This window comes from Chroicocephalus ridibundus, chromosome 17 (assembly GCF_963924245.1).
Source record: "Chroicocephalus ridibundus chromosome 17, bChrRid1.1, whole genome shotgun sequence".
In the NCBI taxonomy this organism is placed as follows: domain Eukaryota; kingdom Metazoa; phylum Chordata; class Aves; order Charadriiformes; family Laridae; genus Chroicocephalus; species Chroicocephalus ridibundus.
In genome coordinates this window covers 6,322,126-6,389,442 of record NC_086300.1, presented here as the reverse complement: position 1 = coordinate 6,389,442, position 67,317 = coordinate 6,322,126, and the positions used below count along the sequence as shown (strand labels likewise).

Below are 67,317 nucleotides of genomic sequence, written 5' to 3'. Positions count from 1 at the left end.
CATTATCATGAGTTATAATATCATTAGCCCAAACAGCCTCGTGTTTAATACAAAAATTGGCCTCACCTAAGACTACGAGGAGTATCTTCTGAAAGGCGCAAGACAAAGCCTTCCCGACTGCGACTTTCTGAGCTCTCCTTGAGGCCGTGACAAACTCGAGAGGATCTGAACACAACAAGTAGCGTGTTATCGATATCAAGACGACACTCTGCAATCGAAGCACACCCGTTGCCTTGCGCTAGGAAACGTAACCAAACACAGCCTTACGGAGCCGATAAGAAAGCTGCTTGTGTTTCGGGAGCCGCTGGCAGCATGGCAGCACCCTCGAAGGGGTTTTTGTTGCCAACCCCCAGCAGCACGCGACCCTCAGCCCTCTGTCAGGACTCTGCCCAGCGCAGCGGGCAGTGCAGAGCCCTGCTGGCACCGGAGCTGTGCCACAAAGACAGTATGAAGAATCCAAAGCCATGTTCACACCAGAAGTGGCTGCGACGGGGAATGAACAACACTGCAGGCGAGAGGGAGAGAACAGAGGGTACTTTTCCCCTTGTACTGGGCACTGGTGAGGCCCCATCTCGAGGGCTGTGTCAGGTTTTAGGCCCCTCATCACGAAAAAAGAATTGAGGTGCTGGAGCGTGTCCGGAGGAGGGCAACGGAGCTGGTGAGGGGTCTGGAGCACGAGTCTTGTGAGGAGCGGCTGAGGGAGCTGGGGGTGTTCAGCCTGGAGAAGAGGAGGCTGAGGGGAGACCTTCTCGCTCTCTACAGCTCCCTGAAAGGAGGAGGTAGCCAGGGGGGGTCGGTCTCTTCTCCCAAGGAACAGGCGACGGGACAAGGGGAAATGGCCTCAAGTTGCGCCAGGGGAGGTTTAGGATGGATATTAGGAAGAAATTCTTCACCGAAAGGTTTATCAAGCATTGGAAGGGGCTGCCCAGGGCAGTGGTGGTGTCGCCATCCCTGGAGGGATTTAAAAGCCGGGCAGACGCGGTGCTGAGGGACATGGGGTAGTGGTGGGTCTTGTCAGAGTTAGGTTGATGGTGGAACTCCATGATCTGAAGGGTCCCTTCCAACCTGGGCAATTCTATGATTCTATGATCCTAGGAAAGCGATACTGGTGTGAAGCAGGGAGGGAAGAGTCACGCTCAGGATCCCTTGCTGCGTAGCACAGCAGCTCACAAGGCCCTGCACAGATCCTTGCCTCCGGCTAAATTCAGATACTTTATGAGAGCCACAAACTGTGCAAACGCAAGACTGACCAGTGCCTGTGCCAGATGCTAAGAGAGACTTCCAGCTGCATCCAAAACGTACCTCCGCTGTTTTCTACGTCTGCCTTGCCGAGGGCAACTCCCCTGGTGCGTACCCTGTGGTGGGGCAGTGTCACCTCTACAGCACACAGGTATTTCACGGATCGCTTCTGTAACGTCTCTCCCAGTTCCTCATTCTCACCATCAAAGCCAGATACATTCTGCAGCTGTTGGGAAGACCACAAATCATTAATTTTCACCAAAGAGGAAGGGGATCTTATGACCACCGCCTGGATACCACACACCACCTCTGCACAGCATGACTCCAAGGCAGAAGCACACGGTGGAGACAGCGCAGGGATATTTACTCTTTTGACCCTATTTTAGAAATACTTCATAGTCCCCATCCTCCGAGTCTCAGTCATCTTGGACACCTTCAGCACACAAAGACTACGGTCAAGCCCTGGCACTGCTTTCATCACAGCCACCCCCATTTTTATTAACAGAAGCCCAGGCAGCACCTTCACCCATAGCGATCTTCTCCCCCCAGGCTTTCAAAATACCCTCACTTGTGTCCTAACCACAGCTCCCGTAGCTGTCTATTATTTGCTGATTTGACGACAATTCTTCTTATTCCACCAACCACTCTACTGAAGAAGAGGATGAGGAGAAGGATGATGGATGAATATAAAGGGCCCCTTACTGTGATGATGCGACTGGACCAGCCGTTAAAGCCAAGGTAGTGGTTGGCCAACTCCTGGCACTTGTTGCTGTTGAGAGCAAGAACTTGCTGCTGAAACCCTTTCTGCTTGGTGCAAACGCAAACCTGTCCGGGAAAGAACAACTCTGGTTAGCCAGGCTTTGCTTGCAGGGTTCCCGCTACAGACACACCATGGATGGCTCTGGGACAGTCACTCGAAGGTAACCTCTTCCCTGACCGCATGTGTGCTTCTGTGTTAAATGTTTTTTCCCGGGAATGGGCCCTGCAAATTATTCCAGAGGAGGGATGCTGCCATTTTACTGCTTAAATACTACCTGGCAGCCAGCAGATGGTGGGCCCGTGCAAATCTCATGAAGTTCAACCAGGCCTGCACATGGGTCAGGGCAATGCCAAGCCCAAGTCCAGGCTGGCCGGAGAATGGCTGGAGAGCAGCCCCGAGGAGAAGGACTTGGGGGTGTTGGTGGGTGAGAAGCTCAACACGCCCCGGCAACGTGCGCTGGCAGCCCAGAAACCCCCCGCAGCCTGGGCTGCATCCCCAGCAGCGTGGGCAGCAGGGCGAGGGGGGGATTCTGCCCCTCTGCTCCCCTCGGGGGAGACCCCCCTGCAGCGCTGCCTCCAGCTCTGGGGCACCAACAGCAGAAGGACACAGAGGTGTTGGAGCGGGGCCAGAGGAGGCCCCGGAGATGCTGGGAGGGCTGGAGCCCCTCTGCTGTGGGGACAGGCTGAGAGAGCTGGGGGGGTTCAGCCTGGGGAAGAGAAGGCTCCGGGGAGACCTTGGAGCCCCTTCCAGTCCCTAAAGGGGCTCCAGGAAAGCTGGGGAGGGACTCTGGAGCAGGGAGGGGAGCCATGGGACGAGGGGCAAGGGTTTTAAACTGAAAGAGGGGAGATTTAAGTGAGATCTAAGGAAGAAATTTTTCCTTCTGAGCGTGGTGAGCCCCTGGCCCAGGTTGCCCAGAGAAGCTGTGGCTGCCCCATCCCTGGAGGGGTTCAAGGCCAGGTTGGACAGGGCTTGGAGCAACCTGGGCTGGTGGGAGGTGTCCCTGCCCAGGGCAGGGGGATGGAACTGGGTGGGCTTTAAGGTCCTTTCAAACCCAAACCATTCTGTGATTCTGCGTCACCGCAGCGGTAGCACCCAGCCACAAGTTAGTATACTTTTTGCAGAGGAAGCATCGCTGAGATCAACAAATATTGAATGCGATTCTGCCCTGCTGCTGGAGGGCACGGTGCTGGGTCCTGCACCTTCCACACCTGGGGCGGTTCTGCCTACCTTCAAGGGAGATTCCTGAAACAGCCTCTGCCCGTTGCACGTGCGCTGGGCTCTCCTGGCATCTCCAGCTGAGTAAAACTTGATGATGGCGTAATACCCCGGCCCTGCCACGGCAGCGTTTCGGTGCGCTCGCACCGAGTAGAGCGGCCCAAATTTGGAAAACGCTGAAAACAGGGAACGCTGAGGAAAAAGAAGAGACAAAAGGGTCTTTTGAAGTATCTATGGAAGCTCCAGGGGCTGGGCAACAGCGACAGAGAGAGGACTACTCCCAAGACCTAATCACCTAGAAAACGAGGGAAGTTTTTAGTACCGTTTAACAGCAATAAGCCCTGGAGTAAGCAGCGAGACTGAAGATGTGTATGCCTCCATAAAAATAAACTCAACCTGGCTGGATTTCTGCCCCTGAGGACGTCTCGTCTCCCTCATCATCCAGCCCTTGCATCGGGAGGAGAGCGAAAGCAGACGTGGGATTTTCTGTCCCTTGTCACCCTCGTCCCCGACCGCCTCTTGCTCTCCGCCATCCCGCCTTGTGTGAGCGCACTCTTTGTCGAAGTGTGCAGTGAAAAAATTAGCCCGATATTTTATGGGCAGAGTTAACGGGGTTTTGTTCCAGCTCTTCCAACTCGTCCTGGTGTCTCTGTAGTTTTGCTGTGCAGAACCGGCTGCGTGGCACAGGGGCAGAAATCACCCTGGGGTGAAGCCCGACACCCCCTTGGGGGTTGCCCCGGCGCCCAGCACGCCTCAGGGAGAGAAGGAAACTAAAGAATGATTAAAAACAAACAAATGAAATAAAGGGAGGGATTTAAAAATATCTTATTAGCACAAAGGTGAAGCCATGAGTACAGGTGAGGGGGAAGGGACAGGGGCCTTAGCTCCAGTGGGGGAGAGGGATGGTGGGGGGTCCCAGTCCCCGCTCCCCAGCCCTGGGGGGTTTCAGGCCCTGCTCCCTGGCCCCGGGGGGGATCCAGGGTCCTGCTCCCCAGAGCCGGGGGGTCCAGGCACCGCTCCCCAGCCCCGAGGGGGTCTGGGCCCCACTCCTTATCACTAGGGGGGGATCTAGGGCCCTGCTCCCCCAGCCCCAAGAGGATCCAGGACCTGCTTCCTGGTCCCCGGGGCAGGGGGTGGTATCCAGGCTGTCACTGGGGGGGGGATCCAGGGCCCGGCTCCTCACACTCGGATGGGATCCAGGCCTCACTCCCCAGCCCCAGGGGACTCCCAGGCCCTGCTCCCCACCCTCGGGAGGGATCCAGGGCCCTGCTCCCTATCACTACGGGGGATCCAGCCCCCAATCCCTATCACTACGGGGGATCCAGCCCCCACTCCCCAGCCCCGGGGGGGATCCAGGCCCCTCTCCCTGTCACTGGGGGGGGGGAATCCAGGGCCCCGCTTCCAGGCCCCAGGGGGCTCCCAGCCCTGGAGGGGGATCCAGGCCACCACTCCCCAGCCCCGGGGGGGGGGTCCCGGCCCTGCTCCCTATCACTGGGATGAATCCAGGGCCCTGCTCCCCGGTCCTGGGGGGATGCAGGCCCCGCTCCCCAGACGCCGGGGGGATCCAGAACCCGCTTCCCAGCCCCGGCTGGGTCCGGGCCCCGCTCCCCGGCCCCGGGGGGGAATCCAGGGCCCTGCTCCCTCTCACTGGGATGGATCCAGAGCCCCTCTCCGTAGCCCGGGGCGGGGGGAATCCGGGCCCCGCTCCCCAGCCCCGGGGGGTGCCAGGCCCCCTCTCCCCCGGCCCGGTCCGAGGCCGTGCCTCACCTCCAGCCCCGGCTGCGGCTCCAGCCCCCAGACCAGCAGCGTCTGGTGGCTCCCCGCGGGCACCCGGAACTCCACCACCTCCGCCATGCCGGGGCAGCCGCCTTCCCGCCCCGCCATCGCCCGGCCCCCGGCCCGCCCCCATCTCGGCCGGGAGACACGGCCTGGGCTGCGGGCCCCGGCCACGAGTGCGGGGGAAAAGACCCCCAAACCCCCACCTCCAGCCCCAAACCCCCACCTCCAGCCCCAACCCCCCCCCCAGCCCCACACCCCCCCTGCCCAGGCTGCGGCTCGTCCCTCCCAGGCCCCCCATGGCGGCCTGTCCCCGCAGCCCTCCAAAAGCCGGAGACGTGTCAGTGGGTTGCAGGTTTATTCTCTGATTTTCTTTACAAGGAGCAGGGCAGCCGTGGCCGGCGAGGGGCCGGGGCGGTTGGGGAGCCGTCCCCGGTGTCAAACGGTGCAGTTTCCCTCACCGTAGCGCCGGCACTTCATCACCTTCAGGTAGGTCTCCACCTTGTGCAGGTCCTTCTTGAAGCAGGAGAGCAAGCCGTAGTTCTTCAGCAGGGCGTCCTCGTTGCGCAGGTGGATGTCGAATTTGTCGTAGGTGGGTTTGAGGATCTGGGGACCCCGCGGGCTCCGGTCCTCCAGCTCCTGGGAGAGGATGGAGAGATCCTGGGGATGAGCATCCTCCAAGGGGCCCATCGCCGAGACTCAGGTCTAGCTTTAGAGGAGGTTGGGGTGTTTTTTTCCCCCCTTAATCATAGTTCAAGTATATTTTTGAGTGTATGTATTTACAGGAAGGGTAATTATGCAGGGGTGATGCTACACAAATTGCTGCCAGCGAGAAGCAAGCTGGCCACGAGGCTGCAGGGAAGGAGGAGCGTGTCCTTTGGGGTCTTAAAATAAGGCGAAAATTGCAGGGTCTCTCCATAGCTACTCTAGCCAAGGAGATGGGGAACTGGGTAATTTTCTCCCACTTTACTCTTTTCTTTCTCCCGCTTTCCCAGTGAGCAAAGCTCTAACCCAGTCCCAAGGTGTGTGCATCTGGAGCTGGGAGATCGGCCGTCTGCCATTCCTCCTGCCTTGCCTTGCTCACCAGCTGGCACAGCAAACAAGACAGTTCTGGTTAAGTAAACAGTGTCGTAAATGGATGAAATGTGATTATTTGCTAGTTTGTGTACCGCTTCCCAATGCCCAAGCACATACCATACACAGAGCAAAATCTGGAAATGGTACTGATACATATATACCTACTTGCAGGACAGAAGATCTCTATTTACTCTCAGGGCCTGACTTTCAGAGTTATTTAGATGCCAGAAGATGTAAATAATTGTCCAGACTCATTTCTCACAGACACAGGTCTCAGAGCTCTAGCTACGTGGTGATGCTGGCAGAGTTTATATAGAAGTTTATAAAGTTTATACTTAGTTATAGAGGAAGCATAACTGAAAAGGTGTCCTGACAGATAATAAGCAATTTCTTTAAAATAATAAAGCAAAGATTAAGAGCGACTCTCGTAGAAGACCACTCTCCAGCTCTCAGCTGTCTGGGTGCTGTATTAATGTAAGAGAGAAACATGGGAGTAAAGGCTTCCATCTGTATACAGACTTGTGTGCGCTGTTTTTATAAAACGTTGGAAGACCTTAAAGCCAGGTTGCAAACTTCATAAAATTTACTCCCCTTTAAAATGTTTTGCATGGAGGTAGAGCAAACATCCTTCCGTTGCTGTTTGTACAGATTTAACTGATGGAATACTCTTTGGTGCTGGGTTTGGAAAGACTTTGGGTCTGGACTGTTGTGATTTTCCTGGTCTGTGCTGCTATCTGAGTGGTTGTGGCTTTCTATTCACACTTATTATGTGTTTTTTTTATACTCCCCCGTGATGGAACATGTGCAATGGAGTGTCATGATCTCGTTATCTTAAAGTAATCAGAGTCCAAGGGATGCCACTGGCCTTCAGAGTGGAAGGTGGGGAGATTTCCCGTGGTCTTTGGATCCCATGGAAGACCCTGGGAGCTGAGTGCCCTGTCTCTAGGAGATCCCTGTTATTCTGTAATCATGCTCCAACTTACCCTCATGAGAGCTTGGATCCCTTCTTCCAGGTCCTTTAGTTTTTCATATACTCTGTCTGAGGTGCCGAAAACCAGATTGTTTGTGAACACCTTGCTTAGGTATTGCACCGGGGTCAGCCAGGACTGGATGAGAACCAGTGAAAACCGAAGAAGCTCCATATCCTGAAATTAAAAAAAAACCGAAAGGGTCAAAGAGATATTTGGTACAGTTACCTGTAGGTCTTGCTCCCTCCGAAACAGCCTGGGGCTGACCCAGAGATGTGCCACTGCTCCTGCAGCTTCAGCAGATACAGAGAAGTTTGCAAGCTGAAGAGCAGCACCCAGCCATATGTCCTGTGGAGACAATAGTTTTTCTCCTCCTTGGGGTGGGAATATGATTTATAGTCTTAACCCAGAAGAGTCGTTCTTTGTTCAGGCAGGGTTCAAATAGTAAAAAAGGGAGGGGAGGAATGATACCTCGGGAAAGCCTCTGTCCCTGTAATGAAGCACGGCTGGGCTCTTCAAACAGGTCTGTGCTTGCCCAGGGGAGCGAACTTACCGATTTCTGCTGGGCATCGTCCTTCCCCGTGGGAGCAGGGATGGTTTCTGAGTAACAAAATGCTGCCTGAGAATTTTTGTTGGCGTGTCTCTGGTCCTCTGGAATATAGGTGCGTTCCTGTGGAGACATCCCAAATACGCTGAGATCTGTTGCCCACGTACTGGGAGAAGACCACAGACACTTTCCCCGAGCTGTCCTGAACGGTTACTCTTTGCAAGAAGTAAATACGAGACATGAGGTGCCTCTGTACGGGGCTGGCAGGTGGGAACAGGAGTTTGTGTGTTGGCACAGTAGCTTCTGGACCTAAAGGTCTTCTTTTCGCTAAGCCAAAGTGCTAAATTGAATGCAAAACACCCTGGGACCAGAAGTAGGTGACCCTCAAGGACAGTTCTTGCCAAAGTGACAGCTCATGCCAGCTCCTGGCAACAGCAGAGACTGGGTAGTTTTAAGCACTTGGGATCAGCCAGGGCTGTGGGTGACGGTCACAGGAAAGCCTTGCAAAATATCTGTGCCGTCTCCCAGTGCGTTCAGAGCCAGGTTTCTCTTTGAGACAGCTGACCCCCTGCGGTGGGTCTGGACACGGGCAGCAATGGCCCTGAGGAGGGGACTGTGCAGGATCAGAGCGGGACGCGGAGAGCTGAGAAGAGGAGACAGGGCCCAAGCTGATGGGACATCGCCTGTCCTATCCCATTAAAACCATTTTGCCTCATCAAGAACTGTCGAAGGCGACACTAATCGTTGACAAGTCTCTGTTTCTAGGAAGTTATACTGGGTGGGAAGCTGTGGCACGGTCCTGAAACCATCAAACTAATGTGGAGGTGATGCCCAGAGGATGCAACACTTACGAACTCTTTGTATGTCTCGGCAGCCAGGAGGTGAAGGTGCTGAGCCCTCAGCACGGCGTTGGCAAACAGGTTGGAAAGGGGCATGGCCGGGAAGGTGGCAGCTTCCTGTGGCCACTGCAGTCCCAGAGCGATCGCAGCAATGAAGAGAGGAGAAAACCACGACCCTGCAGCAAAGCGGAGAGGAAAGGCGGTGGCAGTCCTTTAGTGGCCGTGCTGAGGAGAAGGAATTCCCAGCCTCTTCTCTCCGTGCTGGCTGAGAGCTCACCTTCCTGACCGTCTTGTTTGGCTCCTCGGGTGAGTTTAACCCTCCCCAAAATCAAATGGAACCTCATCCCCTGCCACTGGACGTGCCCTCGAGGCTCGTACTGCTCTCAGCGTTACCAGCGGTGTCTTCCTGGCTGAAGAGTCATCGCTCCTCCATGGAAACTAGAGTGTGTCCCTATGTTTTTCCCTAACACGCTTGTGTTTTTCCGTAGGCCTTGCCCTCATGAGGAGAGCACACTGTGTGAGCAAGCAGGGGATGGTGAGCACCAGGTAAGGGTCTGGGAGTAGCTCACGTCAGCCTTGGTTTACTCCATGCTGCTGAGGTGAAACCGCCTGTCTGCCTTCCCTGGTGACATTACCTGTGCTCTGACCAGCTTCTTTTTCTTTCTGGGACGTTCCTGTAGAATTTGGTGATCTTTGTCAAGCCTAAAGGTTTTCCGCCCCTGACATCTAACTCACACAAGTGTCCATCTGTGCTTACAGAGACCACAAAGTTAATCTCAGACAAATAAATACCTTTCAGTGAAGGAATGCCCTGGAGCCTGTAGGGCTTGGATGTATGCATTAGACATCATCCTGATCCCCGTCTTCAGCTTGGAATATGAGTTTTAATATCCCTGCCAACATTCATGTTAATAATCACTGTTATAACTGTGGCTTGACCTTATTCTTCGTGTTCTCCACCCTCTCCTTGCCCAGTTCAGGCTAACGACTACCTAAGTTAAGTCCCGCTGTACGGAAAGGTGTTCTTTTCCATTGATTTAGAAGTTGCCACATTTTAATTTGGGGCTGGCGCTGAGTGTGTGCCGCCCACCGCAGTCCCACCCCATCACCACCCTACGCGGGCAGCAGCGCTGGCAATCCTTTAGAACTGAAATAAAGAAAAGTACCTGGAGCCATTTCTGCGCGCTGCGTTGCTCAGGTGTTGCTTGAGAGCAAATGTTTCCTCCTTTTCGTCTAGGCTGGTGAAGGTAACTGTCGAGCCACCCCTTATATAGCAGGGGGTCTGTTTAAAATGTATGTATGTGTTCATGATCACAACAACATCTCTATATCTTCTCCGTGCATAAATGCACAAGTGTTCGCAATGGTGCTACCCAATCGTAGTCGTTTATACATAGATGTAAAGGTTGGGGAGGTTGTTTGCCTGGGGATGAAATCGGCGCTGAATAATTTCGCCATGTTCTGCTGTTTATTGCAAAGAGAGGCTTTATGGTCGTTGGAAGACCCATCCCAAATCAGATCGGGGCTTTTACATGGTGGAATTTGCCACAGAGGGTCGAAAATCCACCTCATTTCCCTGCCTGGCTCTACATCCTTGGCCACCCAGTTAACAGGGCAGACTGACCAGTTTGGGAGACTTCTGACTTGAAGCAAGTGGGATGTTTTCCCCCTTTATCATTAGCAGTGGCAGAGCTGGGCGGATGTTGTCAGGTGACAAGTCATTTCTTTCACGCCACCAACATTTCCAAAGTTCAGCCAATAGTTTCGGCGAGCTGGTTTGGCGTCGGTGTGACGAAGAGCTGTCACACCCGGCTGCTTGTTCGGGTACCAGCCTGCCCACCGCAAATCCCAGATGCCAGCGCTCTGGGAGGTTTCTCACGTCCTCAGATGGACAAGACCATGGGAAGATCTGGTTATCAGCGTCTTCCTGCTCTTGCCTGAGCTACAAATGTGAAATGTTCTCTGGATGAAGCAGAGGGCTGGTGTGGGAAGGAGGTATTTGAGATGATGAAGAGGAGGTGGGGAAGACGAGAAGTCGCAGCACGCCTATCCCTGCTTTTGAGCAAAACAAGACAGGGATAGGAGATTTCTGGGGGGGCTTAAAGGACTTTTATCCCCCATAAGGCACCGATTGCTCCAAACCACCCTGTTTTAGCCCTTTGTCCGGGATTCAGGGACTGCTCCCTGGCCAGGGCTGGTGATTTGGCTGCCCCGGGCCCTGGGTTTGCCGTGTCCCCGTGGTGCGGCTCCGGTTTCTGAGAGGCAGCATCGTCAGCGGGGCGGCTGGAGCAGAGGGTGCGAGAGCTGGTTAATAAACATGCCGGGGGGAGCGCGGTCTGTTCCGAGAAGCCCCCGGGTGTTTGCTCGCTGGAAATGTGGTGGCGTCGCAGAGTAAATGTCAGTCCCTAGAGAAGAGGGAACAGTGGGTCCTGCAGCTATCAGGTATCCCGTCACCCAGTAGCCGGCAACATCTGGGTGTGTTTTTCTGCTCCGGATCATGTTTAAATATGTCAATATTTGTCAGAAATGAGCAGAGCGACAGACACCCCCAGCCCAGCACAGGCTCTGCTGCCTGGTGATGATGCTGCTCGACCACCTTGTACCCGAGTCCTGCCCGTCGCTTGCTGCCCTGCTGCCTCTGGAGCTCTGTTAGTAAAAGCACGGTGCTCAATCAACGTATTTTATTTTATGTCACAGCCAGGCACGGGGATGCCGGGATGATCCAGGCTGTGCGGTGGCCCTGAGGCTTGGTTTGTCCCCCGTCATCTCCGAGGCAGAAGCGCCGCGGCGAAGGCAGCGCGTGACTGCGAAGTGCTGGGCTGGGCACGCACACGCCACTGGCAGAATTACCCTCGCGTAAGCCGCTCTCAAAGATCAGCTTGGCGTTTTTCTAGCTTTCGAATGCCTGCCGTTGCGACCCAAAGTGGCGTCTTGGCAAGCAGCGTGAGACTGTGTAATTTCCCAGTTAATTTTTCTTTTTAAAAAGACAAAAAAAAACCAACAAAAAAACCAAAACAAAAAACCCAAACCCCTCGGTTTTCTCAGGATGGTCCCGTGTCCACCTGCCTTACCCTGAGCATCACCAGCAGCATCTCAACAAGTGAAGCAACTTTCCTGGCCCCTCCTGCCCCCCAGCCTTGCCGTGGTTGTGTGGAGAAGACCTTCCCTGACCCATGGGCGAGCTGTGACCAGTGACTCCTGACCCAGCAGCCAGCTGCTGGCCCACAGCCCCGGCGCTGCACTTCGGTGGGCGACGACGTGGTTGACAGAGCTTTTAAGTGACGGTTGACTGCCTCCGCTAGCTCGCTACTCGGCGGGTAAACATTCCTTTTCGGGTTGGATTGGTGGGTTTTATTTACTGGAACTGCTCGGTTTCACTGAACCCGTTTCTAAAGAGGAGGCTGGAGAGGTCCAGGACTGCAACGCAGCCCGTCCGCACGAGCGTCCTGCTCATCTAGGGATACAAATTGGGGCAAAACACCGTAGATACTGAAATATATTTATTTACGTGAAATGCGTTTTAAATACAAACCCATCTCAGTATAAAATGACAACAAACCCTATCTCTGGGCTCCCTAGAAACTAGTCTAAGCATTTAAAAGAAACCGCTAACGCTACAGAAATGTTTATTCGCTTCTGGCGTGTTAAAGGAAGCCAAAGCCCTGGGCTAAGAGTGTAGCCAAGCGGCAGAGCGGAACTGGGGTCGCCGAAACTGCTTTTTGACATCGGTGGCTTCCTCTCCAGGTGCAAACAGCAGATTCTCCTTAATTTTCATACGGTTCGGTTAAGGCGGCTGAGCGAGTTGTTTACGCAGAGCTGAGAAAGCGGTTGGGAACTGGGAAGGCCGGAGAATTCGCCTTCCTCTTCCATTTCGTAACTGAAAACGAGGGATGGAGGGATGAGCTCTGCTAGTCCTAAAACCTTGGCAAACGCGGAAACCGGGAACAGCCGGTTCACTTCTCTCGCTGTGAATGTTCCTTTCTTTAATTAATCCGTTTTATAAGTAAAACATGTTTAAGTAACATTTATATGCATGTGCGTGCAACTAATTTGGGGTGGTTTTATTTAACTAGTAAAAATCAAGCTTAAAATGCCGGTTTTGTGCTATTTAGATTGAATTCCAGTTTTCCACGAAGGTGGTTTACTACTAAACAAGAACCATCCTGTTCCCTGCTGAAAAGCCCTGTTTGCTCAGGATTTTACCCTCCCTTTTCTGCCGGCTGGGAAGCGGAGCGGTCCCGTCTTCTCCTCGGGGCCCGAAATGTCACGAACCACAGGGACGCGGGGGCCCTGGGCTCTCCGAGGGGGGACAGATTTTCAGCCCCACGGTCCTCATCATCCCTTTGTCCTGCCTCGTCCAGCCAAACCCACCGTTGTCTCTCCGGACCCCCCCGAGCCCTGCTGTTGGATGCCCAGCCGGCCCCGAGCCCCATCACCCACACAGCTGCTTCCGTGCCAAGACAGTTTTTTATTAACAAAACCAATTAGCGCCACTCTGTTCCTCTCCAGATGTTTTTTAGCTTCTCTTGCAAGACCAGATGTAGCTGGGAGCGGAATTTCTGGCCCTGGGCTTCGGTTCCTGGTGATCGTCTTGGGACCACAAAGGTCCCCCCGTGCGTGCTCAGCGAGAGCTTCCAGGAAAACCCCGCGGCTGCTCTCGGCTTTCCATCCCTGCCTACGCTCGGAGCCCTGAGGAGGTGAAGTGTGGTTTCTACCTAAGTTAGACCTATGAAAAGCTGCTTCTTATTCCCAGAGCATCCATCCTACCAACCCTGGCACCAGGGTTATGGGACACCCCCCGACCGGGCACGGCAGGACGGAGCAGGATGTGAATTTACCCGTTATCTTTATTAGGGCTTGAAAAAGCAGATGGACATTTGAGTCCCACAATTTACATTCTTCCCGTAGGTTCTGAGATCGGACATGGCCCTCACCAAGGGGACGTCCTTGTGATATGGGCCAGCTCTTGCCTGGAGAGGAACAAGACTTGCGCAAGACCCTCTGGGTGACAGCTGTCTGCCCAGCTTTTCCTGTAGTCTTTGGGGAGAAAGAGGTTCTTTTGGAGGATCCTCCATTTTAGATGACTGCCAGCTTGGCCTGCTGGACACGTCCGTGGCTGAAGAGCTAAACAGTGGCCCAAAATCCACTTCTTGTAAAACCCACATGGTATTGCTCACCTCGGCTCCTCTGCCAGGGCTGCAGCGGGGTCTCACAGCCCAGGAGGGTCCTTGCAGGATGGAGAGGGATCATGTCCAGTCCTCTCCTTACCAGGGATGGTAGGGCTGGAGGAGACCCACCACCCACCCTGGTACTTCCATTGCATTAACCATGCAGGAGCTCAGCGCCGTGGTGTGGGGCTGCCCGGGGTTTGGGGCCAGTTCGCTACCAGGGGGATTGCAGGTAGCTTCTAATTTCTACATAGGCTTTAGGGGTTCATCAGCGGGGCGGTGAGAGCGACAGGGCAGCCTTTGGTGGGCAGCAGGACCCGAGTTCCGCGCAAGGCTGCTGAAGATGGTTTGCAGCCCGGGATCCGGGCACCCATCAGAGCCGTGGTCCAGGGCAGGAACCGGGGGCCCCTCCCCGCAGGCGCCGGCAAGGTGCTGGCAGGGAGCCATGCCACCGGTGCCGGCCAGGCGGTGGGCGCAGGACCCCTCACTCTTCACCCGGGTGCTCCCCAACCGTCCACTTGGCCTTCACGTCCCGGAAAGGAGTGATGTCCTCGTAGGTGGCCATCTGCTCCACCTCCAGGCCCTGTGCCAAGAAGAAGGAGGTTGAGACACGGGAAGGGGACCATGGCCTTGGCCACAGCGCGTCCCCCCCTTGGGAGCCTCAAGCAGAGACCCATCTCTAGGCTATTCCCCTGGAGATCGGGGCGGCCTCTGAGAGGGGAGAAGGTGGAGATAGGTGGCTGGATGTGCTCAGAGCTTGGCTTGGTCTTCCAAGCAGCTCTTTACGGCTGATGTGCAAGAAGCACTTGGGAGGAAGATGCCCTGCAAGGGCTGGTGGTGCCCAGGAGACACCCAAGAAGGGCACAACCGGCCGTTTCAAGGCTCAGGTTGATATTACAGAGGCATTTCTCTAATTAACGCAGCGTTACCTCGTAGGTGTGGTCCTCCTCCGGGCTTTCCTTGCCTTCACCCTGTGGAGAGGAGAGTCACAGGTTGGGTGTCACCAGCACCCACTGGGATCCTCTGTCCCCTGTCCCAGCCTCGTCCCCCCAGGCCAGGTCCAGCGGCTTCCAAACGCAAATCCAGGCAGTCCCCCCCACCCCATTTTAGATGCTTATTTCCCGTATGCAACAGCCCCAAGCCCAGTGCCTGCCCATAGCCATCCCTAGCAGCGTCCTGCCCCTGGGGACATCCCAGGCTGGTGCCTGGAGATACATCTGATGATGGGCTGGAGATGCTGTCACTTACTTTATCTAGGAAGAGGAGCATGGGGACGCTGATGAAGACGACCAGCAGGATGGACTGGATGATGATGATGGCGTCTTTCAGGGTGTTCCTGCTCTGGATCTGCTGGATGTTGCTGTGACCTGGGAGCAGGAGCACAGGGAGAGCCCTAAGTCCCACCTCTGTGCCAAGCTCCCACGGAACGGGGACGAGCTCGGCCTGGCCACAGGTTCGTGTCAGCAGAGCGGATGGAGGGGGCCAGGGTGACATGCCCTCCCCCTCGGGAGAGACCAGAGCAATGCAAACTGCCCCCGGGGTTGTCATCAGGGACCAGCTCTGGGATGAGATACCTTGGCCAGGAGCCACCACTAGCCAGGACCAGGAAAACTCTGATTTGTTATGGGAATGCAGTCCATGGGATGTGTTTCTGTGGGATGGATGTGCCAGGGAAAACAGGGGGGGTATCCTGCTGCTTGGTGGCTGGCAATGGGCAAAGAAACCTCTGTGGTGCTTCTACAGTTGTATCTGAAGGGGTCCCACCAGCGTGGGGTGGGTGCACAGGAGCGTGATATGGGATTCGCATGGCGGGGGAAAAGGTGAGAGAAGAAGAAAGAGCATCTCCTGGGGCGCGTGGAGGAGGGGGATCTCCCACTCACCCATCACTCTGAGCTCCGTCCCGCACCTGTGCGGTCGCTTCTTCTCCGCCCTGAGGTTCTTGCTGTCACACACGTAGATGCCGTTGTCCTCGTAGGTGATCCTGAAGATGGTGAAGTTGATGAATTTGCCTTCCCTCTCGATGTTGTAGCGGGGGGAGTCGGGCAGCTCGTGCATGTCGTTACTGTTCTCCACCATTTTGTACCACTGCATGCTGTCGGGGTCCTTGGAGGAGCAGATGAAGTGGACGGGCATGTTCTTCTTGGCTGCCACGTACCGCGGGTGCTGCTGCACCACAGGGCACCCGCCGCCTGCCAGGGCACAAGGGTGGTCACGGCCAGCAAGGACCCGGCACCCGGGGAGCCTCAGAGAAAAAGCCACTTCATGAGACTTCCCCCCCCCCAGCATCTCCCAAATCAAGAGCTTTCCGTTTTCATGGATTATACTGCTTTTGAGCATGGGGCCAGGCTCTTCTCAATGGTGCCCGGGGACAGGACAAGGGGTAACGGGCACAAACTTGCCCCTGGGAAGTTCCATCTCAACAGGAGGAGGAACTTCTTTGCTGTGAGGGTGGCAGAGCCCTGGCACAGGCTGCCCAGAGAGGTGGGGGAGTCTCCGTCTCTGGAGACATTCCAACCCCGCCTGGCCGCGTTCCTGTGCCACCTGCTCTGGGTGACCCTGCTCTGGCCGGGGGTTGGAGGGGATGATCTCCAGAGGGCCCTGCCAGCCCCGGCCAGGCTGGGATTCTGGGATTCAGCTTTGTTTTGGTCAGTCATCATCGTCCGGGGACAGAAATCAGAGACTTTTGGTGAAAATGCGCGTTTAACGGAAACTCTGATTTACTGTGGTGTGGGAATGGCTTCATTTGAGTACTTTTTTGCTGCTCCCACCCCTCTCTTTGTACATCTCATTGGTTCCAGCTCCAAAATAACACCCTGCGTTGACACACACCACAGAGCCTTTGCTAGGACAGCCCCATCTCCCCAGCTGGCTTCTTTCATGCTTCCATATTTTTTAAATTTTGCCGCATTTTGTATTTTTGCCCATGTTCTGGCCCCAGAGCTGGTGAGTTTGAGGGCTCGTTCGGGTTGCAGAGTTGATGCCTAACACCCCGCGGGTGGGAATGGCACAAGTGCCCGGTTCCAAGGCATGGGCTTGTTCAGGCACCGTGCTCTGCAAACGCAGAGCGAAAAACGCGTGTGGTCTTTGGAAAGACAAAATGGGTTCTCCCTCAGCGGAGGGAGAGCGAGGTGCAGGGCTGGGGAAATGCCGCGGAGGAGGTGACAGCCTGGGAATCGCCTCTGTGACGGGGAAGGGCGGTGGGTGATGGGACATCTCCAGCTCCGCAGGGGAGCAGCACCTTCGTGGCATAGCCAGCGGGGACGGGAGGGACCCTGGGGACACAGGTAGGGAAGAGCCCGATGGGTCTGGGAGGTTACCTGTGCTGCTGATGGTGCTGTTCTTGTTTGCTGACGTCCCACCTGCAAGACAGAAGGGCCCTCAGACGGTGGCCAGGAGCTCATGTAGGACAAGCCCGTGTAGGACAAACCCGTGTAGGTTGTCCCACGTGGGATGGCACGTCCCACGTGGGATGTCACATCCCATGGGTCTTTCGTGCCCACTCCATGCGGGATGGAGTGCTGGGGAGCATCAACCACAGCCCTGCTCAGAGGACACAGAGCGGTGGAGGTTTGGATTCACACCCTTCCATTTCTGTCCCATCTCCTGAATTTTCTCTAAGCTGCTCTCTGGTTGACGGCCTGGCGAAACCTGCCTGTGCTATTACAGCTGCCCCAGGCTGGCAGCCTTTCAGACAGACTCGCACCTCCTTATTTACACTCTCTGTTTTCTGAATCAACCAGAAACACTTTCCCTGCCGGGGCTTCCCTGGGCTCAGAGCACCGTGATGGCCAGGGCAGGATCTCAGACCTTGGGACCATGCAGCCCCCCGGGACAAAAGCTGAATGGAGCCATGCGACCTACAATCCAGTGCAGGAAAGGGGGCAAGACAGGGACCCCCCAGCACCCGTGGGTGCCCCTGCCCACAGCTCCGGTGCTCCTGTGCCTCGGTTCCTCTTGCTGCAGCTGGGCAGGAAGCACCAGACCTGTTTATCGCATCGCTTCAGTGCCCGGCTCCATCCGCTCGATCGATATTCGCCAAACCCCACCGCGGGGAAGCTGGCACGGAGGTGGGGGCTGCACCACCTCCCAGCACGTTGGGGCAGCTGCAGAACTCCCCCTGCCTCCCCTCCAAACAGAAGAAGAAGAAGAAGAAGAAGAAAGAAGGTTCAATTCCCCAGCCTGAGTTCTGCTGCCTTGCCACCCAGACCTTCGCCATGGGGTCCCCTCCCTGCCCCAGAGCCTCTTCCAGGTCCGTGCTGCCCTCTTCAGCTCCAGCACCTACATCTCCTCAGGCAAACTCCCCCTTCCATCCTCATTTTGTTATTTTTTTTTGAGACGGGGAGATGCGCCTTGTCCGGGCTGTGCATTGGATACGTCTCCCTGTCACCTGCGGTCCTGCCGGCCAGGCGGGACACGGGGCTTTGCTCTCCGTGTTTTGTTGGTGTTTCTAAACGAAGGCCAGGCTGGTTCCTCACCCTGAGAGCCCTCACGTTCCTCAAAGCCAGGATTTCCATCGCAACCACGGGTGGGCTGAGCTTCCCCTGTCCTCCCTCCAAGCCACCCAGGAGAGCCAGGGTGAAACCTTGTGACCTCGAATCCATGGTGGTGGCCACCCAACAGAAACCCTTTAATTGCCCAATCTGTGCTGGACTTGGGTGGCCACCCAATAAAACCCTTGAAATGCCCGTTCCCCTGAGGGCACAACTTTCTCCATCCGAGAGAAATCTCCATCCGAGAGAATCCAAGGCATTTCCTCCTGCCGCAGGATTTTGTGGGTGTCCCTGCACCGAGCAAGAGGAGTTGGAAGGGGACAGGAGCTGGGTCCCGGCTTTAGCTGCTGCTTCTCCACAGGGATGCAAAGGGGAGCAGCACCGGAGTGTTCACACAGGGCCTCCAAATCACCCCCAAACCCATTTTTCCTCCCATTTCTCCTCTGCTCCCCCCCACAAAGCAAAGGGACGTGGCTTGGCCGTGGCCTCAGCGATGTGCCGGCCCCGTCCTTAGGCCTCCGAGAACAATAAATGGTAAAAAAAGACCCAACCCCTTCTTTCCTGACACCTGCAACCGCAGCTGGGCAGGCTCGGCACACCCTCAGCCGCCCCAGAAAGCTCCCGTGGTGGGGGTCAAGACAGTCGTGTCCCATCCCTGCGCCCCAATGGGAAGCAAAACCCAAAACCCAAGGCAGATGTTGATCCCCGGGCCCCTGCGAGTCCATCCCGGCTCCGAGCGACAGAGAGCAACGGTTGCAGAGCTTAAAACCAGCTCATTGAAAGCCAGCCCTGGGCGAAGCCCCTCATTGCACCGAGCCGGGGCGCATCTCCTGGCTACGCGTTTCCTTGCTCCGAGGTGCAAAGCCCGTGTTTGATGCCTACCTGTGACGAGGGCCATCAGCCAGAGGTTGGCCTGGAGCACCCAGAGCCTCGTGCAAAAATCAGCCATCTTTCACCCCAAATGGCGGGGAAGCATCCAGTTCGCCGGCCCTCCCGTCTGCAGAACACAGCGGCCTCTCCCACCGGCTTGGTCTCCGAACCTAAAAATGGCAAAGCTGCCGCTACGTGAGACGGCCCCTTTCCTGCTCATGTAAATCCTCCTCGATGGGGACTTTCCCCTCGGGGCCGGTTTTGAATGCGGCGCAGACGCTGGGGCGGCCGGTGCCTGCGCCCTGGGCCCCGTCCAAGCCTCGTGTCCCCAGGCTCTGCTCGTCGTGGTGGCCGCCTTTGATGGAGGTGACCACGACTGGTGTGGGTCTACACCAGAGCCAGAGACGAGCCCGCCCGCCAAACCCGGGCTGAGCACAGGGGATGTGCCCGGGAAACGAGATGTGACCGGTGGCACTGTCACATCCCCGGGCGGGGGGGGAGAGGATGGGGGTCGCCCCCGGGGTTGTACCCCAGCTGCACAGCAGCGCGGGCAGATCGTAGAATCATAGAATCACAGAACGCGTTGGGTGGGAAGGGACCTCTAAAGGCCATCTCATCCAACCCCCTGCAGTGAGCAGGGACATCTTCAACTAGAGCAGGTCGCTCAGAGCCTCATCCAGCCTGGCCTTGAATGTCTCCAGGGATGGGGCCTCCACCCCCTCTCTGGGCAACCTGGGCCAGTGTCTCACCACCCTCAGTGGAAAGATCCCCTCCCCAGTTTCGCCCTGCAGGTGATGGGTGCAGGGGTTAATGCTTGGCCCAGTTGCAAGACTTGGGCCAGGAACAAGGTGGGACGAAGGGGTGTTTGTGGGGCTTCTCATCTCTGCTCCTTGAGGGCTGCAGTGGGGATGGTCCTCCCAGTTCCCATCCCCGAGAGCCCCCGCAGCCGCCCTTCCAGGGAAGGGTGAAATCTAGAAGAGGAGAGGGAGGACCAAAGCAAGGTGTCACCTCCCTGGGTGCCAGCCATGCCCGCCCTGATTGCCATGACACCCTTCTCCATGAGTCCTTTGGAGACAACCACTCCCTGGGGAAGCACAAGGTGGCACCCCAAGGTGAGCTCTGTCCCCCTCTGCTCTGATGCAGAAATATGGTTTCCCTCCATGCTGTGCCCTCCGGCGGCTGCGCTTTACCAGCTGCGGGCGAGCACTGAACTGTAAATCCATATGAAAAACACCTTCAGGTACTTTTGCCAGTTGTGTTGGTCCCCAGAGCCCCGCTGGCTCTGCTGGGGGCCTCCCCAAACCTTCACCTTCTGCAGGTTTGGTGGGGTTTTTTGCTGGTTCTGAGCATCCGGCGGCTACTGGGAACCAAACTGAGCCTCACCTTGTATGCGAGGGCACGCGAAGCGAGAAAAAGGAGGGATAAAGGTTTCCAGAGAAAGGCTGGTCCCAGGAGGAGAAGAGAGAGGGGATGGGAGAGGTGTCTTCTCCTGGCAGAGCGGGCAGGTCGTGCTGTGCACGGTGCTGTACGTTGGGGCTGAGTCCCCGCTGCTGGCACCCCTGGTCTTGCTGGAAAAGCACAGCCTGGTCGTGACATCCCGGCAAGGCAAAAGTGATGGGGGATGCCCTTGTGCTCAGCCGGCACTGGAGGGATTGTCGTCAAGCCCTGGGGTTGGAGGTGGGAGCTGCGAAGAGCGAGGCAGCGATGCTGGAGGTGCCTGCGGAACCCCCGGGGGGCAAAAAACAGGAGCAGGGCACAAGCCAAAGAGGGTTTGCAGCAACGGTGGCCAAATTACCCCACCGCGTTGCCTGCAGGCTCCGTCAAACAGACGCAGACCTCATCCAGAGGGGCTCGGTCAACCCTTGAAGTCCCCTGTGCTTGCAGTACCCCATGGCATGGGATGTAGGGAGAGCTGGAGGTCTCAAGGGCAGGGTCCTGTCCCCCAGCATCTCTTCCCCTGGGCCACCCTGGCTCCCCAGCCCGCAGCTCATGGCCAGACCGTGCCCTGTGGGCAGGGCAGAGCAGAGCCGCTGCCAGGCAGCTGTGCCCTTCCCCAACCCATTCCTATTCATCAGGGCTTGGGTTTCACCGCTGTCCTTTCATACTGACGGGGACAGTGGGTCACACCACCTCCTCCCTCCAGCCCCCTGCCTGCGTGGGTACCACCATGCTCAACTTGAATTACGCCAGCCTTGGGACGAGCTGTTCCAACCAGAGGAAAAATACAGCGGTGAGGCCATGCCGTGGCCCTCGGGGACGTCAGCGGGTCCCGGAGGTGGCTCCTCCTCCAACCACACATCGATGCAGAAACCTCCTTCACCCACCGCTGCTTTCTCCCCATGATGCTGAACTGCTCCCGCGTGGCCGGTGGGGCAGGTTTGGCCCCACAGAGCCTGGCATGGGGTTCTGCACCTCCTCCAAGCCCACTTCTCTCCTTGGTTGAACCTGCAGCAGCATCTCCTAGAGTTGGGGCTCATTGCTGTGAGGCACCGAGGGCCCCAGGGGACTTGTTCATGAGCAGAGCAGAAGCTCTGGGGTCTGGGTTGGGTTGGAGGCACCGGGGGGGACAGCCCAAGGGGGCTCTTGTGCAGAATGGGAGCACCAGGTCCTGCTGAGGATGGCGGGTCCACCCAAAGCCATGCAAAAGGGCTCCCCACATCTACCCTGAAGCAAAGCAGGACAGGGGGGCATTTACCCCTCCCAGGGGCAGGGTAAACGTTTCTCCCTCTAACATAGAATCACAGAATGGTCAGAGGTGGAAGGGACCTTAAAGACCAGGTAGTTCCACCCCCTGCCCTGGGCAGGGACACCTCCCACCAGCCCAGGTTGCTCCAAGCCCCGGCCAACCTGGCCTTGAACCCCTCCAGGGATGGGGCAGCCACAGCTTCTCTGGGCAACCTGGGCCAGGGGCTCACCACCCTCGCAGCAAACCCTAACACACACCAAGGCACCTAATATCGTAATAATAGACCATTTATGGTTGTTTATTTTAAGAAATGTACAAAGAAAAATGCCTTTAGCGCGCACGAATCCTGCTCTTTGGCATTTTTTCCATCACCGACAACACGTACGTACAAGCAGCATCGATTGTGAACCACAATCCGGGCTGGAAACCGCCGTGCCACGGATGCTTCCCAGGCAAACGCCATCGAAAGTAGCTCAGGCTCCTGTTCCAGGGAGCATCACCCTACGCGACACGGAAACGAAAGCACAACGCTACGGGATGAGCAGAGCGACCCCGGCTCTGCCGCCTGGCCGACGACAGCACGTGGACTCAAGCAAGCTCAGCACCGCTCCTGGCCAGCCTGAACATGGGGCATCCGTAACGGCTCAGCGCCAACATCAGCCCAAGAAAAAAAAAAAAAAAAAAAAAGAATTATAATAATAATAATAATAATAAAAAAGAAAGACAGACCATTTGGCTTCAAGAAGCAGCCCTTGTTTTAACTGGAAGAGGTTTTGGTTCATGTTTGGTTTGATCTCAAGAGGGTTGGGTTTTTTTTTCCCCTTTTAAAAGCAGAAGGCAGCCCAGAGACGAACTCGGGGTCTTTTGCTTGTTTTTCTTGAATTTCTTTCCCCCACCTGGGTAAAGAGCAGTAAAACCCTTCCCCTCTCCCTGGGAAAACCCTCCTCTGCCGAGAGGGTTCCTGGTGAGGACCTGCCTGGCCCCGGCATGTCCTGCTGGGTCATCTCCAGAGCCCCGGCCAAGGGAAGGATGCTCTGCCCCAGTATTTTGGGATTTACACCCCGGTGGGAGCATTCACTGCGTTAAGGCCCCTGGTGGACGATGGGATTTAAGGGACCCCGTTGAAGCAGCTCGTTGCAAAGAACGACCGTTCAAAGACCCGCTCCCATCCCCCTGGGGATGCGTCTCGTTAATTAACGCTAATCAGGAGCGCTCCAGCGGGACGTTTCCACTCGCTGCGGGGCTTGAAGGAACCCTAGAGGGTTTTGTTACAAGGACCGGGGGTTCTCGGAAAAGGTTCTCCAAACCCGACCTTTGTCCATTCCTTTCCTGCCACAAAATCTGGATGAAAGAGGAAAACGGTGAAGAAACATGAATATAAATACCATTTACATTCGTACCGCGGAGACCTGAATGATTTATGATTTCAATGCATATCCAGAGACCTTTAAAACCTGATATTTAACCCTGAGAACATATCTGCAGATGCTTTGGTTTTGGCTATGCAAACAAATCTTTAAGACGTTAATTGCACTTTCTCTGTATGTAACAAAAAAATAATCCATAAAGCTTATTCAAATATTCAAGAAGAAAGGTGCTACTTTAAGACATTGGAGATTTTTGTTCAGAAGACTTTGTTTTTTCTGTAATTATCCTTAATATTATTTCACTTGGCTCATCTTTCACTGGCCGCTTGGCTGCACTCTGGAAGGATAGTGTACAAGAAAATCTCTTAATTGTGAAATAACATTAATAAATAATTACTTTAAGCAAAAGGACAGCCATCCTCCTTTGTTAATGTGTGAAAAACATCGTTACCGTGATGACGTCATTTCAAAACTAAAGTGTTTCTCTTCCACCAACGATAGATTTCACATTTCATTCTCATAATAAAAATATTAAACTCTTTGCAAGTGCAGTGAGCTGTAAAAACCAGGACCGGTAAGAGATCCTGCTTCGAAAGTTAAGGTGTCTCCTCGAAATATCTCAAATTAGCTCAATATCTAAGATCTAGTGATCTGTCTATGGAAGGGCTCTTGAAAAGGAGATACAAATCAAGTCTTTTCAGGCTGGGCGAGAGATGGAAGCCTCCTCCTGTTATACCAGCGACTCCTTCACCACCCATTCCTTATCCCACGCTTCTGCTTCGCCAGGAGCATCTCGAGTCTCTGAGCTGGGAACGGGTGCAAGATCAAAGGCAGGGGCCGTCTCCACGTCTGTCCCACCGTGCCCATACATCTCGTGCATTTTGGTGGCGATCAGACCTTCCTTCTCGGGTGCGTCCTCTTTCAGGGCCTCCTCGTCCTTACTGTGCCTGTACATGTAGGACGCCTGCTTCACCGAGCGCCTCAGGAGGTACCTCCGGAAAGCCCTCTGGATTTTTGTAGCACAGACTTCCTCGTGTTTCCTTTTCAGAGTGGTGGTGATGGGCTCATAGGAAACCTTCGAGGGGTTCGCGGCCATGAACTTCTCCTCCATGGTGGCCTTCAAGGCATCCATCTCTCCTGAGTCTCCCAACACTTCCTTAGTCAGGGCAAATAGGATATCCAGGCAGTGGATTTTGTCCCCAGCAACCATTGGTAGATCCATGGTGATTAGCTTGATCTTGTTCGGCTTGGGAATTTTGAGTGGCTCCTGTAAGGTGTCTACAAAGTCAGATAAGGTGCTGTACGCGATGAACTGAGTGGCGTCTGGGTCAAACTTCTCCCAAGTTTCATAAAACATTTCAAAATCATCTTCACAGAGGGGTTCGCTGCTCTCCTCTGTGGCCACATTGAAATTCTCCAGGATGATGGCAATGTACATGTTCACCACGATGAGAAAGGAAATGATGATGTAGCTGCAGAAGAAGAAGATGCCGATGGAGGGGTTGCCACAGTCCCCTTTTACCGAACTGCCAGGGTTTTCCAGGTCAGGGTCACAGTCGGGGGGGCCGCTGTTGAGGATGGGGCTGAGGAGGCCATCCCATCCCGCTGACGTGGTGATCTGGAAGAGGCAGATGATGCTGTTCCCAAAAGTTTCAAAGTTGAAGATGTCATCGATCCCCGCCTCCTTCTTTACATAGGCAAAGTTGGACATCCCGAAGATGGAGTAGATGAACATGACAAGGAAAAGCAGGAGGCCGATGTTGAACAGGGCAGGCAGGGACATCATCAGAGCAAAGAGGAGAGTCCGGATGCCTTTCGCCCCTCGGATCAGCCGGAGAACACGACCAATCCTTGCCAGCCTGATGACCCTGAAGAGCGTGGGTGATACGAAGTACTTCTCTATGATGTCTGAGAGGACGATACCTGCGAAGGGATGAAGAAGAGGTGAGTTTGCCATGCTCTGCAGCCAACACGAGGAGGTGATATGGAGCTACTCCATCTGTCAGAGTGGGCAGATAGGCGGAGATGAGGCCACCCCTGATGGCACTCAGCTCTCTGCTCCTCTGGTGGCAAAGGGAACATATTAAAAAAATGAATTCTGAACACAGACTCAAAGGTTAAATGCTGGCTGCTCTGTTTGAGAGACAAGGGGAACCCAACACCAAGGAGGAGCGAGACACATCCCCAGCCCCTCATCCAGCTTGGTGGCATGGGGTGGCCTCACATCCCTCTTGTCTCAGGGTCCTGTTGGCTTGGACTTACTCAAGGGGTGGGTGTAAGGGGGTGGCCGGTGACTGCTTGGTGGCTGTGGATCAGCTAGATCATTTCCACTCTTCATTATCCAGTGGGACCCCCGAGGAACTGGTGGAACCAGCAGGACTCACCTAAGATGGAGAGGATGACCACCACAAAGTCAAAGATGTTCCAGCCAATAGTGAAGTAGTAGTAACGCAAGGCAAACATTTTGAGCACACACTCTCCAGTGAAGATGACGATGAAGACCAGGTTTATCTTGTAGAGGACAGATGTTTTGAGTTCACTTTGATCATCTGTTTCGACCATCATGGTCACCATGTTAAGACAAATCAGGATCATGATGGTTATGTCAAACACTTGCTTGGTAACAAAGTCAAACACCATCCCTTGAAACTTGTTCTGTCGTGAGGGCCATGTGCATGATGATGGGGAACCAGAGGTGAGGTGGGAACATGGGACAGACACACACAAAACAAAAGACACAACAGAAAGAGAAGAAGGAACCGTATTTAAAAGAGCGTAAAAAACCTCAGGGTTGTGGCCAGTACACAGGTCTCGTGGCCCCAAAAGCTGTGGGAGGAGGACACCCAGCACCTTTCAGGATGAAATCCATTACCATCACCGTGACACCACGGCCAGGAGGTGTAGGCACAGGGGACAGTTGCTTTCTAATTATATCCACAGCTAATGCGTCAGGGCAAAAATAAACACACGGAAAGGCCTCACTTGAGCAGATCTATCAAAACCAAACCCAAGTCGCAACCGTGTATGTATTGGCTGGGCCAACGTCCCTTCTAGGAGCGTTGAAAGCTGAGCTTTCCCGGAGTCTAACCCCCTTGGAGAGAGGAGCTGGGAGCCGAAATAGGAGAAAACCCTAATCCCTGCAAAAGTGAACCCCCACCTGGCCCTTGCCAGCAGCCCTGGGGCTGAAGAGCAGACCCAAAGGATGTCGCCTGATGGGAACCTCTCCCGGCAGCCCCGTCTCTTAGCAAGGTCCCGTCCGAAGAGTGGCGACAGGGAGCCAGGATTTGGCTCCTTGCCCTGGCAAATGGTCTTCCCTAGACCCTTCTGATTGACTTTGGGACAGCCGGTGGCATGAAGTGCTCCCTCCCTGCTGCACTCCAGGGTGATTAACCCAACATACCGATGGCCTGGGGATGGGCTTCTGAGGTTTCTTGGAGCCGAGCTTCTTCATGGCGTTGTAGTATTTCTTCTGCTCTTCCGTCATGAAGATGTCTTTGCCTCCAAAGTATAAAGGGAATCGCCTCTGTTAGTCTTGGGGGACTCACCTCTTTCTACCGAGCATCTCTGACCGTGCTCCTTCCCACCAAGCATCTCCAGCCAAGCTCCTACCAGGCATTACTCGCTGCACTGACTCAGTGAAACCTGCTTCCTCTCCGCTTGCCCTTTTCTACGCTGCTTCCCCAAGCTCACAGCACCCATGGGTGCACACCCCAGCGCTGTGGTTTCCTCCCGCAGAGGTGAGATGCTGCAGGGACCGGGGCACCCCGTGCCCTGCTGGGGTTCACCCCCTACGTGCTGGCTGGATCCTGCTGGCAGCATCTCGGTGAGCTTCGGAGCGTGCTCGGCGCAAACAACGTGCTCCGTGTTACCCACCCTCCGCCTGCTCCCCGCCTCCGGCAGCCCAGGGGCGTCAGTCCCGTGCTGCTGGCTTGAAAGCAGAAGTTGAGTCTTTCCTTGATGCATGGAAAAATGGTGAGAAAGGGTCACGGGGTGGGAAAAGAGACTAAAAGCGACAGCGCTGGCGTACAGCCGTGCCTGCTGGGGCATAGGCAAGAGAAAACACGGGGGTCCCCCCGCCTCCTCCTCCCTCTGCATCCATAAATGAAATCTTCTATAAATGCTCTGGCCAGGACACAAATCCCTGGCTACTGTTTGCCCGGCACTCCTTGTTCGCTAATGGATAACGGCAGTTCGGGTTGCAGAGGGACCCTGGGGTCCATCTAAGCCCTGGTCTCCTCACCCCACAACCGTGCGGGTCCCCTCCATCCTGTTTTGGCAGGGGGTTTGGACTGGGCGATCTCCAAAGGTCCCTTCCAACGCCAGCCATTCTGTGGTTCTGCCCTGGACCAGCGGCCCAGGAGGCAACACTGGCTGCAGCACCCAGAAAATACTTATCTTTTTCTTCTGCTGGTTGAAGTTGTCGATGATGACGCCAATGAAAAGGTTCAGGGTGAAGAAGGCGCCGAAGATGATGAAGATAACAAAGTAGATGTACATGTAGAGGTTGATCTCGTACACCGGCTGCTCTTCAATCTGACCAGGAGAGATGGGAAACGTGAGACTAACCGTCTCCTGAAAGCATATCCCCAAACCCCCGGACAAGGGATCGCTCTATCCAGACACAGCTGTGGGGTCGCTGCTCCAAAACCTTTGGCAGATGCTGCGTGGGCTGAGTGGTCCCTGTGGGAGCAGCCATGGGAAGGGACAACCAGGTGACACCAGCTGGGTGACCCCTGATCCCACGGCATGGGCTGGGGAGTAGGAAAGGATGCCCAGGTGTGGAGATACCCATGAGCAAACTTGAGTTTCTTCCCAACAATCGGCTTTCCAAGGGCTGAAATATAGCCAAGAGGGGAAAGGAGAAGAGGTTTAATTCACGCCGCGCCAGTGCACGGGGGTGGCACAGCCCGGGAAAACGCTCCTCGTCATGGAACGTCACTTAATTCCGCTCTACATTTGACTGGAGACATCCCAAGGTGTCACAACCAGCCTCCCTCATTCCGAGGATAGCTCTTGGCAGAAAGGAGTGGTTTTTCTCCCGGAACAGCTTTGCCCCAGGTGTCCGGGGAGGCAGGAGCCCAGGCCGTTTTCAGAGGGAGCTGGAAGCAGCTCCTCCGCTGAGCCCCAGCAGCTGCAGCCGGGGCGAGCAGAGCGGCTTGTTTCTGGTGCTAAAAAAAGGCAACGAAAACAATACGTTCAGGCCCGTGGGTGTGCGGGGCTGACCCCCTCAGCGGGGCACCGGCAAGATGGCTCGGTTAGAGAAAGGTAGGAAGTCCCTTCTGCGCTGGCTCATGGCAGGGCGTGCACACATGGGCTGGCCTGGGGACGGTTTTTGGGGTGGATGCCAGTAGAAACAGCCCCAGCATAAGACCCTTCAAAACGTTGTTTTTTTGGTTTTGTTTTTTTTTGTTTGTTTGTTTTTTTGTCACCCATTTAACCCAAAGGTTAAACGTTGGCTGCTGTTTTAATAACCCATTTATTAGGGGGCCTACATAAAATAACCCATTTAGGGGGCCTACAAGGAAGCTGGGGAGGGACTTTTTACAGGGGCAGGTAGTGATGGGATGAGGAGTAATGCTTCAAACTGGAAGAGGGGAGATTTAGATGAGATCTGAGGACAAAATTCTTTGCTGTGAGGGCGGTGAGCCCCTGGCCCAGGTTGCCCAGAGAAGCTGTGGCTGCCCCATCCCTGGAGGGGTTCAAGGCCAGGTTGGACGGGGCTTGGAGCAACCTGGGCTGGTGGGAGGTGTCCCTGCCCAGGGCAGGGGGTGGCACTGGGTGGGCTTTAAGGTCCCTTCCAGCCCAAACCACTCTGTGATTCTATGATTATTTCTCAAGTCAAGCCAGGCACTTTATCCAGGATGGGATAAGCTCTTCCAGCTGGAGGGGCACATGGAGGGGCACTGCGTCACTGCGGGGTGAAGGATGAGCTCTCCAGGTTGGAGCTGTGGGGGCAGAGCAGGGATTTTGGACCATGAAGGTGAAGCCGAGAGGAACGGGCTCAGCCCCAGCTGTAGCCTGGGTGAGGTGGGAGCCCGGTGTGGGGGCCAGGGTGCAGCTGGGATGGTGGCTGTGGTGCAGGTGACAATGACACGAGCGGCACAGGGACACAACTGGCTGCCCTTTTTGGGGCTGTGCACCTCAGCAGGGGGGATGTTTTGGAGGTTTCTCCACTCTTTAGCCCATGTCCTAGCTGAAACCAAGGGTGGGATGCGGGCAGCCCTGATGGGCAGAGCCAGGCGGGTTGCTGCGGCCGAGGGGTCCATCCCCAGCCCGTGCTGAGCATCTCCTCGGCCCCAGGACTCTGCTCCCAGCCTGCCCGGGGAACCGGCTCGGTGGGACGAGTGATCCTTGGTGCCGGTTGTGAGACATCCCTGCTTGTCCCCTCACCTCGCGTGAGTCCACGGCGGCGTACATGATGTCCATCCAGCCTTTGAAGGTCGCCTGCAGGGACAGAGGAGAAGAACAGATTCGCTGGGAGGTATTTGGGGGTGAGGGAGGGAGGGGAAGGCAACGGGTGCGTGTTTGGGGTTTAGTTTGGGGGTTCAGCTCTGGGCTGATGTTACTGGAGTTACAGCTTCTCTGTGGGAGTAGCAGGAGAGGGACCATGAGTTGAATCCACAAGGAAAATGCCCTGATACAGAAATGCGGAGATTTACACGCGTGTGTGCACACACAAGCTCCGTTCTGTGGCTGAGGTTACCAAGGACTTCCCCAAAACACTGCTGCGAACCAGGCTGGGAGAAGAAGCAATTGACTCTTTCCTCCCCAAAAAACCAAAATGGATTTTCTCAGTGGCAAAGCTGTGCCGGAGCCGACTGCCTTCCTCCTGCTCCCAACCTCTGCCACCTCCGTAGCCCCAATTTCTGCATCGCTGCCTCTGCTACCTGGATCCCGACCCTGGTGGGGGCACACCGCATCTTTTACAGGTTTTTGCTGCTGATTTGTTAAACAAAAAGCCTGAACATCTTGTTTCCTGAATCTGATGGAACAACAAATCTGAAGAGGAAGCTGAATTTAAAGCTGGTCGGTCAATTTGTGTCGTGCTCCGATTCTGCAACCGCCAGTTCCCCTGGATCTGCTGGGAGTGACCCCAGCACACCCCATAACAGAGCCCACACCTATATTTTTATTGAAATGAGGGGTGAGCATTTCCTCTTCTGCTTGCCTGGCTCAGCTGCGGTGGGTTCGGTGGAAGCACGGCTGCGTTCGCCCACCGCCCTGCAAGCGGACACACGCACTCTTTTTCCAATCGTCATCTTCCCCATGCAAAACTCTTGCAGCCTGCGACTGAGAGCAGACCGAACTTTTCGAATGGGTAGGGGGCAAAGGCTCCTGCATCCTGGGCTCTGCAGAGGACTTCTCGCAGCCCCAGGCTGGGTGCTACCTACGCTCATCCGCAGCGGTTCCCTGGTGACACTTTCCCCACCCATCTTCCAACCCTCTCCCTTTCCTTCTTGGCGCTGCAGGGTTTTTTGTGTTAAATACCAATTTTGGAGCTAAGAAGCAAGTAAGGCGCCCCATCTAGGCGTCATAGAATCATAGAATGCTTTGGGTTGGAAGGGACCTCCAAAGGCCATCTAGTCCAACCCCCTGCAGTGAGCAGGGACATCTTCAACTAGATCAGGTCGCTCAGAGCCTCATCCAGCCTGGCCTTGAATGTCTCCAGGGATGGGGCCTCCACCCCCTCTCTGGGCAACCTGGGCCAGTGTCTCACCACCCTCAGTGGAAAGAACTTCTTCAGCCCTCATGCTAATTCGACTAGAGCAGTGACCATCCCCCCATACTGGGCATGGGTGAGGCCCCACCTCGAGGGCTGTGTCCAGTTTAGGTCTCCTCACTACAGGAGGGACATTGAGGTGCTGGAGCGTGTCCGGAGAAGGGCAGTGGAGCTGGTGAGGGGTCTGGAGCACAAGCCTTGTGAGGAGCGGCTGAGGGAGCTGGGGGTGTTCAGCCTGGAGAAGAGGAGGCTGAGGGGAGACCTCGCTCTCTACAGCTCCCTGAAAGGAGGGGGTAGCCGGGGGGGTCGGTCTCTTCTCCCAAGGAACAGGCGATGGGATGAGAGGAAACGGCCTCAAGTTGCGCCAGGGGAGGTTTAGGATGGATATTAGGAGAAATTTTTACACCGAAAGGTTTATCAAGCATTGGAAGAGGCTGCCCAGGGCAGTGGTGGAGTCGCCATCCCTGGAGGGATTTAAAAGCCAGGCAGACGCGGTGCTGAGGGACATGGGTCAGCGGTGGGTTTGGCAGTGTTGGGTTAACAGTTGGACTCAATGATCTGAAATGTCTCTTCCAACCTCGACGATTCTATGATTCTAATTGCACTGCCCTGCTACGATGATGCATGGAGGAGGGATGGCAGCTGCTTTCGTTACGTACCACCTGCAGCAAGGAGAGGTATCCCAAGCCAACGTTGTCGAAGTTGACCTTGACGTTGACCCATCGGACCTCGTTGGTGTGGAGGAGGGCCATGCAGTCGCTCTTGTTGTTCACCACGCTGATGTCAAAGAGCTCCCCTGTGGTGGTGTTGACGCATCGGTAGTACTTCCCCGCAAAGAGATTCACCCCCATAATGCTGAATATCAACCAGAAGATGAGGCAGACCAACAGGACGTTCATGATGGAGGGGATGGCGCCCAACAAGGCGTTCACCACCACCTGCAAGGGGAGAAAAGACCTTGGAGGACCTGGCTAGGAAACCAGGCTACCAATGATGACCTTCATGTTCCTGTGCCCCAGCCTTACCCTCCCCAGCGGCACCAAGTGGACTCAAACTGGACCAAATCCCTTAGTATTGATCCCACCGATCCGGAGTCCCCTGAAAACCAACTGGGATGGGTGCCTGGTGTAGGTGACCGCTGAACGGTACCACGGTGCACGGCCATGTCAGAGCGAGCAGCACACAGGGGAGGCACCTACCCTCATGCCTTCAAATCTGGACAGGGCACGCAGTGGTCTCAGAGCCCTCAGCGTCCGCAGGGACTTGATGGCTCCCAGCTCGGAGTATCCCAGCCAGTTCGCTGTCAGGCTGATAAGGGAAACCTGGAAGGAGCAGCCCAAGGGATGAGATGGAAACACAACTGAAACGCGTCCACGCAGATCCTGCGCTTCCCTCCCTCCCCAGCACTCCCTCAGGCCAGTGGACATTGTCTTGGGACACAGGGACTTGCATTGAGTCCTTGGGTTCCTGGTGACCAGCCACCTGGCGGATGTCCCTGCTTCTTGGGTGTTAGGGTGGAGGTGACAAGGGACACAGAAATACTGCCCAGGTGGAATGGCGTGCTGTGCCACGGAGCATTTGGGAGACCCTGTATCCCTTCCCGTCTCTACTGGGGTCTGGTAGAACAGCACGGGCTTGTTCTTGGCTTGAGCGTCAAACAGAAAGGCTTTGAAAGGGTTTCTGCAATGAGGGAAAGAAATGTCCCTTCCTGTGGGGGACCATTATTTTAAGCAATGGTCTAAGCCCTCATTCCACAGCCACCCCATTGTCCTTTAAAATACAATGTGGGCTCATTTCCAACAGCCTGCTGCAATCCCCTAATGCTCCCAAATCCCTTGGCCAACTACGGCTCCAGAGGTGCTCACCAGACAACACTTACGTCGACGATGAGGAAATCCAGCCAGCACCACGCGTTGGTGAAGTACACCTTGAAGCCGTAGGCCACCCACTTGAGCAACATCTCGATGACGAAGATGTAGGAGAAGACCTTGTCGGCGTACTCCAGGATGGTGCGTATCACCTTCCGTTGTTCAATGTAGATGTCCTCAAAAGCCTGGAAGAGGCATGGAGCTACGTGACAGTCATTCTTCCATTAGACCCGCTGCACGGCTCGGTGCAGCCGCATCCACGCCTGCGTTTCCTTGGGCTTGGGGCTGCTTGAGAAGTCGAGAGCCTAGCTACAGGTGACATTTACTGACGCACCTGATCAACGTGGGGTCTAACTCCTGTTTGTAAGCTCTTGTTGGCTCTGTAGAGCGGTGTTTGTCCCACAGCAAAGCTTCGCTGCAGCAAGTGTCCAGCTGCATCTCATTCCCACCGGGCTGAGCACAAGCCAAAAGCCAGGACACCAACTTTGCACCTTTGGATGCCCTGGTAGTTTTGGAAATGCTCTTAGGAGCGCTTAGGGTTACTGATACATCCTCATGGCACGTAAAACAAACAATCAGAGGTACGGGCACGGTGACCAGGTGTTGCACAGCTGTTTTAGCATAACTTTCGATTCCGGCACTAGCTACAACCTCAGACATCCCCAAACTGCACTGCAGAGCACGACGCAGACACATAAAGTGTGTCTGAAAACCAGTTCGGTCCCTCTGTCCTCATTCCCTCTCTTTTTACCCCCCGAACTTGGCGGAGAAGCTTGTCTCCCCATTAGCTCTGCGTATTTACAGGCGCAGCTGAGTTACACCCAGCCCAAATAGTCAGAGAGGACCAACAGGCCAAGACGCAGCTTTTTAATGAGCTTGATGTAAATGGCTGCCCAGGTTCTGGGAGGGTGGAGGGTGCACCCGTCAGCGGCTGGAAGCGCTTGAACAGCAAAATGATAACCATGAACTATTCGAAAAGCGCCTCCCGACAGCCAGTTAAGGGAGGCAGTGAAACGAGGAACCATCCACGTACAGCTAACGAGAAGGTGCAGATGGTTCATGGTTGACGCCGAGAGCGGGAGGGGAGGCTGGAGGCGGTTGCATCCCCTTAAGCCCGTGGACCACAGCCCACGATGGAGGCTGGGGAGGGCTGTAGCGGGGTGACTGAACCAACGCAGGGCTCTTGGAGGGCGAGGGGAGGATGTTTTGATCCCCTTGCAAGGCTGTACATGGGGCAGACCTGAGCCAAATGGGGTTTTAAATCAAACACCTGCCCACAGCTGTGTTATTTCGCGCAGGAACCAACCAGGTGATGTCCAGAGCCTTTGGTGCTGCTGCCTGGGCTCTGCCCGCGTTCCTGGGCTCCCCAGCTCCTGGGGAGCTGCCGCAGAGCAAAGGGGACAGGGCAAAAGGTGGGACCTACCAGCGCCCCACTGCTGAGGAGGATCATGAAGACGATGAAGGTCTCGAACCAGTCGTGCTCCACGATGCGGAAGCAGGTTTTCCGGAGGTTCCACCACACCTTCCCTCGGTCGCTGGTGACGTCCACGTAGAGGCAGGGAAACCTCTTCACACAGGCTGGGGACGGGGTAAAGAGCTGTAGGTTACCTCCTGGCCAGGGCATTTCCACCAACATGAGACTATTCGTGCTTTTATTGTCTTTTCAAACCCTCCTAGACGAGGGTTGGAGCAGGACCCTGCTGGGTTTGAGGGTGTGCACGCAAGAGGGGACCCCACGGGGACCATCTCCCTGGTAGTAGAGGAGGATTTGGAGTTTGGGCTAAGTGAGCCCGGGGGTCGTTACGCTGCAAGGATTAGTTGGCAACGGCCCCTCCATACCCACCTCCCCCTCTCCACGGGGTCCCCCGCCCCGCTCGGTCCCTCACCTTCGGTGAAGCACTCCTCGGGCTCGTTGCTGTCCTCAGCCTCTTCTGCCACCTCCTCCTCCTCCGGCGGCGGGGGCTTGTAATCCACGGTGCTGCACAGGGAGGAGGCGTTGTCGCCGGGGAGGGGTTTCTGCAAAGGGAGAGGAGGATTCAGGCCGGGCTGCCCTGAGGAAGGGATGCTCCTGGGCTGCGGCTGCCTCCAGCCATCCTCCACCTCCTCCTGCCCCCACCGTGGGAGCCAGCTGGTGGGAACCCCTCGCTTGAAGGCTGATCTTTGGCCCTTTCCTACGAAAACGCAGCCTAGAGTGAATCTTCTGAATTGCCCAGGGCTGCAAGCCTTGAAGGATCGTTGGTACATGAGCTTGCACAAGCTTTGCTTTTCATCCAGGTTCAGAGGAGCAAAAGGTCCCCTGACTCCAGCCTTCCTTGGGTGGTGAGGCGCTGGAACAGGTCACCCAGAGAAGCTGTGGCTGCCCCATCCCTGGAGGGGTTCAAGGCCAGGTTGGACGGGGCTTGGAGCAGCCTGGGCTGGTGGGAGGTGTCCCTGCCCAGGGCAGGGGGGTTGGGACTAGATGATTTTTAAGGTCCCTTCCAACCCGAACCTTTCATGATTCTGTGATTCCTCCCAGCACAGCAAGTCGTTCTCCCATCCACTTGTACCATCACCTCTGGCTGATTTTCTCACCTCCTCCTCCTCTGTCTAAGAAATTCTCTGCCAAACACCCTTTGGTACAAGGAGACCTTGCAGAAAGCTGGGTGGCCACCATGGCACGTCTCTCAATTCCTGCTGGCTTGGCTTGTGCCAAAGGGCTTTTAGGCTGAGGTTCATCCAAGTTCAAAACCTGCATCCCAAATATCTCTCACCGGCTCCATCCTGCACCACAGCTCAGCTTGGCTGGCTTCCCAGACACCACTCAGCAAAGCCCGGAGGGGCTGATAACGAGAGAAAACCTTGGCAAGGCCTTTGGAATTTTTTTCTCCTCCCCCTCCCCCCCCTTTTTTTTTTTTTTTTAATGGCTTTCCGAGAAGACTCTCTGTGGCACTTGAGGAAAGAGCAGATCCCCAAAGCTGCCTGTCCTACCTGGGAGCAAGTGGGAACCTGAAGATCTTGGGTGGATCTTGGGTGGACCTGGACATCTCAAGTGGGAACCTGAAGATCTTGGGACATCTCCAATGTCCAGTCCTCCCCCAGGGTTGCCAGTGCTTTCAGTACTGAATAAAGCAGCTTCCCCGACCTCCAACAAGCCAGGGGAGACCCCCTGGGGTAGTTTGAGGCACCGTTGTTGCCTGCAGCTTCAGGGGCCACAGCCACATCAGTAGAAGACATTGCTTTGGGGGAGCCTTGCAGCCGCGCTACCGCACGCTGGGGACACATTACCACGCAGAGAAGGACACAGCGGTAGCGGTGGCACGAGCCGTCGGCTGGCGGCTCTGCAGGAGCATTGGGGTCACCCTCTGCCGGGGCTGGGGCGGGACGGAGGGATTAGGAGACCTCGGCACGGAGCCAGGCAAGCTGTGACCCCGGGGAAGGACACACGGAAACCATCTGTCTCCAGGACAAACCTTGCAAAGGCACGAGGCGGGGACGAACCAGGCCAGCTGCGCCGGAGAACAGGGGAAAGGTGCCCAGGGCAGGTCCTCTTGAGGAGGGGGGACAGGGATAACTGTGCTGGTCCCACCGCGTGGTCCCCAAACCCCATCTCCGGGGGCTTCTGAGTGCCCACGCGCCTGCGACCGGCAGGTTTGCAGGGCAATTTCCATCACACACCTGCTACGGCACCTCCAGCCTGGGGGCTGGGTGTTTCCACCCAAATCCAGGGCTTTCCCCGTCCTTGCCAGCGCCAAGCACCGGCATTCAGGCTCTGCACACCCACGCTCACCCCGTGACCCCAAAATTCACAGCGCTTGACGATACTCCTGTGATATGCACAGCCCAGAGCATCTCAGGTGACATCACCCTGCCCGGCAGCAGGGGGGTGTGAGGGCAAAAAGCCCCCAGGAAGAGCCCCGAGCCACAGCACGGACTCTTTTCGCGGCCGTTCCCGTCACCCCCTCGCTGCTTCACGGTGCAAAACCCAAATCAACCGTCAGACACGCAAAAGCGCTCGAGGGGAGCGGCCATCACCCCGCCGTTATTATTTCACCCTGAAAAATGTCTTTGCCTGGGAAAGGAGCTGCTCTGGAAGCCGGGGGGCACTTATCAGCCTTTTCTGAGCAGCCCATCGGGAGAAAAAACCCCAGTTTGCCAGAGTCACCAGCGGCCCACGTCCCCGGCGCGAGGTGGTGTGCCGGGCTCTGGCTCCATCTGGAGATAAGCGACGGCATGTGAGCAGGGCCAGCGAGCAGCAATCCTCCCCGAGGACCCGCTCAGGGCTCCCACCAATTAGCACCTGGTTTCTAATGATCTTTTCACGCGATGACCGCCGGCCCGCTGCCCACCCAGGCTGTCGCTGGGTTGTTAACGCACCCCCCACCCCCCGGCTTGGCACCTTCATCAACATTCCACTGAATTTAGCCACCAAAAGCAGCAGCGATGACGGGGTGAACTGGTATTTAGTGGTTGAGGGACGGTGTTTGCCCCCTGCACGTGCTGAGCAGCCACGGGCGGCTCGCAAAATATGATCTCCATGGAGGGTGTTGGAGCAGGTGCCGCTAGATGTCAGCTGAACACAGCCCCATAGCGCTGGAGCCACGTCGGGACGTGTCCCGTAGTCTCATGCTGAGGTTTTTCCCCCATCCGCCAGGAAGGACATCACGCTGGCGGAGAACTGAGGTCCGTGGGGACCCCAGAGACCGGGCAGGATGCGTCCCCCTGTGGTGGCCGGGTTGGCATTAGCATCCGATGCCAGGTTGGACGGGGCTTGGAGCAACCTGGGCTGGTGGGAGGTGTCCCTGCCCAGGGCAGGGGGTGGCACTGGGTGGGCTTTGAGGTCCCTTCCAACCCAAACCATTCTGCGATTCTCCGATCGGTGTGACCGCACGCCCAGTGTGCTGCGGCACGGCCTGGGTGTACTCGGGATTAGTGCTGCTGGACTGGACTCGTAGCAGGAAAAATTTTTGGGAAAAACGCCAACTCTCAGCCCTCCTGCTGGCAACGCCGCGGGGAACGACAACAGCAACTGCCCTTGCCCCGGTCCCTCGCCCAAGGTCCTCCGGGCAAGTTTGTCCCCTCTGAGCACAGCAAGCAGTACGTTTGCAACGGGTCACAGCCAGCCACGGCCACTCCTGCCGTCTTCCCCCTGCAGCCCCAACTGCTGCAAACGCCCTGTTTTCCCAGCTAAAACCAAAAAATAAATGGATAATCAGGATTGTCCCCTCTTCTTGCACCGTGCCCCAAGCGATGCCAGGTCCCTGGTGCTGTGCGGAGCTGCAAGGAGCCCGCCAGACGGGGAGGGAGGTGGGTGGCTCTGGGGTTTTGAGGGTCCTGGTTCAGTTTCCAGCCCTGCATTGGGGTCCCTGGGCAATCACAGTCGGGATCGCCCCCCAAACTGCACCCCTGCCTTCCGCCCCAGCGTGGCACCCCGAGCAGGACCGGCTGGGACAGAGCTTCCCAAAGGCTCCTCAGCTCCTTGAGCAGACACATTTGCCATCGATGGCGATGACAAACCCCCAGGTCAGAGGTGTCCTATTATTCCTACAAAACCCCTTTCCAGATTGCCGCGGCTGCTCCTCTCCACCACAGCGTCCCTGCTGCCCTGCATTTCCCCAGGACCTCGGTGCGACCACGTTATGAACAGCAATTCCACCCCCCCCGCCCTGGCCCCAGACCATCACCCTCCTTTTTGTGCCCACTCAGGTCTTCCCGAGCGTCTTGTCTCGCGTCTCCCCGAGCACCGAGGCCATCGGTGTCCCACGAGCCCTGACAGTCCTCTCCGCGCCTCGACACAGCGGTGCCAACATCAGATGTCTCGTCGGCTTTGGATCCGAAATGCATTGCTTCATGTTCGCTTGCGCTAAGCTCCTCCATCTGGTTTCATGCCCCCCCCCCCCCCCCCCCGCCCCCACACCGATGATGTTTTCTGAGGCATTAGCAGTGGATCCAATGTTAGTGCCATCAGCAGATTTCCCAGCATCAAATTCCTCTGGAACATCTTTAACCCCAAACTGAGCGCTTTGACCCTTGCACCAACCCTGTGGTGCTGTGGGTCCCCTTGGCACTCGCAATAACCCCATAGACTGACCCAAACCAGGCTAAACCCCTGCTTGGGCACCCCCCGGCCCCACATCCAGCTTACACTGGGAAATGCCAGGTTGGAAAGCCCCACGTTCGGCCCACGCCACACGTTGTGGAAAAGCTAGAAATAACCAAACCCAGCCATCGTTTTTGGGGCAGCACAGCAAGAACGGGTCAGTCCCGTTTTTTTGGGTTGAAACCCTTCCACCCGCCTTTCTTACCTTGATATCTTCGGTGTCGGACTGGGTGCTCGTCTCCTCGTAGAGGTCAGACTCCTCCGAGGCGATGGGGACTTGCACCGTCAGGTTGGGGTTGTTAATGAAATTCATGTGGTCCAGTTCATCCATGAAAAAATGCTCTTTCCCAGCGACTCCATCCAAGTACTCCAACTTGAGGTCCTGGCCAGCGTCCACGTGGTTGAGCACAGAGTTGTCCTTCTTACTGTGCTCTTGCTCTTCCTCCGGGGCCACCTTCTTCCCCTTCCACAGCCTGCGGAGCAGCATCAGGAGAGAGGCCTTTACAAAGTCGATCCCCTTGGTGATCCTGCCAATAGCGATCTGCAAATTGTTCATCTCTCCGTCGTCGTCAGATGCCGCGAGACTGTCGGCACTGAAGGAGCTCAGCAGCAAAGCTAAGAACAGGTTCAGCACCTGGAGGGGACAAAAGCAAATACCAACACTGATATTCGGCACCAACGTCATCCCTGTAGGCTGGAGCAAAGTGGACCAGCCATGGCCATGGAGAAGACCCCTTCGTTGACCGTGGTGTGGGACTCCCTCCTCCCATCGCCCAGCTGTGGGGACTACAGAGGTGCCAACCACATCTCCTGGAGGACGCGGACATGGTCCTCCTCCCTCCGCCCTGGGCTGTGATGCCCTCACTGTCACCTCCAGCTTCTTGGGTCCTGCTGATCCGTTTGGAAGTGATGCCAGTCATCGCTTCGGCCCCTCTCAAGCCACCTCCCCTGTGGGTGCATCAACAGGTCCCTCCCTTTGGTCTTTTGGAGAACTTGGCCTGGCTGGTCCCCACGTGGGACTCCCCCCAAGCCTATGGTGCTTCTCCTCACCACCCCGAGGGATGTGACTCCCTCTCTTCCCAGGGAGAAATCTCCTGCTTATTGTCCTCCCAGATGCAATTATTTCCTCTCCTCTTTGTTGGCTCTGGTAGCTCAGATGCCCGGCAAGGTCCTGAGGGTCTCCAACACCCTGGAGCCACGTAGGAGCCTGAGCCACAGCCATAACCTCATCCCTTTCTCCCAGAGACCACTCTGTTCCGCGGAAAGTGCTATTTCATCTCAGCACAAGTCAGCTCACGGGATGCAAACGCTCTATATCTCTCCAAGCACAGGCTCTCCTCTCCTTCCCCCAGATCTCTCCTACTTCACCATGCCCAAAACGTGACTGGACCCCACCGTGGCCTCGCCTGGCATGGGTGGACTCGCTGCATGCCAGAAAGCTGGAGCAGCTCACGAGGAGAGGAGTGGGATGGACTCTCCCCGGGGTAGGGGAGCATTGGCAGCACCCAGACAGGCTCTCGCTGTGCAGAGCGGCCGATGGGCCAAGCCCACAGCTGTTGATGTTTGTGCCTTTTTGTGCCAGCAGCGTATCTGAGACGGGAATTAGCTGCTATCCAAGGTCACTGCTGTTTTTACATGGCTCATACCATACGACTTAAATCGCATCTTTAAATAAATCCCTACTATCCCATCAGTTTAATACTTAACGTTAAGTACCAATTACAGCTAATAGTTGCCGTTGGCTCTGGCTTTTGTGGACAGGCGTCCGTTACCTTGTCACCCGACTGACTTCCTCCCTTTTCCCTTAATAACCCCCAAAGGAAATGCTCAAAGTGTCATTAACAGCAAAGGACGACGAGCCGTCGCCTTATTCCTCGGGCAGGGGAAGTGGGGAGAAACACACACCGCCCTGCGGCCGGGATGCTCAGGAGGTTGTGCGGGACAGGCTCCAGCGCTCGGAAATACCGGAGACACAGCCAGGAGAGGCTGGCAGGGGGGATGAAGAGGGCAGAGACGGCTCTGTAGGTGGTTGCGCGCCCTGTTTCTCTACTTAGCTTCCAATGAACCCCGTGCAGCAGCACAGGCCATGGAAGGAGCTGCAAAGCTTGCCTGGAAAGCTGGGGTGCAATCTCAGTGAGGGCTGCCTCTGACCTCACCAGCTGAAAATCGTGCTGCCCCCGTATCGTCTCCAGGAAAGTCTCCTGGAGGGGTGGGTGGGCTGTCCTACTCCAAAAACTGGCTTCGGAAGAGGAAAACTCTCCGGGAGCCCTTTTGGGGAGGGTTGCCAGGGAGCCCCAGCTGCGATTCCCAGTCTCTAAGCTCCTGCATCCCCTGCAGACCATCCTGGCGATGCTCCTGCTGCTTACGGGTGATTTTAACCCCATTTCGGCATCGCAATTCAAATGAGCATCTTCCCCCTTGAACGGCAGCGTTCCAAGCCGTTGGTGAGTGCCGGGGTGACGGGCGGCCCCGGGGCGGGGGGACGTCGTGCTGCTCCCCACCGCGAGGTGATGCCCCCACGTCTGCCCAGACCCCAGGAGACCCCAGGGTGAGGTCTGCAGCCAGCGCAGCTCTCCGCGCTGCTACGGGGGGGCCAGTTCGAAGCCCCAGATGCCTGACGTGAGCCAGTGAAGCCAAGCAGCACCCAAATCCCGACTTTCTACCCTCGAAGGGGGACACTCTAAGCTGCCCTACCCCTCACCCGAGCCATGGGGAGGGTCTGGGTTTCCCCATGGGGCTGCCTTCACCCCACTGGAGGGCTGTGCCAGCCCCGTGGCTGGAGCAGCTACCCGAGAAGCGTCAGCAGCTCCCAGATAGGTTTCAAAGCAAATTCCAAAGGGCTTACACAACCCCGGCAAGTAATAGGAGCGATTCGGCAAGCCACCGCGCTTCCCTCACCCTGCCTTGCTCCTTAAGAAGGGCCCACGCAGCCTGGAAAACAAGCTTCAAAGCCGCCAGCGAGAGGGTTACCAAGTTTAGAAAGGATTTCACGCTCGCCTGGAACTTGCAGACCTGCAGCGCGGGCAGCGAGCGGCTCGGGTTAGCGGGGAGGGCACGGGGCAGGGAGGGAGGAGGGCGACGGTGAGCAGGGGTTCACCAGGACCTGGGGGAAGGAGCCGCGGGCCGCGGAGGGGTCGTGCATCCCCGGGATGCCACCTGGACCGCGGGGAGGATTAGGGATGCTGGGGGTCTGCAAAAACCTTCTGGAGGGGTCTGCTCCTACATACACCCAGGAGGAAAGGGCCAGCCCCGGGGCGAGCCGGATATAATGCCGCCTCCATTCCTCATCGCAGGAGAGAGGGAAACAAGGGAGGAAAGCCTGAAAAGCCACATGAAGAAAGGGCAGCTCAAAGATGAGCTCTCTTTTGTCCCGGAGTTACTCCCGCATCTGCCTAAAGCCCGTTCTTAAGTTTTCCCCGCCTCGGTTTCCCCTTCTGTTCCTTCCTGATCTGGTTTCAGCTGAAGGTCCCTCAGAAATTGCTCCTTACCCTGCTTTACGCAGAGCTGAGCGCACGGCACATCCCCTCCGGGTCTCCAGGAGGGAGGACAAGCCCTTCGCCCGTGCTTCTGTACAGCTCCGACAAGACCATGCCTAGAGGCGTAGCCCTGTAGATGAGCTGAGCTGGACAGCATTGGCCAGAGAACGAGGGCCGGAGGTGTCCCCACCCCATGACACCCTCCATCCTCACCCCCCACTCTCACTGAGGGTCTACCCCAGCTCCAACACTCACCACGAGGTTCCCAATGACCATGACCATCATGAAAACGATGAGGCACATGGTCTGGCCGGCCACCTCCATGCAGTCCCACATGGTCTCGATCCACTCCCCGCAGAGGATGCGGAAGACGATGAGGAAGGAGTGGAAGAAGTCGTTCATGTGCCAGCGGGGCAGCGTGCAGTCGAGGGAGATCTTGCACACGCATTCTATGTAGCTCTTCCCAAAGAGCTGCATCCCCACCACGGCGAAGATGAAGACGATGATGGCCAGCACCAGCGTGAGGTTCCCCAGGGCGCCCACCGAGTTACCGATGATCTTGATGAGCATGTTGAGGGTGGGCCAGGACTTGGCGAGCTTGAAAACCCTCAGCTACAAGGAGCAAGGAAACAAGGCGTTGATTTGTCTGGGGCTTTCGTGGCCACAAGGTGACAGCAAGGCTGCGAAGCTGGGATTAGGCCTCCACGTGGCAGTTTTATTAAGGCAGGAGAGATTAAACACCCAACTGCTTTGCAAAGAGCACAGATTCCGACTTCCCTAAATATTTAGCTCAACTGCCAGCGTTATCTTTAACAGGGAGCAAGTTGGTGACCGCCGTAAAGGAGGTTGAACAAGCCATTCTCCACCCTGGTGGCAAATGCATCCAAAACCCCCTCGGCCCGGCTCATCCCCAACGGCACGTACCAAGCGGAAGGAGCGGAGCACAGAGAGCCCTTGCACGTTGGCCAGGCCCAGCTCCACCAGGCTCAGGGTGACGATGATGCTGTCAAAGATATTCCAGCCCTGCTGGAAATACTCGTAGGGGTCCAAAGCAATGAGCTTCAGGACCATCTCCGCCGTGAAGATCCCGGTAAAGACCTGTGGGAAACAGCACCCCGTCAGCTTGCTGGAAAGCCAGTCCTTGGCATGGGGTGGGTAGAACCTCTCCTTTTTTGGGGTATTCTCAAAGCGTTTCATCCCACTGTATCCAGCCCTGGTTAACAACGAGCTCCCCAGCTGCTGCCCAGTGTGGCTTGATGGAGCCAGGCTGGGAGTACTGGGGACCGATTGCTACCGGAGAGACTCGGCAAAGGTGCGCGTCAGCAGGAGGCAGTTAAAAATAAAAGCCTCATGGGTGAAGGGACCCCCTTCAAATGACTGCTGAATCGTGGGGATTCCCAGCACTGGGAACTGGGCTGCTACTGGGGTGCCCCTACCCGGCCCCGAGCCCTGCGAAAGCTGATCCGGCTTTTACACATTACGCTTTTCCCGGGACTACAACGGCGCGGTGCATTATCACATTACTCCGGGGTGGGATCAGCAATGTGGCAATTAGCATCTTTGATGCAATCTCCTGACGCGGCGTGTGCAGAGGGGCCCCGCTGACAAGTTTTGGATGTGGATGGGGTTGGGATGCGCAGGTCCTTGCCTCCGCTTCGCAGAAAGGCTTCTGGCACTGGCATCCCGAGGGATGCTCCCTGACATCCCCCTTTCCCCGCCAGCCCCAAAGCGTCCCCTTTTCTTCTTCTGTGCTCTCTTTACTTATAGCTTGGTTCTCTGTCGGCAGCGAGATGGGCAGCAGGCGCTTCTGTCTTCATCTCCGTCACAGGCAAGCGATGTGGGGGGAGACCGTGGCTCAGTGGGAGCTGCTTCTCCTGCTCCCACCCCTCCCTGGCCCTTCCCCAGCAGACCATCCCCATCCCCACCGACATCGGGGTGTACGCACGGCCAGAAACCGCTGCTGGCCCAAAGGAAAAGCTTGGAGCTCGTCTTTGCAGCCCGACCGTGCTTTGAGCAACAGCCAATTAATCCCCTTGTATTTCCTGAATGAAACCAGAGACAATGCAGCTATGTGCTGAGCGTCATCCTTCCCCTCCCCAGGGCTCAGGCACCAGCATGTGTCACTCCAGCGCCTGTGCACGCAGGGGCCCCGGCAGGTGCTGGCGCAGGGCAAGGTGGCAGGAGAGGAGACGGTGAGCTCTCCCACCCCTCAGCTCCGTTTCCCAAAGCCACCAAGGGCCTCCTGGACCCATCCCACCAGCAGTTTGCGTCCAGCTGAAAGCCCTTTACCCCGAGCTCCAAGCAGGAGCAGCCACAGCTGGTGGCGAAATGCGCCCGTGAAATCAGGACAGCCCAGATTTGCAGTGGTTTCACTGGGAAAAGTCCCGCTTGTTGTGATTTTTCACTGCCGCCTCCCTCCTGCTGCCTGGGGACCTCTTTGCTCCCAGCATCTGAATTGCCCCTGCTCTGCCACGTGGCCACCCGGCATCGCTGAGGACATGGTGGTGTCAGCAGCTCGCGCCTGACCCTGGGTTGCGACGTGGAAGACGGCTCAGGGCAGCTCTGCAAGGCCATGGCCACACTGGCATCGCCGAGATGCACCGAGCGAGACAGAAGCTGCAGCAGCTGGTGGGGCAGGGGGTGAGGGATCCCACCCCCACATCACTTCCCTTGATCTGAGCCATCCTGGAGCCCGACCCATCACAAGGATGATGGGATCAGACACACAGCTCCGCCTCCACAGCCAGAGCACTTTCTCAGCAGCTGGGAAGTGTTTCCAGGCATGCATAGAATCACGGAATGGTTCGGGTTGGAAGGGACCTTAAAGCCCACCCAGGGCCACCCCCTGCCCTGGGCAGGGACACCTCCCACCAGCCCAGGTTGCTCCAAGCCCCGTCCACCCTGGCCTTGAACCCCTCCAGGGATGGGGCAGCCACAGCTTCTCTGGGCAACCTGGGCCAGGGGCTCACCACCCTCACAACCAAGAATTTCTTCCTCAGATCTCATCTCAATCTCCCCTCTTCCAGTTTGAAGCCATTCCCCCTCGTCCTATCACTCCATGCCCTTATAAAAAGTCCCTCTCCAGCTTTCTGGTGACACAGTGGTAGCAGGGGGGATCTTCCCACCAGGGTGGATGGTGTGGCTGCTGTGGCTCTAAACGGGGAAGGACAGGACATCCATAGCTGCCTACCAGGTTTCCCACGGTCAGCACGTTCTCGAACTCCTCTGTCATGGGGTAGTGCTCCATGGCCATGAAGACTGTGTTAAGCACAATGCAGATGGTGATGCCCAAGTCCACGAAGGGGTCCATCACCACCATCTTCACAAACTCCTTCAGCTTCACCCAAGGAGGACAGCAGTTCCAAACCAGGAACGTATGGGCAAATTTGTACCACCAGGGCGGGCACTTCTGGTGAGCTTCCTCCAGCTCTGAGGGCAGGAAGGAAAAATTACATCAGTGTAGGCTTCTCCTGTCTTCTCCTGGGTGGGACAAGTGGTAACCCCCTAAGAAGGGACCTCTTCTGAGGTCCTGAACGAGCACTAGACCATCTACGAGTTTCATATGGGGGCTAAAAGGAGGAGCCTTCTCATGCCCAGGCACAGTGATGTTGCAGACCTCACCCTCCCAACCAGAGGGGGATGGAAAGGCAGATCAGTCAGGGAACTGTGGATACGATCCTGCTTTCAGCACGCAGGCAGGATTTGAGGCGTCCCTGCCGCGCTGAGATGGCAGGAACACCCAAGGGAACTGCTCTGGTGTGGCTGGAGGGCTCGGTGCCATTCCCAGGGAGGGCAGGGCTGAGAAGCCCGTTATTGCTGACTCTGTGGTGCTTTTTGCTGAAGTTGAGACAACGGTTCTTGGGAAGCCACTCAACAGCTCTTGATTGACTCTGGGATGACTTTAGAATGATGCTGGGACGAAAAGCCATGCTTGAGCACCACTGCAGTGCCCTCACCACGTTTGGAGACCCCAGGTCCAGAGTCATCCCTCGCGTGGGGCTGGAGATGTGGGACAGCCGCTATCACTGGTGCGTGCTGAGCACCCCAAGCCCACCAACACACAAGGGCTGGGCTAAAACAGCCGGCGCATGCAGCCCTCGCCCAGGCTGGAGAAGGACGTACCTTCCACAGCGTTGGAGATGACACTGATGGCGCTCCCCACTCTCTTCTCGAGGCCTGGCCCATCTTGGTTGCCCACGGTGAGGTGGTTGTGGTCCGATTTCTCTGGCTCAGGGGTCGGGTTGAACTAGAAGGAGAGGAGGCCACAGAGGGTGAACGCAGAGCGCTGCGTGGTATTTAATGCACTTAAAGATAGAGCAGGCAGAAAAAAAAGGGGCATGGTCTGGAGAGACCTTGGGTGGGCTGCAGAAGGGCTCATAGCCCTCACAAGCTGGGCACAAGCCTGTCCCTCCACTGGGGTTTATTGGGTTGGGCACCCTCAGGGGATGGCAGAGACAGAGCCCAGCACGTACATCAACCACCGTAGCAGACCGCTCCAGCACGACCTTGGGGACCACTTGCCCGTTGCAGTCCTTTGCCTTGTCCTGGTCACTGTTCAGGTCCGAGTCGCGCCCCTTCTCGGCCACGCTGCTGGGCAGGGAACTGCTGCTGGATCTTCGCTCCTGCAACTGCAGCAACCCACGTCTCCATCACCCGCCTGTCCGCAGCCATCGGGAGCTTCCCACAATCACTACGGGCCACCAGGCTAAGAAGGGGGGCAAATTGAGCCCCAGCACCGTCCTGGGCAGGACTTTGTGACCCCAAAGTCCGCGCTGCCGCAGGACCTGGGCAGAGGTGAAGCTCATCGGCAAACTCGGATCCTCACGAGCCATGAGGAGGGATAACAATTTGCAGCAGCTAAACACGTGCCTGAGGTTGCAAGCTTTCCCTTTTTGCTTGCTTCACCATTTGGCCAGGGTGAATAATTCAGAAAGACAAAGTTACGGCACCCCCTTAGTTTCTGCCTTGCAGGAAATTTCGAGCTTCGAAACAGGCTTTCATCCCAAATGGAAAAGCAGCAAAATCTTCAAGGCTCTTGCTGGAAGGTAACGTCCAAGATTTTTGGACTTGCACTGAATTTGTGAACGTTTGTGTCAAAATTTAATTTTTTTTTTTTTTTTCAAATGTTGTTTTATTAGGTTTTAATTTACGCATGCAATCCTTCTCTTTTTTTTTTTTTGTTTTGTTTCTTTACAAAAAGTGGTATTAATATTTGAAGTTTACTATGCCTTCTGGTAGCACTAAGGATGCCACAGACGAGTGGGAACCTCTCCGTTCCCACTGCGCATCACCGGGATGCAACGCGGTTTCCAGGCTCGGGCGCTGGATATTAAATGGATCCGGGCACCCGTTTCTCGTAGGCTCTTTGCCCTCCCTCTCGGCCTTACTCCCTCCGTCTTCCCCATTTCTCTAGGTGACAATAAACGAATAATAAAGCCTTTGGGCAACTCAGCAGTTCATTTGTCCGAGGAACCGGCCATGGCATCAGCTTTATGCCCAGCCCTGGGGGGGGTCCCCATCCCTTGGGCAGGACCTGCCGAGACCCATCCTGCAACCAGCAGCAGCCAGATAAGGGCAAAGCCACTTCCTCGGAGGATGTTGTGGCTCGGCACAGATAAGCGGTGAGAGATAAAGGCTCTAGAGAGAGGAAGACACTGTTTTGTGTCTGTCTCTCCATGCGAGGAAGCCGGTCTTTTGCCCAGACCAACAGGGAGGTTTGCAGGGGTGTCTCCCGCGGACCTCGCGGACGCTGGCCAAAATGATGAGTAGAGATGGAAGACGGCTGGGCTGCAGTATCAGACCTCACAGCAGCTTTCACTCGCAGCTTCGGAGGCGTTTTGTGCTCAAAAGAGACTCCTAAGGACTGGAAAGGGGCCAAGGCAACACCTTGGGGGCCGCAGTGGAGCAAATGGGTGGAAAACTCAGGCAGCTTAGAGACTCCAGCGTGAAGAAACAGCAGTGCAAACCCTCTGCAGCATCAGGCACGTGTATCTGCTCGTGTGCTGGGGCACAGAGAGCTGAGCCTCAGCTCCTGCAAGGACACCAGCACCTCCCCGGCTGAGACGCGGGGTCCCCTCCAGCCCTCTCTTCTGTTTCCAGCCTTGGCCAAAAGCAAACGATTTGGTAACGCTTTTAGCTTTGCTGCAACCGCCCTGGCTTCCTTGAGCGCTTCTTTTGAACCCTGACCACAATCCGCCCGGGCGGGCTCTCTGCCAGGTTTCCTGCTCTTGACGTGCTGCGGGGAGGTATATTGTTAGTTCTGGGGCCTTTTACGCCTCGTGTCTCACCTCCTCCTTTCAAGCAATACCACAATTCGGCGCTGCACCTCTCTGCTGCCTCCCAGTGCTCCCTGTGCTGGATTTTGCGTGTGGAAATTAAATATTTTCAGCTTTTGTTGTTTTTTTTTTTTTGTTTTTGTTTGGGGTTTTTTTTTTTCTCCCCTTCTTCCCCCCCGCACCCCCTCCCCCCAGGTTAATATCTCGAATTTTTGATTCGGATGAGACCCTCAAAATAGTTACTCTCTACAACTCCCCAAAAGGAGGGTGTAGCTGGGGGCGGATTGGTCTCTTCTCCCAAACAACAAGCGATGGGACAAGAGGAAACAGCCTCAAGTTGCGCCAGGGGAGGTTTAGGATGGATATTAGGAGAAGTTCCTACACAGAAAGGGTTGTCAAGCATTGGAAGAGGCTGCCCAGGGAAGTGGTGGAGTTGCCATCCCTGGAGGGATTTAAAAGCCAGGCAGACGCGGTGCTGAGGGACATGGGTTAGTGGTGGATTGGGCCGTGTCGGGTTGATGGTTGGACTCGATGATCGGAAAGGTCCCTCCCAACCTTGATTATTCTACTGTTCTATCATTCTAATTATTATCTTTGCTTACTATGGACCAAACGGGGCTTATTCTTGGATTTTACATAAACAGAGTCACCACCACTCTTGTCGCTGCCTCCCCTTTTCTCCCCCTGTTCCTGAGGTCCCTCATTTTGGCCTCCACACTTTCCACCAACCATCCTCTCTTGCTCCTCCTGATGCTTCTTCAGCTGCTCCATGAGCTGCTGAAATTCCTCCTCCTTCTGCTGCTCCTCCAGCATCGTGGCGTCGTTTTGTTCTGCGTAAGCCATGGCCACCACCGCGAGGATGAGGTTGATGAGGTAGAAGGAACCAAGAAATATAACCACCACGAAGAAGATCATGTAGGTTTTCCCTGCTGCACGTAGCGTCTGTGGAAAGAGGAGGCACGGGCTGTCACACCACCTCAGCACAATATCGGTTTGGCGATGCTTCCGATGAAAGGTCTTGCACCAGGGCACCCTCCCGTTTGTGGTAGGCATACAATATTTTGCTCTCATCTTCCCCAAGGGCTGGTCATTGCCCACTTGACCTTTCTGCAGTCCATGGCATTGGGTGAACCTTGTGTGAAACAGCCAGAAGTCTCGGCAAACCCAGCCACGCTGCTGCGTGCTGTTTGGTAGCCCAAGGGCTGCAAGCGTGTATGGAGATGGGACCAGTATCTCATCAGAGACTCCCTTTGCTGTGGCAGGGGCTGATGTCTGTCAGCCCCCAACTTCATAGGTCTCACCCTTGGGCCAAGAGCGGTCCTTTTCTAACTCCAGATCTGGGCCTTATCATTTCCAGAGGACGCGTGTAGCCTTCAGGCATAGGCTTGCTTTTATCTAAACAGTCCCCGAACCCCGCTGGGATTTCATGGTGTCTGCAACTTCTCCCTAAAGGATGACTCAATCCAGGGCACAAGTGACTTGGCTTTCCCCCCTTCCCCTCTCCCTCAGCTCAAGCCGAAGAGGTACTAGAGGCTCCTGTAAATCCCCAATTTCCATGATACAGCTGAAGCAAGCCTGGGCTTTGCTCTGGAAAATGCTCTGCACTGCTCGGGTTGAGGAGCTAGATGGGACGGTGCCCCATCTCCGCTGACCCTGGTTAGAGCCATACATCATGGGACAAGGTCCCGCGACTTTCCACTCAACTGCCTTTTTCCATATCCTATGCCAGGGGCAGCATCAAAACAAAAGGAGAATTTGCACAAGGATAAAAATTCGCACCAAAGCCCCACCCCCACCCACAGGGGTCCCACGGGCACCTACCAGCTGGAAGAGGTTCTCCCAGAAGTCCTGCGTCATGAGGCGGAAGAGGGCCAGGAAAGCCCAGCTGAAGGTGTCGTAGCTGGTGTAGCCGTAGTTCGGGTTCCTCCCCGCCTTCATGCACTGGTACCCTTCAGGGCACTTCCTACCAAAGGAGCCGCGGGGGCAGCTGGTGTGAGCCCCCAGAGCTGCCCCTCCTGCACCCGCAGCGGAATGCTCCACCCCCGGAGGTGCTGAGATGCTTCAGCAGGACCAACCCCCAAAGCTGATACAGTCGGATGCCCGGACTGATCCCCCCCTCCAAGATGACACAGTCGGATGCCCGGACTGATCCCCCCCTCCAAGATGACACAGTCGGATGCCCGGACTGATCCCCCCCCAAGATGACACAGTTGGATGCCCGGACTGATACCCCCTCCAAGCTGATACAGTCGGGATTCCCGGACCATTCACCTGCACAGCCACGTTCCCAACCCCGGTCCTATCCCAACCCCGGTCCTATCCCAACCCAAGCATCAGTGTTCCCAACAGGCTGCGCTGGCTGCCTTGTCCCCTCCCGCGGTGCCAGAGGGGACCCCGGCTGCCAGCATGAGCTGCACTCACCCAGCGTCACTGCTGTTCCCGCAGAGCAGGGCGTCGAGCGCTCCCTCCAGAAAGTAGAAATTGGCTTTGCAGTTGGCGAAAGAACAAGACACACACACAAAAAAAAAAATATACATCGATTTGAAAATTTTTGGCAGCTCCTCGCTGTCAGGGAAATTCCCTGAATCCCCGCGTCAGGCGCTGGGTTATCTTCTCTCTGCTGACTTTGCTATTTGCATTGAACTACTTGGCACTAGCTCAGAGAGCTCATGGCTTCGTTTCACCGACCCAACTAGATGGCTCCCAAGCCCATAAAGAGCTCGGGAAACAGCCAGGTTGGCCGGGGTCAGGCATCCTGGGAAGGTGGGTTAATATCTGCTCAAAGGACCAGGGCCGGTCTGTTTTGCTGGGAAAATGTACAAAACAGTGGAGCGTTCCCAGGGAGCACCGAGCATGGGGGACTGCAGGGCTCCCAAAAAAGCCTGGGGAAACGGTCTGCTGCTGCTCCGTGGCCATCACCTTCCTCCTGCTGCTCCCATCCCAACCAGCTCCTACCTGGGTGGGGGAGTCCCCACCTGGGGTGGGGAAATCCACCCCACTCACAGACCGGGGGTCCTTAAAGCTCCTCCTTACATCTCGAGCACAGAATTGGAGCAGCAGGAGCTGCCAAGAAGCGGCACCACCGATCACCTGCCCCCAGGGACACACAGACGAGCACCTGGAGACACCCGCCCCAGGACATGGCAGAGGGCAGCTGGACCCCCATCCTGGGCATCACAGCCCTTCCGGGAGCCACGCAGGCATTTCTGGAGCTCCCTCAAAGCATCCCCGGCTCCGCCTGGCTTCTTGCCACCAGGCTTTTATTTAACCGACGTGGGCTCGTGGAGGAGACGCCCTGCTTGTGAAACTCCGGGCGACATGTTTTTTTGGCCCGGCCCCAATAGCTGTTAACCTGAATGCATGGCCGCAGGGTGCTGTTGCTATTTGCGCTGCACTCGTTAGATCCTATATATTGAATTTGCACCCCTACCAAGAAGCCTTCCTGTAATTAATGCCAGAGCTACTCGTACAGTCGGGCAAAGCAGCTCAGCCGAGACGTAACCCGACCTTCTGCTGAGCTCTGCTCAGTGCCCTAAATGAGACGTGAAACGTCCCCGCGGAGCATCCTGCCACTGCGCAGCTCTGCCAGGCAGGTTTTCTGAGATTTTTACATTTTCATGGAGTTTAAAAAAAAAAAACAAACAAACAACAAACCAAAGAAGAACAAAAAACCCACCACACTTTTTTGGACCAAACTTGTTACAAAGAAGGGGTTGGAAAGCAGCAAACTTGGAGACCTGTCTGAGGACCTGTGCTTGACCCCATCTCTCCCTCCTTCCCCTCCTCTCTGCTGTCACGGTGTTGCGTGCTTGCATGCAATGCTCCCTAGACACCACGGTACTTGGGGTAGGACCTAGCTATGATGGAACAGTGAAAGTGGGTGAGAAGTGTCATGCCTGCATCCTTCCCTCTGGTTTTCCACCCAAAGTCCCATCTGCTCCTGGAGGGTTTGGTCTCCCTGCTGCGACCAGCCAGATGGAGCAGCTGCTCACCAGCGTCCAGCACAAAAGCATCTCTTCCCACTAGCAAGTGGGAAGAGATGGAGACACTGGTTTGCCCAGGTCTCCCAATGGTGAAACCTTTCTGGAGGAGTTTAGCTTGCCCAGGTGGACTGCATTTCCCTGGCAAGGAGGATTTGATCCCGTCTGTCCACGCTGTGAGCATGCACGACCCTTTTTTCACCCACCGGTCACATCTCTCCCTGCAAAGCACCTCAACAGAAAGATCCATGGAAGCACACCATGCTGGTCTGACAGGGAAGAAGACCAAAGAAACTGAGGAGCAAACCAGAGCGACGGGTCAATGGAGAAGGGCATGCATGAGCGTTTACCTTCATCATTGATGTAGGCCTCGAAATCGAAGGTGCTGTTGCTGGTGAAGTTGCTGGTGAAGTTGCTGGTGATGCCGTCGGTGAAGTTGCCGTAGAGCGTTTCGTTGGCCAACGTGTCGTTGTCCAGCCCTAAGTCCCCCAGCAGGGTGTCATTGAGGGGGGGCCACCGCACGCACTTCTGCCGGAGGTTCCCCATGAAGAGCTGGAGACCAACGAGGGCGAACACGCTCAGGCAGAAGACGGTGAGGATCATGACGTCCGAGAGCTTCTTCACCGACTGGATCAGAGCCCCAACAATCGTCTTCAGCCCTAGGGGGGAGGTGTTACTACTGAGCTAATCCCTTGTTTGCTATTTGTGGAGAACGTGCTCTGGTGTTCCCAAAAGGTGCTGGATCTGCTGGGGACATGTGGTATCACCAAATTCACCCCATGTCCTCAGACCCCCAGCACTGTGCCCCATGTTCCTGGGCAGCATAAACCCTTCCCCCAAAATTGTCACCCTCACACCAGTGCCAGCCCAGCCTCCCCATGCCAACCTTAAGCTGGGTGTCACAAGCCAAAGCCCACCCCAGCCTGGCAGCCATCAATTACTTTTGGCTTTAAGTTTTGCCCAAATGCCAAAATCTGTCCTTTTTTTTTTTTGGCCCAAACCACTAGGGTAGACCACTTTGCTGTGGCACATGGAAAAGCTGTTTGCCAGCCCAGCTGGAAGATGCTGAGCACCACTCTCAGCTCCCGAAAAGCCTCTGTGGTCCAACACCCCCAACGTGCTGCTGTCCCGTGGGTGGTCAGGAGCTCAGATGGACCCTCCAGCCTGATCCCTTCAAGCTGGAGAAATCCCATCGTGTCTGAGCGAAGGTGACAAAGCGACATCTGCATTAAGCATCAGGATTAACTCATCTCTCCCCCCCAGCATCGCCGTTCCCTCCGCAGAAAAGGCTCGCCCACAGATCCTCGGAGAGCTTTTGACATGGAGGATGTTGTTCCTGTCACCCGAGGTCTACACGGCTGATGGGTGACGCTGGGACATCCTGACATTGATCTTAAAAGCAGCTCTGAGCACAGAGCTTTCTCACGCGGAGGCAGTTCTCTGATAACACATGATTTTTATCCCTGTCATTGTGCCAGTTTCCCCCCCCCCTCCTCCCCAAACTATTTAGGTAAAACCCTGTTCTCCAAGGGCTTCTCTATGTTGGGAAACTGCTGAGGAGCGCCGTTCTAAAACCGCTTATTTTTGCAACGGCTATTTCTGCAAAGCCTCTTGGGGGGATGTCATTCCAGCAAGAAGCATCAGCTTCTGTTTTCCTAAATGCAATTTTTAGCCTGTTTGAGAGAGGCAAGAAACATTCAAATATGAACCCTAAAGATCAGGAAACCGCAGGGACGCAAGAACGTGTTCACCACAAGAAATCATCATTTTCAGTTCAATCTCATGCTTCTTCAAGGGGTCTGACCCATCATTTCAGTGAGCTTGCACGAGGTGGTACCAAAGCAGGGCATTGAAACGGCATCAAATTTGGGAAACGGCCGCTAACACCACAGGCTGGATGTTTGGGGTGATGTTAAACACTCGCCACGCCGGCTCTTGCACTGTCACCCACCAAATATCTCAACCCTAGAACCAGAGCAGCAGTGGGGACAAACCTGAGTTTATGGCTCCAAGGACCAAACAAAGCGTATCGGTTTGTCGAGCCCATAAACACAAGTCCACTTAAGGCCTCTCCGAGGAGCCCTAAAAACACCACATCTGGCCCACCAGGAGCTTTCCCTGGCCAAACAACCGAGTGAGCACAGCTAATTTCAAGATGTAAAACCAGCAGGACCTGACCCAAAAGCTGAATTATGTGGAAAATTATTTATAAATATTGAATACCTTATTTCCTCTGTTTTCTCTTAGAGCTGTCAAAAGAACAAGGAATTGCTGTGAACCGTGGGAAAACCTGAGCTCGAGGAAGGGGAAGATACGGAGAGGAGACCCCTTCTTCACGTCTCACCTGGTATCACGGTGATGGTTTTCAAGGCACGGAGGACACGGAAGGTCCTGAGAGCAGAGATGTTCCCCAGGTCCACGAACTCGGTAATGTAGCTGCAGGACAGGAGAGGAAAGAGCTTCAAGGGCTTTGCCGGGCACCCACCTCCTGTTTCTCAGCCTTCCTCCCCAGGGTTCCCTCCCTGGGTGCAGGGGTCAGACCTCCTGTCCTCCCCCCATCCCACCAAACTCACGCCATGGAGATGACCATGAAGTCCAGCCAATTCCACGGGTCACGCAGGAATGTGAAGTCGTCGATGCAGAAGCCTCTCGACAGTATCTTGATGAGGGACTCGAAGGTGTATATCCCAGTGAAGGTGTATCTGAAACGGGAACGGTGACTGAGGGGATGCTCACCGGGGTCCAAGGGCCAGCTCACGATGAGGTTTTGTCCCCCCATGGGACCATTTTGGGAAGCTGAGTTTGGGGGGACCCGGGCTGATGGGTTCTTGGGGTGCTTCAGCACTGGGGGAGGTTTTCACCTCACCTTGTAAGGAAAGTTGGGACATTTTGATGTACCAATCCCTTTGGTGACTATTCTACAACACCTCTGATCCCTGCTGATGTCCCACACCACCATGTTCTCTGTAAAACCCAGCTGAGACCTGATTGTGCAGAACCACAGCAGAAAATGCTGGATTTTCCCCTCTCACCTGGGGCTGGTTGTCCATACTCCTTGGACTGGAGAATCTGCTCAGCCTCTCCAGACTATCACTGTTGACCTGACCCGACCTGCTCTGCAGTTGTCTCCTGTCACAGGGACCCCACCAGATTTTGGGCAGCCCTGAAACGCTCCCACTCTTTGCAATGCCTAATGCAGAGCATGGACATCCCTCCTGAGATCAAGAGGGCCACCAGCACCTCCCAGTGATGCCTCTCCTCCTCTGAAGGGTGCCTGGATCCCGACATCCCTCTCTCAGACTTGGTCCTGTCCCTCCTGAGGACGGCCAAGCTGGGATGGCCCCCATGGCCGGGGGAGGTCACAGGAGGAAGAAACTTACTCCACGTTCTTGGACCACGCCGGGGGGTTGCTCAGCGTCATAAACACGCAGTTGGTTAAAATCGTGATCATGATGAACATGCTGAATAATTTAAAACCTGGTCAAGGAGAAATGCTGCGGCTGTTGCCTAGATTCCCCCCTTCACACGGTTATGAAGCCAAGCACCCCTACTCCTCTCGTCCTGGCTCCCACCTTGGTCCCATGCCCTGGCCTACTCCTCCTGCGGCTCTCTCCCAGCTCAGTCCTGTGGTCACGCTTTCCCGGTAGTCCCCCTGCTCCCGTGCACGGTCCTGGCCCCTGCCCTCCCTTTCTGCTCCCCTCCCCGTCTCTATGGTGCTGGCTCTGCCTCCCTTCTTGTCCCCTGTGCTCCTTCCTCTCCATCACCCCATGATACAGCGTTCCCCACTTGTCTTTCCCTCTGCCACAAACATCCCCCCTTTTTCCTCCTCCCTCCAGGCCACCAAACCCTCCTGCCACCAGAGTTATTCTGGGATCACTTCCCACCCATCCTAGTGCTCCTTTTGCTCTTGGGGTCCTTTCCTGTCTTTCCATCTCTGCTTGTCTCACATCAAAAGTTCAAAGTTGCCTCCTCCCCTGTACTCCAATGTCATGGTTCCTCTGCCTTCCTTCTCCCAAAGCATCCGTTAAGCTCCTTCACCCACTTGCCAGACGGGACAGGATCCTCTGACCTGTAAATATTTTCCTTCCTTTCCAAGTGTCTCCAGTCCTCAGAGACCTTGAGCCTCTTCCTAGGAAGCTCCAACACTTAGGTTTCTTCCCTTCTCCAACCAAACTGATTCCTCCCTTCTTCAACCAAGACTGAGCTCTTGGTGCCACCAATGTGCCTGAAGCGTCCAAACACCTACTCCTTGGGAAGGGACCAAAGCACTGGGATGGCTGGGCAGTGAGTCCTGACCATAGTGGCGGCCAGCCCAGAAGATTTGCTCCACACCATCATGAAACACTTCTCTCAGCCCTCTCCCAGGGCTGTTCTCACTCTGAGCACCAGGGTTTGACCTGGCCATGGAGCAGCACCACAGAGGGCAAGGATATGAATGGATAAGCACTTTGATGGCTCCTCTGCGGATGGGGTGGAAGGGCCCCAGCATGTAGAGGGCAGGGGTTGCCGAGAAGCGGAAGATGGACTTCCCTTTGTTGAGGACTATGAATGTCTGTGGAGAAAAGAGAGAAGGAAGATGGGTTAGCCTTTCTGCACACGCCTGAAACACCCATGGATCAAGTGCTGCCATTAGAGGTAGGACCTCTTTGCATGCTTTGGGTCTCCAAAGGCTCGAGACTTTGCTAAGGAACAGATGCTCTGCTTTGGAGAAGCAACCACAGAAGTCTGGGGCTGTGGATCGCCAAGATGGGCTCATGTGAGAGCCTGGGACATGGTGCAAAGAAGAAGATGGTCCATGCTTTGGTCTTTTTCTTGGGACTTACATCTAATGCCAAGTCTACCCATGGGCTAAGCTGTGTCCCTCACCTTCTTATCCTTGTAGAAAGGGTCCAGGTCCTCCAGTGGAGTCCCTATGAGCTCCGGCGGTGGGTCACCATAGATGAGGGGCAGGTTCTTGCCAGCTTCCAGGTCGCTGCTGGGCTTGATCTCCTCTTCCTCGGGCAGCTCAACTTGCTGCCGCTTTAGCTTGAGTGCCTCTGCCTCGGCAATGCGCTGCTCGATGGCAGCCAGCGAGGCAGGGGTGAAGGGGCGGAGGTTCTCGGGGCCCGGGATGTGCGGCAGGCCGGCCATCCTCTCATTCTGCTTCCGGGACGCCTTCACCCAGCCTGCTGGGGAGAGGGGGGCTGAGAAGGCAATGCCAGCCGGTGCCGTTTTGGGGCATTTTTTGCTCAGCCCTTGAAGCCGGGTGATGGCAGGATCTCGGTGGGCTTTTGCAAACGGGTCTATTGCAGAAATATTGAACTTGCAAGAAAGGTTATCACGCATGGATCGCTTGCGGATGGAGCACCCCCTGTGCTCCTTCTCCTCTCAGACCCCCATTCAGCCCCCCAGCAAAAAGAACCATCAGGTTGAGCACCATATGAGCCGAGCAGTTGGTGTCCCCGGCCCCAGGTGGCTGTTGTTAGACACGCCATTTCACAACCTAGACAGGGTTGTTCAACAAAACACAACACCTCCGGCGTCAGTGGCACCGCTCCAGCTGTCTCCCCTTTGCAATATGTCGCAGGGCATGGACAGCTTTCCTCCCGCACCTTGCGCCAGCAACGCGGGGTGCTCAAAGCAAGAGGTTCCTCAGCCAGAGGAGCTCGGTCCTGTAGGAAACACGAGTAACCTGCAGTGCCGGATGGCTCTGCTCCCCAGAGGAAGGGGTTAAAGCCTTATCTTGAACCAAAAAGCAAGGCAATAATGACACTTTCTAATGTTACAGGGATCAGGATGACTCCCCAGACAGGAATAGGATGGGCCATTTGGGAGAGATAAGAGTGGCTCCACTGAGCAGCAAAGCAACAAAAAGGGTTGGAGAGAACAAAGCGGGGACCAGACGGGTGACTGAACCCGGCGGAACAAGCTGCCATGCCCTGAGGGAGGCTGAAACCCCCGGCCAAGGCTTCCTAGACACCAGAGAGGTTCTTTCTTTGAGTAATCTTGCCTCAGCTTCCCCTCCATACCTGTTCGACCCCCAAACATCAGCTTGTGTCAGAGACGAGCCCAATATTCCGCACCGCTTGATCCCGCTTTGCGGGGATACTGGGATAGAGGCACCTCTGTACCTCCCCCTCCCCAAAAACCGGCATCCCACTGGCAAGCAGCGACTCCTCTGTGCACCAAAACTTTACGTGATGCTGCTGAAAAAGCTTTAGGATCGATACTCCCGACAGCCCCAGCCCTGCCGCGCTGAGAGCTGGAAACCTTCAGCCCTTTGTAATTTAGGAGAACTGGACATTTATAACCCTGATGGGAAGAGCGACTCCGGGCGCGCAACGGTATCGGCACGTTCCGATGGTGATTATAAAACCAAGTGATAAAAGCAGCGGCAAAAGGGAGGTATCGATTTCGAGCAGGGCAGGATAACTGCGTTTTAGAAACCACCGCGCTCCCTCGCTATCGCCGCCGAATTGACTCTCGGTGGGCAAAATGGATTTTCTTCTGCCAAGGGCAGCAGCACACCGGTGTGGGGGTATTACTGCTCACACACACACACCCCTCCTCATCGTTTCCAGCCCCAGGGATGATGCAGGGACCGGCCCCCCCCCGGCAGAAACCATCTCCATCACAGCGTTTGAACAGCCCCTTCGTGGCTCCAGCACCAGGGCTTTGATACGCGATCAAAAGGCAGCTGGTAGAGGGATGGCAGCAACTTGCTGCCATTTGGAACGGGGCAAGCTTTAAAAAAAAAAAAAAAATAAAAATAATCAAGTGGCAAGAGCACCACTTTTTGTAGTTAAACCTGTTTTAGAAGCGGGAGAGTTTTGTCCTTGCTGAACAGGGCTGTCTAATCGGATTAACTGAGTCGCAGCACTGCAAAGTGGAGTCTGGCACTGCCTAAAAACCAGCTTCTGGCCCAAATTGCTGCAAAACAGAGAGCCTGGAGCAGCCGCCCCAGGGGGGCGCAGCCCCGTCTCACCCCAGGCCCGCTGCACCCCGAAGGTGGGACCTCAAAGGAAGCAAAAAGGGAAATTTTTGCCACCACACGTCCCCGCGAGGGGACAGTGGCCACGGCAGCGGGTCAGCAGGGCACCACCGTTGCTTCTTCTCATCCAGTTATTCTGGATTTACACCCATTTCACACTCCACTTGAGCGGCTCTGGAATCCTGCCCGTTGCATTCCCTCGATACCAGCGGCTTCGAAGCTCCAGCCGAAAAGCACGGGGCTGCGTCTGGCTCTCTCGCCCCCAGTCCCACGGGGGATGCAGTGATGCGCGCACAAGCAGGACCCACAGCACCCATGGAGGGGGGACCAACCCACCCCATCTCCTGGGGACTCCGAGAACTTACAGGAGCTCAATTTCCCTGGAAATGGGGTTTTGCAGAGCTTTTAGGGCAAGTGCGCGCTGTGGGCCACGCCAGCGCCCCGTCGGGCTCCAGCCCCTTCCACGCTGCTCTCCGAGGCTTCAATGCATGGGGTGCGGCATGGTCCGGGTCTTCTCCGGAGCCTCCCGCTGGGTGCTGCCCCTCCAAACCCCCCAGCAATGCCCTGTCCCCGCTTGCTGCGGTCCCGGCGGAGGTGGCTGTGCTGGTGCCAGCTCCCACCAGCGATCACCGCAGGAGTCAAGTTTCTCCAGCCCCATGACTCTGCTCATTCCTGCCCCGGCAGGAGCGAGCGCAGGAGGAGAGCTCGAGCGAGAAGCACCGGCTTTGCTTTCGGCCTGTGTCCCCTCTTCCTCTGGCTGGGCTGAAGCCACCGTGCCGTGCCACGCTGGTCCGGCTGCCGATGGAGCAGCCCTTGGCAGCCCCAGGGGTTGATGCTAAGTGCTGGCAGCTCTGCCCAAGGCTAAACAGGGGGTTCCTCAAAGGGGATGTTGCCCTTTGGAAATTATTTGTGGGGTTTTTTTGGTTTTTTTTGGGGGGGTCTTTTGCAGCGTCTGGTCCTGCTCTGACCCCTTCGCGGCCACCCAGGGATAGAGGGATGAGCCCAGGGAGCAGGATCAGGACTTAAGCCTATATCCCAGTCCCACACACTGCAGCCCTGGAGCCATCAGCATCTCTGGTCGACCGCTGCTTCCCAAAAGAGAAGGGGCCAAGAGCCAAATGCAGGCTCTGTGGGGGATCCAGCTGAACACCCCTCTCCCCCCGCAGCGTGCCCAGTTCCCACACCAGCGTGTGGGCGGGAGACGGCCGTGTCCCACCACCCCAAGTGAAGCAGCTCCCCCTGGGACCAGCCACCTTCCGCCGCCGGGACGGGGCGAACAGCCCCTCTGCTGCCGGCCCGGCACATTTATAGCAGCTGCTATAAATAACCGAGATCAAACTCTTTGCGCCTCCGATAGGTAAAAGCAGTTCAGGCGCAGTAACAGGTGCTGCCCCTGGCATGAGTCGCCCGGTGGGGCTCAGCCCCAGCTCTCCCCAGGACATGGGTCCCCCCAGAACCCCTTATTAAAGGCAGACTCTCGCCCCATCGGCTTTCATGCTAAGAATTTAACAGTTGGACTCAATGGTCCTAAAGATCTTTCCCAACCTTAATGACTCTAGGATTAAATTAGTCACTTAAAACATCTCCGCAAAGCTCTGATCTGCTATTTATTGCCTTCGTAGATTTTGGACTCCCAGCTAAGCCGGATAACTCCGTTTTTACTGTGACACACTTGAGCTGTTGCTTTTGGACACACTGCCCATGTCCGACACCTTGGCACGCCACGGATGAGCATCTCCCCAGCTTCTCCCCATGGATGAGTGCTCCCCAGCTCAGCATCATCAATTCCCAGCAGGCAACTGGGAGCAGCTCCCTGCTTAGGAGCCCACGGCCTTCACTTTGATAGAAATTCAGTTTCCTCTGATATATTTTTTTTGCTGCTCTGAGGCCACACAAATGAATCAGCCTCCAAAATCACAAGAGCGGGTTGGAAGCTACCAGAGATGCTGCGTAATACGTTCTCTATAATCAGGACAGACGGAAGGGCGACAGGGTCCTGTCTGAGACAGCTTGGAGAGCCACCCCATCCAGAATTGGCACCTCATCCCTGCACAGAAAATAACCTCCCGTGGGCTGAGGAAGAGGGGGAAGGACTTTCTTGGCCGCGGTGCGCAGACATGTGGCTGTAAGGGACACGGGGTGGCCAGGGCCTCCCCCCATCCTTCTGGCCCATGGAGGTGCACAGTTCAGCCCATCACCCAGGCGCCGGGGCTCTGCTCCTCCCTTCCCAGGGCATTGCTCCCCAGCAACGCTCCCCCAGCCTGGAAAGCCCAGAGAGATGCAACTGTTCCCTCACCGTACTCAGGGCTGGGTTAACAGAGACAGGTATAACTGGGGTGTCTCAAGTGAAGACATGCTGCCCCTGAGATCTCTCAGCTCTACGGACACCCGGAACACGGAGACAGCAGTGGGACCCTCTGAGTATCTGCAGTGGCGCAGCAAGACCGCCCACCACATCTTGAGGAGCTGCCACCTGCAAGCCTGCCCTCAAAATTCATCCTCTTAACAGGAGACACTCTGGAAAGACCCTAGAAGAGGCCGACAGGGACACGAGTCCAAGACAGAAAACAACCCGAGTGGTCACCAGCAAGTGTAAAGCAGCTTCACTCACCAAGGACCAGCAGAGCCAGATGATGCTCAGCCAAGAGCTCGCGGTGTGCGGCGCAGGGCGGGTGCCCTGCAGCAGGGATTAGCGTGGAAACCACGCGCTCGTGCCCCAAAGCCCGTGAAGAGCCAGCTCTGGGACAGCCGGTGCCAGGGAAGCCAGGGCTGGCCCGCACGCTCATAGCTACGAGTTAATGCCGGGGGAGATAAGCTGGCACCAAGCAGCTCAAAAGCTCTGGAAACCAGACCTTGTTTGCACGCACAACCCAAGCCCATCACAGCGCACCGAAAGCACAATCCTGCAGCACCCACTCCCTGCACCCCAAATCCTCCTGGGACACGCCACCTCCACCCAAACCAGCACCTAGAGGCTGACGGCACACAGGGCAACCCAACCCTCTCCATCCCTCCCTTATTTATCCCCCAAGGACACCCAGGGTGGGGCAGGATGGTGCAACGGGGACCAGCTGGGACCTCAGGGTTTGGGGATGAGTCACAGCTCAGGGATGGGTGCTCAGTCATGTGCATCGCCAGCGCTGCTACAAACACCATCCATCCTCCACGCTGCCGGTCCCCGAGGCAGCCTCTCGCTCGCCCAGGAGATGCCATGGGTCTCGCTCTCCCAACCCTGCCACTTCCCCCCTGAACCGTCCCCCCCCACCACAGCAGGTTCCCCCTCCACCCCTGTACACGTTAAATAGGTTTTAAAAACCAAACCCACGTGGGCTGGGAGACCTGCTGCCAGGAGAATGTGTATTTGGTTCAAACCCAGCCCAAGAACGTGGCCACTCGGAGCGGTCAGGACAGCGTTCACATGTCCACAGAGGACGGGGAGCGTTATGGGGATGAGAAAGCTCCTCCTTGTCTAGAGGAGGCCCCGGAGATGCTGGGAGGGCTGGAGCCCCTCTGCTGTGGGGACAGGCTGAGAGAGCTGGGGGGGTTCAGCCTGGGGAAGAGAAGGCTCCGGGGAGACCTTGGAGCCCCTTCCAGTCCCTAAAGGGGCTCCAGGAAAGCTGGGGAGGGACTCTGGATCAGGGAGGGGAGCCATGGGACGAGGGGGAAGGGTTTTAAACTGGAAGAGGGGAGATTTAGGTTAGAGATTAGGAAGAAATGTTTCCCTCTGAGGGTGGTGAGCCCCTGGCCCAGGTTGCCCAGAGAAGCTGTGGCTGCCCCATCCCTGGAGGGGTTCAAGGCCAGGTTGGCCGGGGCTTGGAGCAACCTGGGCTGGTGGGAGGTGTCCCTGCCCAGGGCAGGGGGTGGAATGAGATGATCTTCAAGGTCCCTTCCCACCCAAACCATCCTGTGATTCTATGATAAATAGCATTGTCCTTATCCCCTCTGCATTTCCCACCTCCGTACACCCAGTACTCAGTGGTGGGACCATGGTGGGAAGGAGAATGAGCAGGGCCAAATCCTGCCACCGTACCCAGCAAGGGACCCCAAACAGCCCCAAACCCCACCGGGTGGAGGCTGCGACGCCGGAGGCAATGTCACCCTGGTGCTGTGGTGGCAATGCCATCCGCTGCCGTGGGTTTTGTTTGAGCTTCGGGATATTTGGCTTTTCTTGCGACGCTTAAGTGCACCCTGCTTTGTCGTAAAGTCTGATAGTGGTAGAAAAAAAAAACCCTTCCGGCGTGGTCCTATGGATGTCACGTCGCAAAGAAAGTCCTACGGGGTGTTTATTTCCTGCTGTGTTTTCCCCAGGTTTTGGAAAAAAAAAAAAAAAAAAGGAAGTGGGGAAATTGAAAAAAAAAAAATCTACTGTGAAATGTTTTGGGTTTTTTTCTGCCCACAAATAGCACAGGGGGTGGAGAGAGAGCGGCTTGAAGTCATGCACACGGGTGATTTAACGCGCAGGGCCTGGAGCTGCATGAGCGTCTTCGAGATTATATGAGTTTCTAGTGGTAACTGGGATAAACACCCTTCAGTTGTGCCAGACAAAATTAGCAATTTTATAAACAAGTTTATGTCCCTTTCAGTCACGCGATAATGTGCTATTTAAGAGTCTGATGTTTACTATCCCCAGATATATGGTTGTCCCCAAATGCTTTGCTGTAACTACATGACAAAGGCTATCCGGAAAGACACGCGAAATTTCCAAAAATCTTCTTCTGCAAATAAACACCTCTTACGGCGCTGCCGTGGGACGCCGGAGCTCCGCCACCGCGGCGGTGCCGAGCCCACCGTAAACTCGCTCTGGTTTTTTTTGGCGGCTCTTTTTCAAAGGGAGCTGGGGCTAAAGTTTCACGAAAAGAAAATAACACCGGGGAAAAAAAAATAAATAAAAAAATTAAGAGGCAGTCAACCCGATCCTTTTCCCACTCTATTTTCAAATGGCGGTGGGCTTGGAAGACTCTTTTAAGAGCGAGGAAAAAAAATTAATTCTTCATTTTCCAGCATTAGCCTTTTGAATTAATGAGTTTTTTAAGCTCCTGGCTGGGAAGTCCCATGGGCTGTGTGGCTCAAACACCAGCCTCTCGCCCACCAAGCCTGGCCGGCACCGCTGGCTCCCGTTAGTGACATGTCCCCCCCCGTGCCGACTCCTGTCACCACCGTGGTTTTTTACCCTCCTCTTGGTGTATTTTGTTCCTTTGCCTGAAGCGTGGCCCAAGCCAACTGTACTGGCCGGAATGCAGGATGCTTCCAAGCAGCATCCATCATCCCAGGGACCCGGGGGAAGCTACGCTACGCTACCTGCGATCGCCTGATGGCGAGCAAAAGGGATGGTGTGTCGAAAGCCCTTGGAGAAAAATGCCAGAGCAAGCCCAGGGCTGGCGGATGCCTTTCCCCAGCCAGACCGGGGGGACTGAGAAGCTCTTCAGGTGCCATCGTGGTCCCCCAGGTTGGTCCAGCCCAGCCAAGGTCACTCATCGCGTGTCACCCACAGCACCAGCGATGCTGGCACGGTCGCATGGGCCAAATGCTTGATTTTAAGGCCACGTTGAATGAGTTCGCTGCTATGGGAACGACGCTGCTTCGCTGCTTTCCGCCTGCAGGACGCTGCCTTTCTCGAGCAGAACAAGAGGAGGTCTCCAAAGGCTCTCCGGCCCCTTTTCTGCGACGCGATGCATCTCCCACCCCCTGCCTTGCGATGCACTTTGGGACAAGGACACCCGCCAGCCGAGGGCTGTGCCGGTGCTCGGGGGATTTACGCGGAGGAGGAGAAGGACGTGATGCCCAATCCCGTGTCTCACGGCCCTTTGCAGCAGCACCTTCAGCCGGGTCCCACCGCGATGGGTGCCAGGCAAGGGGCTGCTCCCTTCCCCAGCTCCTTGCAAAGACGGGGCCGAGCCTGGGCCATCGCTGCCTGCCTTTGGAGAGCCGAATCCGTGACGCTGAACACGCTAAGGGGGCACCAGCCCCCCTCCACCACATAAACCGCTGACCCCTCCAAAATACATCCCCTGCAGAGGTGCCTCCACTCCTGCCACCGGCATCGTAAGCGGGGTGGAAATTAATTTTACGCAATTCGCTGGTCGTTGTTGGCCTGAACTTACTCAAACGCCGGCCCTTCAATGCCTGTTTGCCCTACCAAGGGTACCTCCATGTGCTTAAGGCGGGGGGTGGCGTGCATAGGCTGGAAGCTGTGAAGTCCTCAGATACTCTCCTGGGCCACAAATGGAAATAGGAGGTTGCAACATCCTGCAGCAACGCGCTAACCCCCTCCTGCCCGGAGCTGGAGGATGCGGCGGGGGGTACGAGCCCATCCCCACCTCCTTTGTGTCCCCCCGCTATCCCTACCGACCCCCGGGAGGGGATTGCTGGAAAGGGGACACCAGGGCGGACGGCTGCTTGGGTTTATTCTGGGGGGATTTTGGCTGCGGTGGAGGTTCGGGCAGGCGGGGAAGGGTTAAAGCAGGGACCCTGCGCTTGCCCACTGCCCACTGCCTGCGCTCCGGTGTCATCCAGTGCTCCCACTCCTCCTGGAAAAGATCTGAGAGGGGATGGCTGGGGGAAGGGAGGATGGCGTGGGGCCATCACGACCTGCTACCTGCCATGGGGTCCCCCGGCCTCGGGGAGAATGGGAGGACAGCGATGCAGCCACCTCCGAGGGATGCCAGGAGAGACACCGCGGGGATCACCATAGGGATCCCCAACCCGGGAGCAGATCCCGGACCTGATGCTCCCGCGGGATTGGCAATATCGAGGCCCCGGCAGCATCCCAGGGTTGGAGGATGCCCGTTTTCCCATGGCAGCCTCTGTACCCCTGTACCCCACACAGGACACCACGCAAACCAGGACCAACGTGGGGCACCTGCGGCCAGCACAGCCCACCCCATGCCCAGCTCCAGGCGCTGAGCCCCGCACTCCGCTCTTGCCTTCCAGCTCCCCAGGGATCATTCAGATCCATTTGGATCTGGATAAGGGGGACTCGGCGATGTTCCCAAGGGCTGTATAAATAACCAAGGAAGGAGGGAGACGGATAAACAGACAGGCGCAGAAGCTGAGCACCCTTCCCAGCATCTCCGGAGGCTACGGCTGGGATCTTTGCCCTCAGAACTCCCCAAAGGATCCGCCACCTTCTGCTTCCTCCCCTCCATATAAATGACCTCATTAGTCCAACTTGCCGAAAATGATCCTCAAAAATGATCCTCGACGCCTCATCATTACCGGCAGCCAGCTCACTCTCCTACCCCTAGATCCAGCAAGTTTCCCTGAGGGAAGACGGAGCTGCCGGAGCGGTTCCACGGGGCCCTTTTGCCCTGGATGATGCTCCTGGGCCCCTTATGTACACACTGGAAAGTAGAAAATGCTATTTTCAATATTAGCACAGCCAAGTCAAGGCAGGACTCTGTGTTCTTTAACCAATTCCCGTAAATGTGCCCTTTTTCCCCCAAACTGTTATGACGTCAGGCATTTTCCTAGCAGGGACCAGAGGAGGCAGCTCCGGCGCTCACAGCGTCAATCCATCGGCTGCATGTGCAGGGTCTCCCCTGTACGACGGGACCCACTGGGGTGTCCCCCACCCTCCCCGGGGTTTTATGGAATTGTTGCCCATCGGCTTTATCCGCTGATAAACCTTTTGCCGGGCGTTCAGCTCGCCGCAGGCGTCCGTCGCATCCCTGCCGGCAGCGGTGCGGGCAGGGGAGGAAACGCCGGTGCCGATCTGCAAAATTCACTCCGCGACTCAGCGCCGGCTTCGAGGAGCGAGGGGGGCAGCAACGCAGGATCCGGCCAAGAGGGATGGTTGCTTTTGTGAAGGATTTGGGGACCAGGGTGGCCGATTGCCTCTGAATAGACCCCAAAACGGCACCGGGGGGTGCAGTGAGTGATGGGAACTCTGCAGACCCCCGCGCACCCACCGCAGGCCAGAGATGTTTGCGGGGAGGGGTGGGGGTGGGGATT

General features: G+C 56.1%; 4 protein-coding genes and 1 long non-coding RNA gene across 7 annotated transcripts in view; 1 reads left to right on the top strand and 4 right to left on the bottom strand.

Annotated features, from left to right (window-relative positions):
- Positions 1 to 5,099, bottom strand: part of RDM1 (RAD52 motif containing 1) — an 8,268-nt gene extending 3,169 nt beyond the window's left edge. Inside the window, exons 1-5 of the mRNA XM_063354696.1 lie at positions 4,982 to 5,099; positions 3,227 to 3,406; positions 1,942 to 2,064; positions 1,303 to 1,465; positions 67 to 165 (exon numbers count right to left, since the gene is read on the bottom strand). Of these exons, the coding sequence (XP_063210766.1) occupies positions 67 to 165; positions 1,303 to 1,465; positions 1,942 to 2,064; positions 3,227 to 3,406; positions 4,982 to 5,098 (682 nt within the window). The 5' untranslated portion in view covers position 5,099. The remainder of the gene's footprint in view (positions 1 to 66; positions 166 to 1,302; positions 1,466 to 1,941; positions 2,065 to 3,226; positions 3,407 to 4,981) is intronic.
- A 243-nt stretch (positions 5,100 to 5,342) lies between these two features.
- Positions 5,343 to 9,195, top strand: LOC134524392 (uncharacterized). Its single transcript, XR_010073581.1, has 3 exons — positions 5,343 to 5,479; positions 8,457 to 8,727; positions 8,910 to 9,195. It is a non-coding gene; the product is annotated as an uncharacterized LOC134524392 (long non-coding RNA).
- Positions 5,429 to 8,518, bottom strand: GH1 (growth hormone 1). The gene is made up of 4 exons (XM_063354399.1): positions 8,434 to 8,518; positions 7,589 to 7,705; positions 7,051 to 7,212; positions 5,429 to 5,629 (listed from the first exon to the last, which is right to left on the bottom strand). Exons 1-4 carry the CDS (start codon positions 8,515 to 8,517, stop codon positions 5,429 to 5,431), a joined length of 564 nt encoding a protein of 187 aa, XP_063210469.1. The 5' UTR covers position 8,518.
- Positions 9,196 to 13,014: 3,819 nt separating the features above from the next.
- Positions 13,015 to 19,100, bottom strand: CD79B (CD79b molecule). The gene is made up of 6 exons (XM_063354537.1): positions 18,962 to 19,100; positions 16,907 to 16,948; positions 15,470 to 15,778; positions 14,838 to 14,956; positions 14,519 to 14,560; positions 13,015 to 14,172 (listed from the first exon to the last, which is right to left on the bottom strand). Exons 1-6 carry the CDS (start codon positions 19,026 to 19,028, stop codon positions 14,074 to 14,076), a joined length of 678 nt encoding a protein of 225 aa, XP_063210607.1. The 5' UTR covers positions 19,029 to 19,100; the 3' UTR covers positions 13,015 to 14,073.
- Positions 19,101 to 21,937: 2,837 nt separating this feature from the next.
- On the bottom strand, positions 21,938 to 66,669 carry SCN4A (sodium voltage-gated channel alpha subunit 4). Of its 3 annotated transcripts, XM_063354491.1 has the most exons (26): positions 66,540 to 66,669; positions 57,264 to 57,562; positions 56,831 to 56,949; positions 55,778 to 55,867; positions 54,971 to 55,099; positions 54,742 to 54,833; positions 52,748 to 53,056; positions 50,839 to 50,902; positions 50,239 to 50,380; positions 49,147 to 49,359; positions 46,615 to 46,770; positions 46,265 to 46,388; positions 45,333 to 45,571; positions 43,067 to 43,240; positions 42,398 to 42,754; positions 38,872 to 39,300; positions 34,477 to 34,606; positions 34,014 to 34,168; positions 32,602 to 32,775; positions 31,922 to 32,044; positions 31,382 to 31,660; positions 29,393 to 29,446; positions 27,398 to 27,535; positions 26,403 to 26,507; positions 25,387 to 25,657; positions 21,938 to 24,925 (listed from the first exon to the last, which is right to left on the bottom strand). In XM_063354491.1, exons 1-26 carry the CDS (start codon positions 66,577 to 66,579, stop codon positions 23,733 to 23,735), a joined length of 5,598 nt encoding a protein of 1,865 aa, XP_063210561.1. In that variant the 5' UTR covers positions 66,580 to 66,669; the 3' UTR covers positions 21,938 to 23,732. The 3 variants fall into 3 exon arrangements, with proteins under 3 accessions (XP_063210561.1, XP_063210559.1, XP_063210560.1); XM_063354489.1 differs by lacking the exons at positions 56,831 to 56,949; positions 57,264 to 57,562; positions 66,540 to 66,669 and having other exon boundaries at positions 55,778 to 55,894; XM_063354490.1 differs by lacking the exons at positions 50,839 to 50,902; positions 52,748 to 53,056; positions 54,742 to 54,833; ... (3 more) ...; positions 57,264 to 57,562; positions 66,540 to 66,669 and having other exon boundaries at positions 50,235 to 50,294.
- Positions 66,670 to 67,317: the final 648 nt, after the last annotated feature.

What these genes read in the sequence shown, in the direction of transcription:
- GH1 (XM_063354399.1), bottom strand. Translation starts at nt 8,517, where the DNA reads ATGCCCCTTTCCAACCTGTTTGCCAACGCCGTGCTGAGGGCTCAGCAC. An exon ending in CCGAGACATACAAAGAGTTC is followed by an intron (nt 7,706 to 8,433) that starts GTAAGTGTTGCA and finishes ATGTCTCCACAG; the next exon opens with GAACGCACCTATATTCCAGA. An exon ending in ACGATGCCCAGCAGAAATCG is followed by an intron (nt 7,213 to 7,588) that starts GTAAGTTCGCTC and finishes TTTTAATTTCAG; the next exon opens with GATATGGAGCTTCTTCGGTT.
- CD79B (XM_063354537.1), bottom strand. Translation starts at nt 19,028, where the DNA reads ATGGCTGATTTTTGCACGAGGCTCTGGGTGCTCCAGGCCAACCTCTGG. An exon ending in GCTGATGGCCCTCGTCACAG is followed by an intron (nt 16,949 to 18,961) that starts GTAGGCATCAAA and finishes TCTGTCTTGCAG; the next exon opens with GTGGGACGTCAGCAAACAAG. An exon ending in CAGCACCATCAGCAGCACAG is followed by an intron (nt 15,779 to 16,906) that starts GTAACCTCCCAG and finishes GTGCCCTGGCAG; the next exon opens with GCGGCGGGTGCCCTGTGGTG.
- SCN4A (XM_063354491.1), bottom strand. Translation starts at nt 66,579, where the DNA reads ATGATGAGGCGTCGAGGATCATTTTTGAGGATCATTTTCG. An exon ending in GGGAGAACCTCTTCCAGCTG is followed by an intron (nt 49,360 to 50,238) that starts GTAGGTGCCCGT and finishes CTCTTTCCACAG; the next exon opens with ACGCTACGTGCAGCAGGGAA. An exon ending in CCAGATTTGAAGGCATGAGG is followed by an intron (nt 31,661 to 31,921) that starts GTAGGTGCCTCC and finishes CTCCCCTTGCAG; the next exon opens with GTGGTGGTGAACGCCTTGTT.